The sequence below is a fragment of the Podarcis filfolensis genome (assembly GCF_964270895.1).
Source record: "Podarcis filfolensis genome assembly, chromosome: 16".
NCBI classification, from domain to species: Eukaryota; Metazoa; Chordata; class Lepidosauria; order Squamata; family Lacertidae; genus Podarcis; species Podarcis filfolensis.
The window spans coordinates 4579859-4639794 of record NC_139620.1 but is presented as its reverse complement, the minus strand read 5'-3'; the positions used below and the strand labels follow the sequence as shown (position 1 = coordinate 4639794).

At 47.4% G+C, this 59936-nt stretch overlaps 1 protein-coding gene and 2 long non-coding RNA genes across 3 annotated transcripts; 2 read left to right on the top strand and 1 right to left on the bottom strand.

The window, feature by feature from the left end:
• Positions 1-702: 702 nt before the first annotated feature.
• LOC310751997 lies at positions 703-15999 on the bottom strand. The gene is made up of 3 exons (XR_014542772.1): positions 15105-15999; positions 13575-13661; positions 703-1859 (listed from the first exon to the last, which is right to left on the bottom strand). It is a non-coding gene; the product is annotated as an uncharacterized lncRNA (long non-coding RNA).
• Positions 16000-17505: 1506 nt separating this feature from the next.
• Positions 17506-34428, top strand: ECM1 (extracellular matrix protein 1). Its single transcript, XM_083591313.1, has 8 exons — positions 17506-17709; positions 22050-22259; positions 27192-27293; positions 27847-28190; positions 30033-30470; positions 30993-31213; positions 32810-32897; positions 33193-34428. The coding sequence occupies exons 2-8, from the start codon at positions 22190-22192 to the stop codon at positions 33370-33372; spliced, it is 1443 nt and encodes a 480-aa protein (XP_083447439.1). The 5' UTR covers positions 17506-17709; positions 22050-22189; the 3' UTR covers positions 33373-34428.
• A 1678-nt stretch (positions 34429-36106) lies between these two features.
• On the top strand, positions 36107-43223 carry LOC310752015. Its single transcript, XR_014542790.1, has 3 exons — positions 36107-36684; positions 37556-37594; positions 42613-43223. It is a non-coding gene; the product is annotated as an uncharacterized lncRNA (long non-coding RNA).
• Positions 43224-59936: the final 16713 nt, after the last annotated feature.

Below are 59936 nucleotides of genomic sequence, written 5' to 3'. Positions count from 1 at the left end.
TTAACCAGCCAAGTTCTCATAATAAAATCCACTCCGCTTTTCGACTTTGACAGCTATTTTGACAGCTGTCAAGATCTCCGACTCCTTTCACCAGGCTCTCTCTTCAGTCACCCCGGTTCCCAGGGGGGGGGGTTGCGTTTCCCTTCTCCAGTTCCTCCTCCAGCACAGTTCTTGTAGTTCCCCATCGTGAAATTTTGGATTTTTATCAGCAATGCAAGCCTTTTTGGGTCTTGGTTTCCCCGTCCTTGTTTTGGAAAGTTTACAATAGGGAGGGGACTGACTTCCTTTTTGGATCCCCCCCGCTCGTATCCAATTCGAAAAAAAAATTTTTTTTTCCTCCTTTTGAACCCGATTTCCAAATTTACTCACGGGTTGTTGTTGAAAAGTCCGAATTTTCAATGGAAGAAGTCAGCGCTCTCCGCCGAATGGCATGCGGCTTCGCTCAGCAGGGGAAGCAGAGAACTCAAGGCACCACGCTTCTCCCCGGCACCCGATCCGTAGCCTTTAAAAAGGCTCCTTCACGAGTCGGGAGGGCGCTAACGGTGCAAGCCGAGTCTCCATGTCCACGGCCTCCGTGGCCGTGGTTTCTAAGGGTCCCCGCATCGCCGGTGCGGTAGAACCCAGCCCCTGCCGAGCAGACTCCCTCCGGAGCTCGGAGGGAGTCCGCCATTCGGCGATGGCGCCAACCCGGAAGTCCCTTCCGGTCAAGTTTCCTGTTGGGGCACCACTTCGGCCTCTACATTAAACTTTAGATGGTCACTGCATCTGATTCAGCCAGGCTCCTCTTCTTACGTAACACACTTATGAAACACTTGGCGGAGGAGGAGGGGCAAGGGGGGGAGAGGAAGGAGCAAGATTCTTTTCTGGTTCAAGAATACTTGAAGTTGGGGCAACAGGTGACGTGGGTCGCCACCCAACTCTGACTCAGTTTGGCTTTCATCCGCTCGAAGGAAAAGAAAAGGCACGTCCTTAATGCCACAGTTGAGCTCCGGAACAAAAACGAAGCTATGACAGGGTGTCCCTGAGCATGGACAGAGAACCCTTGACTCACAGTTGAGTAAATCATTGCGTTCAGGTGTTCTAGATCAACCTGTGTTGTTGGCTTTCGCACGGCTCTGCACCCCCTTTTTCCTTTTGGTGGGACAGAAACGTGACCTTCTGATAGCAAGCCGGATATTGGGGGAGATCATAAAGAGCCAGGAGTCAGTTTTTACTGGGCTTCAGTGACTCTTCAATATTTTCTTTGGTGGCTTTGTTTGGCTTGTTAAAAAGCGGGGAAAGGGATGCTGAAGGCCTGAACTCAGAAGGAATACAGGTTTTCCGCTGCAGGTTGGAAAAACCTGTTTGAAAGGATTTATCACCCGCGCATGAGTGACTAAGTGCTTTTAAATCTGTAATTGGCATCCATCAAAAATTCAAGGCAACCGCTAACCCTGTTGCAAACATAACCAGGCATTCAGCTCTTCAGAGAGAGAGACAGAGAGAGACTGAGACCTGGGGCTTTTAGATGACTGGCACCCACTACCCTCTGATCTTTAACTTACTTACTTTCTAATTTGCAGGGAGTTGGGAACTTGGGGAAAAGGGAGTGTGGACTGAGTAATAAGTGTAATGCTCTCTGTTCAAACTCAGAAGTACATATGCTGTTTTTGCTTTACCCCAGGGGACTGGTAGATTTCCCCTTGCTGCAGTAAGTCAGCGAGGCTTTCACACAACTGCACAAAAACACAGCCATCATAGGATCGTAGTATTGTAGTGTACTTACACTTCGCACTGCTTGCTGAGTGGGAATGTTCTCTCTCAGTCTTGGTGTTTCCTGGCTGGCACTCTCCACTGGAACAACAACTCGTTCCGTGAAACTGCATGTAAATAAAAATGAACCATATGTTTACAAACGGCCTCAGTCCAGTATACCTGAAGGAATGTCTCCACCCCCATCGTTCTGCCCGGACACTGAGGTCCAGCGCCGAGGGCCTTCTGGCGGTTCCCTTGCTGCGAGAAGCCAAGTTACAGGGAACCAGGCAGAGGGCCTTCTCGGTAGTGGCACCCGCCCTGTGGAACCGCCCTCCCACCAAATGTCAAAGAGAAAAATAACTACCAAACTTTTAGAAGACATCTGAAGGCAGCCCTGTTTAGGGAAGCTTTTAATGTTTAATAGGTGGTTGTATTTTAGTGTTTTGTTGGAAGCCGCCCAGAGTGGCTGGGGAAACCCAGCCAGATGGGCAGGATATAAATAAATTATTATTATTATTATTATTATTATTATTATTATTATTATTATTATTATGATGATGAAGCACTTGATGTTTCCACCTCAGTGTTCCTTGACTGTGAAATAGGCACATTTAATTGGTCAAAATTTGGATTTGTAGCTGGTTGACTGACGGAAACCAAAGAATGCTTACCAATGGTTCCTCAGCACCCTGGGGGGGGGGAGTGGCAAGTGGAGTGCCGCAGTGTTTTGTCTGGGGCCTGTTGTTCAATATATTTATAAACAGATGCAGGAACTGGGGGAATGCTCATCAGATTTGCAGATGACACCAAACTGGGAAGGGTAACTAATGCCACAGAAAACAGGATTGGGATTCAAAATGACCTTAACAGATTTGAGAACCTGGGCCAAAACATAACAAAATGAATTTCAATAGGGACAAATGTTAAGGTTCTGCACTTCGGCAGGAAGAACCAGATGCACAAATATAAGACGGGGGACACCTGGCTTACTAGCAGTACATGTGAAAAGGATTTAGGGGTCATAGTAGACCACAAGCTGAACATGAGTCAACAGTGTGATGCAGCAGCAGCAGCAGCAAAAAAAAAAAAGCGAACGCTATTCTAGGCTGCATCAACAGAAGTCTAGTGTCCAAATCAAGGAAAGTAATATTACCACTCTATTCTGCCTTGGTCAGACCACACCTGGAATACTGTGCCCAATTCTGGGCACTGCACATTAAGAAGTTACAGATAGGTAGCCGTGTTGGTCTGCCATAGTCAAAACAAAAAAAATTTTTTTTCCTTCCAGTAGCACCTTAAAGACCAACTAAGTTAGTTCTTGGTATGAGCTTTTGTGTGCATGCACGAACTAACTTAGTTGGTCTTTAAGGTGCTACTGGAAGGGAAAAAAATTTTTTTTGTTTTCACATTAAGAAGGATATTGACAACCTCGAATTTGTGCAGAGGATGGCAACCAAGACACAGGTGCTTTCCCTTCTTGATGCATCCCAGCTCTTGCCTTGAGATCTTGTTCTGCAGAAACAAGGCCGTGGAGCCAGCCCGTGGATTGTGGGAGCAATCTTGGAAAGTGGGTACAGCTTCACCAGTGTGGTGTGGTGGTTAAGAGCGGTGGACTCGTAATCTGGTGAACCGGGTTCGCGTCCCCGCTCTTCCACATGCAGCTGCTGGGTGACCTTGGGCTAGTCACACTTCTCTGAAGTCTCTCAGCCCCACTCACCTCACAGAGTGTTTGTTGTGGGGGAGGAAGGGAAAGGAGAATGTTAGCCGCTTTGAGACTCCTTCGAGTAGTGATAAAGCGGGATATCAAATCCAAACTCCTCCTCCTCCTCCTCTTCTTCTTCATTCATCTATTTTATTTTCTTAAACGGCCTCCGGTTGCCCAAGACAACAAAACGGCCCCTCTTTCGCAACGTCTGCTCCCTCCCTCCCCCTTTTCCAAGGAGCCGGAATCCTCATGTGAGTAAAGGATGACTTTCAAGCCCCTGATGCAATTTCGCTTTTCTTTGGCAGGAGTGGCAGCAGCAGGGCTCATTGTGGTGTAGGCTTCCCTTGTGCAATGGAGCCTCTGGCAACTCTTGCAACTTCCTCCTCCCCACCCTCTCTTATTCAGGTTAAAAAAAAAAACTCCCAGAGATCCATAAGCAGGACTGTGAATGCTCTGTGGGGCTGGGTTTCTGCTTCAGGGTGCAGGGAATACTGCCTCATGAAAAGCTGAATTTTTGCAAACCTGTGAAAGAATTGCATCAGGAGATCCCTGTAGCAGGATCAGACCAGTGGCCCATCCAGTCCAGCATCCTGGTCTCACAGTAGTCGACCAGATGCCCCAGTGTGAAGCCTGCAAGCAGGTCCCAAGTGCAATAGCAACTGGTATTCAGAAACATAGAGTTGGAAGGGACCTTCCAGGGTCATCTATTCCAACTCCTTGCAATGTAAGAATCTCAACTTAAAGCATCCATGACAGATGGCCATCCAACCTCTGCTTAAAAACCTCCAAGGAAGGAGAGCCCACGACATTCCAAAGGCGCCCGTTCCACTATCTAACAGCTCTTGCTGCCAGAAAGTTCTTCCTAGTGTTTAGTCTAAATTTCCTTTCTTGCAACTTGAAGCCATTGGTCTGAGTCCTACGCTGCTCCAAAGCAGGAGGAAACAAGCTTGTTCCTTCTTCCATGTGACAGCCTTTCAGATATTTGAAGATGGCTCTCATATCTCCTTTCAGTCCCCTGTTTTCCAGGCTAAACATATCCAGCTCCTTCAACCGTTCCTCATAAGGCTTGATTTCCAGACTCTTGATCATCTTGGTAGCCCTCCTCTGCACATGTTCCAACATCCTTCTTAAATTGTGGCGCCCAGAACTGACCAAGGCAGAATATTGTTGTTCAGTCGTGTCCGCCTCTTGGTGACCCCCTGGACCAGAGCACGCCAGGCACTCCTGTCTTCCACTGCCGCCCGCAGTTTGGTCAAACTCATGCTGGTAGCTTTGAGAACACTGTCCAACCATCTCGTCCTCTGTCGTCCGCTTCTCTCCTTGTGCCCTCCATCTTTCCCAACATCAGGGTCTTTTCCAGGGAGTCTTCTCTTCTCATGAGGTGGCCAAAGTCTTGGAGCCTCAGCTTCACGATCTGTCCTTCCAGTGAGCACTCAGGGCTGATTTCCTTCAGAATGGATGAATGAATGGCAGAATATAGTGTGGCAGAATGAATGGCAGAATATAGTGGTACTATTACTTCCTTTGGTCTGGACACTATTTCTGTTGATGCAGCCTAGAATAGCGTTAGCTTTTTTCTTTCTCTCTGCTGCATCAAGCATGGCTGCCTCCAGTTGTGGCCGCAGAATATAGGCATTATGAGGTACTTGGTGGTCATCACTGCCTCGTGTGGAAATAAATTCCATAGTTTATGCACTGCATAAAGATATACCATCTTTTGTCTGTCCTGAATCCTCCCTATGTTCAGCTTCATGTGATTTTTACTCTTAAGTTTCAATATATGTAAGTATAAAAAACTGTTGAATGCAGTTTTCCAAACAGAAGCACCAATAAACAAATAAAACTTTGGAACATACACTTGCACACGCCCCACGCCCCCAAAACCCAACAACTATAATGGCTTTACTGCTGAAGTAACAACATATTGGTCAAATATAGAAGGAGATAATATGCTACCATATTCATAAGACAGAGGGATAAACAACATCAACTGATGATCATCCCTTGGACACTTTAATCATGTAAATTAGTTTAATTTATTGTGCTTGACTATGCGTGATGTGTCGAGGAGCTATTTAAATTATAGAGCTATTTCAGTAGATGGCACTATGTAAAGCACGAGAAGGCAATTTCCATCCCTGAGGGGGTTACAGTAAGAGAGCAACCATGAGTTCAAAACACGATGCTGGGAAAAGCAAAACAAACCATTTATAAAAAGAATTCCAGAAGACAGGAAAGAGAGAAACAGGAAAGAGCAGGCTTGGCAAATCTCCCTAGTATGTGCCACAGTAGTGGGGCCACAGTGAAGAAGTCGCTGTGCCTGATTCCCTTGGTTGGGTCTTACGTAATGAATGGGGCCAGAATAGGGACTCAAATGCACTTCGCAAGTCTTGGTGCCCTCCATTTGCTTTGGACTATAAACTCCCCTAACCCCTGGTCCTTACTATTTATACAGTATTATTGCCTTGTGTCCAAGCAAAAATGGGTGGGCGATCCAAAGGCCCTTTCCCCAAGAAGCTTACAAACTCCAGCTTCGAGAGCAGGTAGAAACAGGTTGAACAAGCACAAACCCCTTCGCACAAACGTTAAGACTTCACGACAGGCTGGGCTAGACTGGGGCGTTGTGTGCACCTGTGTTTTGGGACAGGTCTGGGCGTCTGTGACGTTCTAGCTTAACTGTCCTTTTCCGCATGACTTGCTCAATTGGTTGGCACTTGAGGTCCTATTTTGCTGGGAGATGAGAGGCTGTCCTTTCAGAGGAGATGTGAAGCACAAGTTGCTTCCTTCCTTATACCCAAAACAAATGATGCCACAATTACTTGCTTTGGATGCATGTGTGTAATGCATGTCTCATTCATTCAATGGCATGCCCCGTCTCTGGGTGTTAAAAAAAATATTTTAAAACATGAGGGACAGTGGACGCTTTTGTTCCCCTTCCATTATTCATTGCCACATACGTGTTTTCAGAGAACTCTTCGTAAACATTATGACACATTTTGTTAGAGAAGAATGAGACGTTCTTTCAAAAGACGAGAGGTTCCCCTAGTTACCAGCCTCCTGTATTCTGCATCTTCCTGTAAACATTCCTATACCTTCCGGGATAATCAAGCTGCCCCTTTGTTTTCGAATTGGGGAGATCAGATAAAATTCCCCTGACTAATGCTCACAAGGGGGGTTCTGGGGAGAGATGGGTGCTGCTCAGTTACCTTAACCAAACTGGTTCCTGATAGCTGAACCGAGAGGAGCACACCTCAAGAACATTCCTTGCAACGTACTTCCGCACACCTGGTGTGTTAAGGTTAGCCCACACCTGGCTCTGAGGTTGTCCTGGGGACACACTCCTTTTTCAGATACACAAGCTGGTACATTGCCACACAAAAATTTGCCTTCTTGGATCCATCCCAACAGGAAGCCTGCAATTGGGTCTTGAAGTCCCCTCCATGCAGTCTTTTCCCACCCCTTAAATTCTCTGGTATTGAGAGACACAGTGAACAAAGTCACATCCCTGCCCTGAGCATCTTCGAGTAGGGCTGGGATTAATTGCCTGTCTGAAACCCTGGAGAATCACTGCCAGTTAGTGTAGACAGTATGGAGCAAGATGGACCAGTGGTCTGACTGGGCTTAAGACAGCTTCCTACATTCATAATGCCCTTTAAACAATTCCCACTTCTCTACTTGCCAGAAGGGCTGGTGATGGAACAGAAATGCAATATGCATCTGGTATCATCAAGACTTTCAAAAATTCCAAACTCCTCCTTGGCTGAGCAGTACGGGAGAAGTTCGAAAGATTTTTATCCAGGCTTTGCAAGATTGGCTTAGTTTTATTGCCAATTAAAATAGTGGGAAGCACCGGGTTCTGAGGAATTCCACATTCACTAAACAGAGCAACTGCTTATTTCAGCACTGTACAAAAACCAATAAACACCCAAACCCAGATGCCGCTGGATTGTGGCCCATGTTAATTGGCAGGAGGCAAAGAGGACATTGTTGTGGATTTTCTGTTTAAAGCCACAAAAACGCTTAAGCAGCCATGACAGGGCCAGCCCATTCTTATTAGACAGCCAAGCTGCAGTTTCTCATTTCCCAGAATCTGCACTCAGAGGTGGGCTGTCAGACAAATGCATAGACAGCAGTGCTAAAATGGGGGTGCAGACCCTTTTTTTCAGATTAAGGACCACATTTCCTTCCGGGCAACTTTCCATTGGTGGGCAGGGCCAGAGACAATACTGGGTGGAGCAATGAATGCAAATGTTCTTTGGCGATCACTCGTAGCCAAGTAAGATTGTCTTCCATAAACACGGTTTTAACAATGAGTCTGTAAGTGACTGCGGAGGCCAATTCTGGATTCACACGTCCTTCCACAGTTGGGGACATTGGCTTCCGGGCAGGGGTTGATCATGGTGTGGATTTGCCAAGCGTGCCTTCCTCTTAGAACATTTCTCCCTTGCGTCCTGAGTTCGAGTGTCTTCAAAACCCATGACACCTTTGGTAAAGGCTGTTCTCCAACTGGAGCGCTCACAGGCCAGTCTTTCCCAGTTGTCAGTGTTTATACTACTTTTTTTAGATTTGTCTTGAGACAGCCTTTAAACCACTTTTGTTGACCACCAGCATTACGCTTTCCATTTTTAAGTACACATGCTCACTCCCCACCTTGAGACACCAGTGAAGACCAGTGAAGGGCGTGGCTTGGAGAGAGCCCAAGTGCCAAATAGAGAACCTTGGGTGCTTGTGTTTCTCTTTCAGGCCAGAGGTTCCACACCCCTGTGTTACCCAATTTTTGGTACCAATGACATGACCCTTCTCCAGAGTACCCCCATTGGGATTACATCCCTTGGCACAGCACCCTCAAGCCTTCGTCCAGTGCCCATAGCGCCAGTGATATTGTGAGGAACAAAGAAAGTAACATAAGTGGGGAGAAGAGAGAGAGAGAGAGAGAGAGAGAGAGTGTTATGTACTGAGTTGAATAGGATCCAAACTGCAGCAGTCTGATTGGTCCTAGAACAATAGGATTCAGAATGCAGCAGTCAGATTGGTCCTAGAACAATGCAGCAATATGATTGGTTGGCAGGAACCACCCAATCATGCTCCAGATAGAAGTGAATCCACAACCTGATTGGCTTACAGTAGAATTCCGGAATTAGCCAATCATGTGCAGCCCATTGTGTAAATAATGTATATAAAGCAGATACCTTGAGGGGACTTTCATTCATTCCTCCTCACCACTATGAGCTGAATAAAGAGCACGAAATCACTTTGCGACTCTGAGTATATTTCACTGGCGACGAAGGTGGGATCCCGCTGAGCTGATTGCCACACACAGCACCGCAGCACCGCCACCTGCCGCACCGCTGCCTCACACCGTGTATCCAGGCTTCAGCTCCGGGACACAAGGAACTCAGAATGGCAACCGACAGCAGCTTCTCGCCGTTCAACCCAGCATCTGGAGACTGGGAAGCGTATGCCTCCCGTTTCACCTTCCTCCTAGAAGCCAAAGGGGTCACCGATGAAGAAGACGCCAAGAAGAGGGCGATATTCTTCAGCGTCTGTGGAGAGGAGACGTTTGAAATCGCCCGGGCTCTCCTTGCACCCGAAGACGTCGCTACTGTTCCATACAAAACAATAATGGAACAGCTGAAGGGGCACTTTTCGCCACAGCCCTCTGTGGTGGCTCGTCGAAATGCCTTCTATGCAAAGCGGCAAGCCCCTGGGGAAACCATAACTGGGTTTGTGACCTCTCTCCGCCAAGCTGCCCGGTTCTGCAACTTCTCAGAGCTGGAGAACATGCTTCGTGACCGCCTCGTCGGTGGCCTGAAGGATGAGAAGCTGCAACGACGCCTCTACGCTAAGAAGGACCTAACGTTCCAGGTCGCTCTGGAGGAGGCCCTGGCAACGGAAGCTGCCGAGAGGTCGACGCAAGAGGCACGGCCGAGCCAGCCGTCCCAACCGAGGGTCCACCACGAAGACCTCACCGACGACTCAGGATCCAACAGGGAGGAGGTGCACCGAGTACAGCAGCGCACTCAAGCAGCCCACATACCACAGCTGCCTCGACGAGAAGCAGGGAACTGCGCAAGCTGTGGAGACAGTCACGAGAGGAGGACCTGCCGTTTCCGCAACGCAGAGTGCAGGCAGTGCAGAAAATTGGGACACATCGCCCGGGTGTGTCGAGCTCGGCCCACCCGACGCCAGGCATCAGATGACCAATCCAAGAGCCCCAGGTCCCGGGGCCCAACACACCAAGGCAACTCGACGGAGCTCACGGACTTCCAGGTATACCAGTTGCCCCACCCCAACGTAGAGAAAATTTATGTAGAGGTACAGATAGAGGGGGCCCCATGCCGCATGGAGCTTGACACGGGTTCAACTCTATCCATAATCTCGGCAAGGACCTTAAGGAAACTGTGTCCTACTGGGGGTCCCAAACTCAGGCCGGCCCCATTCACCCTCCGGGACTTCCAGAAACGTAAGGTCCCCACAATGGGGGTGGGGACCTTCAGGGTGCAATACCAAGGGCGGACGCGGCAACTGGACTTGCTTGTGGTCAAGGGCCCCTACATTAGCTTACTGGGATTGGCATGGTTTGGACCACTGGGGCTAGCCGTCACCGGGGTGAACCACACGAGCTTACAAGTGGACGTGGACGCCATATGCAAGGAATTTCCGGGGGTTTTTGATGGGAAATTGGGACAGTATACGGGCCCCCCCATTGCTCTACAGCTTGACCCCGCAGTACGACCAGTCAGGCTCAAGGCCCGCCGGGTCCCGTTCGCCCTGAAACCCCGTATAGACGAGGAATTGGACCGACTCGTGGAGCAAGGCGTGCTGGAGCCGGTGCCTAATGCCCCCTGGGAAACCCCAATCGTCACACCCGTCAAGCCGAATGGTTCGGTCCGCATCTGCGCAGACTACAAATGTACCATAAACAAGGCCCTCACGGCCCATGCATACCCAGTGCCAGTGGTCAGCCATGTCCTTGCCACCCTGGCTGGGTCGAAAATTTTTGGCAAGCTGGACTTGGCCCAAGCATATCAACAACTGCCAGTAGATGAGGCCACAGCAGAGGCACAGACGATTGTGACGCACAGAGGAGCGTTCAGGGTAAAGCGGCTGCAATTCGGTGTCAGCGTGGCACCAGGCATATTCCAGAATCTAATGGACTCTCTCCTTAAAGGGATTCCTGGCGTCACCCCCTTCTTCGATGATGTGTTGATTGCCGGGCCCACACCAGAGGAGTTTGAGGACCGCCTCCGCACCGTTCTGCACCGTTTCCAGACGGCGGGTCTCAAGGTGAAGTGGGAAAAATGTCTACTAGGAGTGCCTCAGGTGGACTTTCTGGGATTTATGGTGGACGCAGAAGGGGTCCACCCGACTGGGGACAAGGTACGGGCCATTTGTGATGCCCCAGCGCCCAAGAACAAGACTGAACTTCAGGCCTTCTTGGGACTATTGAACTTTTACCATTCCTTCCTTCCCCACAAGGCGGCGGTAGCGGAGCCCCTACACAGACTCCTGGACAAGCGGGCCCCTTGGGTGTGGGGCCAGCGCCAGGAGGCCGCATTCCAGGCAGTCAAGGACTTGCTTGTCTCAAACTCGGTCTTGGCACACTTCGACGAGAGGCTGCCGGTGGTGCTAGCATGCGACGCCTCACCCTATGGCATTGGCGCTGTCCTGGGACACCAACTCCCGGATGGAAGAGAGGTACCGGTGGCATACTTTTCCCAGACACTCAACGCAACCGAGCGGAACTACTCGCAAATCGACAAGGAGGGTCTGGCAATCGTGAAGGGAGTAAAAAAATTCCATGATTTCTTGTACGGGCGGCCCTTCACCGTGGTGACTGACCACAAGCCCTTGCTTGGCTTGTTTGCCTCCGAAAAGCAGACCCCCCAAGTGCTGTCTCCTCGTGTCCTCAGGTGGTCAATTTTCCTTGCCAGCTACCAGTATGCACTGATTCACCGCCCTGGGAAGGCGATGGGCCATGCGGACGCCCTCAGCAGGCTACCACTACCGGAAACAGGCCCCGACCCAGCACCTGCACAAGAGGTTATGAGCCTGGAGCTGCTTCCCGACCGCCCCATTCAGGCACAAGAAGTTGCACACCATTCCAAGAAAGATAGGGTCATCTCCCGCGTCCTGGACTGGGTGTGGAGGGGATGGCCCAGCAGCAGCCCCGGGCCAGAATTCGCCGGCTACACAACCCGCAAACATGAACTGTCGGCCCACAAGGGGTGCCTGTTATGGGGAAGCAGGGTCGTTGTTCCCCAGCCCCTCCGCAAAAGGGTCCTCACAGCCCTACACGAGACACACCCAGGGGTAGTAAGAATGAAGGCCCTTGCCAGGAGTTATGTGTGGTGGCCGGGGATCGACGGAGAGATAGAGGCCTGGGTCAAACACTGCCAGGCCTGCCAAGAATCCCGCCCAGATCCCCCAAGGGCCCCAGTCCAGTCCTGGGAGTCCGCCCGAGCACCATGGTCACGCCTGCATGTGGACTTCGCTGGCCCCTTTCAGGGGAAAACATTCTTCATAGTGGTGGACTCCTACACCAAATGGCTGGAAGTTGCACTGGTACCGTCCACTTCTACGTCCGCAGCCATCCGGGTACTACGCAGGCTGTTTGCAACCCACGGGCTCCCTGACACTCTCGTCTCAGACAACGGGACTGCATTTACGTCAGGAGAATTCCAAACCTTCACAGCGCAGAACGCCATCCGCCACATCCGTTCGGCGCCATTCCACCCTGCCACCAATGGCCAAGCAGAACGCATGGTGCGGACCACCAAGGACACCCTTCGCCGCATGACGCAAGGGGATTGGGAGTACCGCCTTGCCACATTCCTCCTAGCACAACACAGCACCCCCAGCTCAACGACTGGCCGGAGCCCCGCTGAACTACTAATGGGTCGGCGCCTTGCAATCAGATTGGACCGCCTTCACCCCGATAGAGCTCAGGATGAGATAGTGGTGGGGGAAGGCAGGAACCCCCGGACCTTCGAGGCCCAGGACCCAGTGTACGCAAAGAATTTTGGGGCAGGCCCAGCATGGGTACCCGCCACAGTCACCAGGGTCACTGGTCCCGTGTCGTACGAGGTGCTAACGGATGGGGGGCAATGCTGGCGCCGCCACTGCGACCAGATACGGCGACGATTCCCGGGAGAAAACCAGGAGGAGGAAAGGTCAGAGGAGTCCCAAGGGAACAGAGGGGCAGTGAGGCCCATAGAGCAGGAGGGGCCAGCAGGAGAGGCAGAATCAGTAAATACAGAGAGGACCCGCGAAGCCAAAAGGACACCGGAACCAGAACCACGACTGAGCGAGCCGGTTGCACCAGACCAGACAGGCCCATCACAGCCAGCATCCTTGGAACATGAGCCAGAACCTGAACCCCGGACCAGGGAACACCCCAGGCCGCAACGCACACGTAGGCCACCGGCGTACCTCGAGGACTATGAATGCGACCTCCCGGGCAGGACTGGAACTTAGAGGGGAGGGGTGTTATGTACTGAGTTGAATAGGATCCAAACTGCAGCAGTCTGATTGGTCCTAGAACAATAGGATTCAGAATGCAGCAGTCAGATTGGTCCTAGAACAATGCAGCAATATGATTGGTTGGCAGGAACCACCCAATCATGCTCCAGATAGAAGTGAATCCACAACCTGATTGGCTTACAGTAGAATTCCGGAATTAGCCAATCATGTGCAGCCCATTGTGTAAATAATGTATATAAAGCAGATACCTTGAGGGGACTTTCATTCATTCCTCCTCACCACTATGAGCTGAATAAAGAGCACGAAATCACTTTGCGACTCTGAGTATATTTCAGAGAGAGAGAGAGATGTTTGCACAGTGAGGACTAGAATCTTGAAATGTAGACGTGAAATGTGAGAGGGAAGGAACCAGAGAAGTTTTAGGCTGTTGCAGCAGAAGCTAATGCAAGAGTTTCCCTGCATCTTGAAGCAAATGTTTCATGCCAGTAGCTTTTAAAGAGAAAAGGCTTGTTCAGGAGAGAGCCAGGAAGGCTAAGAAGAGAGACCACAGTTGTGGAGATCAGAGGAAAGATTTAGAAGCAGGAAAGGGTCCCTTTAGGTGGCAAAAAGGTGCTATATTGATAAACAGCTACATGGAAAAGCCATCTTCTACCTTGTAATGTGAGATTTATGTCCCTTCCAGGCATCGACCCAAAGCTTTTGGGAGTGCCCTGGAGAGATTTGTAGTCATCCCAGGTTCCTGAAAGGGAACAAATGAAAACAATCTTGTATGACTTTCACTTTGAATTCTGGAGAAATGTTCCCTCTTTAATTTCTGCCTGTTGTGCAACTATTAAAGGCTCAGTAGTGCTGACTGAAAAATCACTAACTGACATTTTTGTGTTCCTCAAATTCTTCACAGCCTACATCTTCAGATCCAGAGATGAGAGGTACTGTATATATTTTGAATAGTACCTCAGAAGTTAGATTTTTAGAGTATTCACATCTCTCAGTGAATAACATTCTCAGAGCAATTCTGGAATATCTGTAGGCTTTATTTTTAATTGCAAATGCTCACTTGTGTTCAGAAGAGATAAATATGCTGTTTGGTTAATCAACCTTCCTGCACTCTAAATTTGTTTCTTTGCTGAATCATTGCTCAATTTTTCTTTCCCTGCCATTGGCTTTTACAGCAATTTCAAAACAGTTTTCTTCCTTCCTGGATATGAGATGAAATCTAACCAAACAAGCCTCCACACAACAAAACACAACCAACTTGCATCCCCTTGCAGCCTTTATGGCACTTACATACCCAGACCCACACAACCACACCCACACATTGCCAACTTGAAAATGATGCCTGTTCTTAGCTAGGCCTTTCTGCAAACCCAGATCAGACCGTGCACCTTTAAAAATAAAATAATGAAAATTGAGGTGGGAAATGACGCCAATCCCCAAACCGTTATGTCACTCTGGTTTTGGGTGTGGCTGAGTTGCTTAACCTCTCATCCAGCAATGGCTTTTCTTGGGTGGAAGTGAGCCCTGGATGAGAAATTTGCTGACTCTGCCAGTCTGGGCCAACTTTTTGCAAAGACCTGGAAGCCTATGGGAATCTTCTTACACGTATTGACACAGAATAAATGGGGCTGTGTCCAACCTTAAGTCATTTTCAGAGTAGGCCATTAATTTTGATGGATCTACTACTATTGAGTAAAACCTTGGACGCAACTCAGATTCACCAAGGATATACTGTATACCACCTCTTCCCCACGTAAAGGGATGGATAAATCTTGTCAATTTCTTATTCAGTCATAAATTCAGTTTGCAACATTTCCACATCAGTTTATATATATTTTTTAAAAAAGGTAATCACAAAAATTTGTCAATATTTAGTGTGTATTTCTCATAATATGCATTTTTTTAAAAAATAGCTTTTGCCTAATGTAGACACTTTTGTAAGCACATTTCCCTACCCTAATGCCTTTTAGTCTGCAATTTTAATGAATGCCCCCTGATATTCACATTTTTTAACCCATTGCAGAACTGCAGCACAAAATTTGTGTAAGTGCAAATCTTGCAGCGTAGATGTGGGTATTGGGGTTGACGTATTGCTCCAGGAAGTGCAAATTTGTTATAAAATCCAAACTAAACCAAACTATCCCCCTCAAACGCAACACCCAAAGCCACTTTGTTTCTTCATTACCTCATCCTTTGGTGAGGAAGTGTCCTAATGTCTCTAAAAAGAGCGTGGGTGGGGAAACTGAGGCACGTAATGAAAGAGTTCTCTGGAATTTTTCTCTCTCACTGGCACCTCATGTAATCCAGGAAAATGTCTCATAATCGGTCTGTTTTTGTCGCTGCGGTGCATGGCATCCCAGCTGCAACTGTCGCAAAAACCGGGAAGGGGCAGTGATTGCATTTCCTCCAAAGAAGTTGTAACGGCAGCTATATCCCCACCACCCTTTCCTTAATTTAAATTCTGTGCTTCTAGTCCTCAAAGAACAATTTCCACTATTTGCTACCCGCCGTTACAACAAAACAGTTGTAGTTGCCGTTTATTCATGAGACAATCTAGTTCCTCAGCTCGGTTTTGCTGGAAGGGATATATTAACTTATCTTATTGGATTTATTTTTGTTTTAATCAAATATTCCAGCTAGGTAATAGCTAGGTTTTCTGTGTATATGTTGTAAATAAATAAGATAACCAAAATAAAAAGAAAACAGTTATTTTTTCCCCTGAGGAAACTGCATACAGGTAGCAAATTAGTTTTGCCAGCTTCAAGAGGGCCGTGCATTTTTTTTAAAAAATACCAAGGCGTTTTATCGTTTGTAAAGCTGTAGAAACATCAAACAAATGTAACTGATAAGCGCTTGGCGCTGACCTGTGTTAAAGGAAAACAACATTGATGACAAATGAAGAAAGGAAAGGGAAGATGAAGATAAAGACCGTAATAAAAAAAGAGAAGAAAAGGGGGAAATCTTTAACTGGATTATCTGTGTAATCTAAAAGGGAAACCAGTGGAACTGATGTTTTGAGTCAGAAATATCAAGATTAGCCCTCTCTTGGCTCCCTCTTACATCAGTGAATTCAAAAAGTTATCAGGTATTTTGGCGACAACCGTTTTGTTCTGAGGGGAAAGTTATTCTCCTGTCACAACAATCAAAGAGCTCCTTTTCTCTCACACAACCAGTGTGCGACTTCTCAGCATGGCTTGTCTCAGACTGGAAAAGTCTATTAGATTTCAGTCTTTTTCAGACAGAAAACTGGGCAGCTTACAACAGAAGCTAAAACCAAAATTTCTTTTGGTTTGGGTGTACAGGGACAGGTGGAAAGAACACCTCACTAATTTTGTGTGTGTGGCTATTTGGTGTTTTTTTATTTCATAAAACTTGTTCCCAAAACCCCAACCAAAATCTGAAGTGATTTTTTTGTTTGTTTCAAAAGGGCAACATACACGGAGGAGGTAATCTGATTCAGAAAACCAATGAACGTTGAAAAGGTGAAAGGGGCATTGCTTGCCATGAGGTAAAGTTTAAGATGGCAGCCTCAGATAGCATAATGAAAGTCCAATGAAACGTTTGGCCATTTATATTTGAGTTATATTTTATTGCCTGTTCAAGGCAGGGATTTTTCTATTTGGGTTTTGTGCCTCAGGTGACAAATTGTTTCAGGCCGGCCCCAAATATCCACATGTGGTAATTTTAATTTTTCTCTCTCTGATCTTACAAGATCAGGCAGCGGATTCAAAAAGCATAACCTTGCAAAATAATCTTTAATACTTTAGCCCTTCAAGACGGTTTCTAACCACAGTGGGAGAGAGTATTTCCTCAGACTAGTCTGTTTCCTTAGTAGTGATTTTGACAGCCTTTTAAGACATTTTCTCCTCCTAATAACCCCCACCACATCTGAGGTGGCATTTTGTGAATAGAAAGTGTGTGAAAACCCATGTAAAGAAATGATTCCCGCCAGGTTTGTGCCTCTGGAAATGTGTAGAGTGCATTGTCCTCAGCATGGAGTAACCATGGGCAATTCCCCACACGAGAAAAGTTTTTAAAAGCTTGTAATTTCCAGGCAGCTTGCTTTCATAGTGTGCGCTTTTGGGAACTCTGCTAACAGTGTAGGTTACAAAAAACTGGGCATCCCCTCTACCTTTCTCCACCCGGCGCTCAAAGCCTCCAACCTGAGCAATTAATCCCCTGAAAGTGTCAGCTTTAATCTCCCTTCTTCTAAAAAAGCAACCTTATTGCCTCATTGCTGCCGTCCCACAATGCAAGCAGGGCCTAGCCTTGCAACTTTAACCACGTACGCCATGAAGATGGGGAGGGTGAGAAAACACACATTTAATACAATCTTCCTCCCCCCCTCCTTTCCCCACACAAATAAGCAGTTTTAGCAGGTGCTTTCCTAGGATCGGAAGCTGGCTTATTTCTCAACTGAGGGAAACAATGAGCTCATTCAACCTCTATCCTAGTCTTGGCGGCTTCATTTAACAGCATTTAATGATGGCAGTTGTTTTTGATTTTTTTCTTCCCCTGGATGCTTTGTTGTTTTTATTTATTTATTTGCTTTGCTTTATTTGCCTGTTTCTTCATGCTTGCTGGCGTGCCCAAATGGGATAGCATAATAAGAACAGCAGGCTCTGTGTGTGTCCCATCTAGTTCAGTATATCGAAAGCACATTTCCCACCACAAGGAATCCTGGGAACTACCGTAGTTTAAGGCTGCTGGGAATTGTAGCTCTGTGAGGGGGTAAACTACAATTCCCCTTTTCTTTTCTTTTTTGCGGCGATTTCCTTCACTCTTGGGATGTTCACAAGCAAAGCATGATGGGAATATCCATCCCTGTTTGAAAATGCAAGGTTGTGGGGAGGAGGTGGGTGAGGAAAGCTCTCAGTCTGTCAGTTATCCTCTTTTTTATTTTAATTTCCCCTCGCCCTGAAAATTTGGATGTATAATCTCACTCTATTTCTTTCTTTTCTAATCTTCCAGTCAGGGAACACAGGGAGCTGCTATAGGCTGGATCAGTCTATTGGTGCCCAAGGGACAAAGGTGGCCCTCCAGGCCTCTATGCCTGGCCCTTTAGACCCTACTGAGCTCCCTTCCCACCTCATAAGCCATGCCCCATCTCCCCAGTCTGCACCCTGACCAGCCCTGCTTCACATACATGGAAATTAGCTTATTGTTCACCAACCTTTGCCTCAGGCCTCACCCACCACTAAGGTGTGGCCCCTGAAAGGTTGCCCAGATGGGAATGTGGCCCTTGGTCTGAAAACTGTTCCTCTCCCCTGATCAAGCCTAGCGTAATTTCCTTTGACTGACAACAGCTACGGAGTCTCTGACAGAGAGCATCCTTCCCTGTGCTTTTAGTTGGACCTGCACAGATTGAAATGATGATGATGATTATTATTATTATTTTGGCATACAAGGCTCATAGTCTACCACTGCAACCTGAGCCCTCTTGAATTGTGGACCTTATTAGATTTTAAGGGAAGGAGGAACCCCTATTAGGTACTGAATGATTTCCATTAGTGGCTTAAAGAAATGATTAGACCTGAAGAAAAACTCAAATTGCAAGAAGGTTACATGTAAGAATTCTGAAGTATCACCAAATTTCGAATTGGTGCATTGTTTTTCTGCCCTAGCAAAGGTGTCCTGTCTCTCAATATGGAGGGTTGTGTTTCTGGGTACTAGACATTGCCAGGCCAGTTCCTGTTTACTTCAAAACCCCAATTCACCCAAGTTTCTAGCCTTTGAGGTCTAACCATTTTTTTAAAGCCACTGCTCACACTGCCAAGGTGGGTTGCCTCGGGTAAAACATCCGAATGGCGCCCTCTATAGACTGAAAAAATATATAATGCATGATTTTTAAAATACAGTGATACCTCAGTTTTCAAACGTAATCTGTTCCGGAAGACCGTTCGACTTCCGAAACATTTGAAAACCGAAGCATGCATTTCCGGAAACATTTGCTTACGGAAAACTCAATATGGAAGCCGCGTGGTACATTCGACTTCCGAAAAGCGTTCGAAAACTGAAGCAATTACTTCTGGGTTTTCGGCGTTCGAAAACTGAAACGTTCAACTTCCAAGAGTTTGGAAACCGAGGTGCTGTACCATGGTATACATAATGGAACCTGCTGAATGTCTTTCAAGGGCAACCCAAATGTGATCCCTGAGGTGACCATCTCCGTTCTGTTCCAGGGTAGGGCTGGCCCTATTACCCACATCCACAGATCTCGGCACGTAGGCGGCAGGGAGATATGCTGCCGTTCACGAGGTCTTTCACATGCTCGCCCACTAAGCAGTTGGTGCTTGTGGTGCTGCTGTGGGCGTAAAGAGATCCGTCCAGGAAGATTGAGCAAACCGTTTGGAAGGGGAGTAAAGTGTCAACAAAGTTTGAGAAACCCTTTTGAGTGCTAAATGTCCATCCAGCACCACGAGAAGCCCCAGGCAATCAGTTCCTATAAGTAGATATATCTAGCTTGGTAATGTTTACCCTGACTGGCATCAGCTCTCCTGGGTTTTACATAGGAAATATTCCCAGCCCTAACTGTAAATGCCACTGTGGACAGAATCTGGAGCCTTCTTGCATGCAAAGCAGATGTTCTATCACTTGACTTACAACCCTTCCCCAGTGGAGAGGTATACAATTTGCTCTTTCATCATAATTCTGCAGCAGAGCCCTAGTTTTTGTAACAATTTTTAACATGTACACAATCAAAATAGATCATAATTCAGGGAGAAGCTGTTCACGATCCCAAGAATCCAAATGTGCCTATAATATCCAGATCATTTGTTTTGACTTCCACTAAGCCAGAGTTGGGACGCTGGTGGCGCTGTGGGTTAAACCACAGAGCCTAGGACTTGCCGATCAGAAGGTCAGCGGTTCGAATCCCCGCGACGGGGTGAGCTCCTGTTGCTCAGTCTCTGCTCCTGCCAACCTAGCAGTTTGAAAGCACGTCAAGTGCAAGTAGATAAATAGGTACCGCTCCGGCGGGAAGGTAAACGGCGTTTCTGTGCGCTGCTCTGGTTCGCCAGAAGCGGCTTAGTCATGCTGGCCACATGACCCGGAAGCTGTACGCCGGCTCCCTCGGCCAATAAAGCGAGATGAGCACCACAACCCCAGAGTCGGCCACGACTGGACCTAATGGTCAGGGGTCCCTTTATCTTTATCTTAAGCCAGAGTACTGACCATAATAAACCTAGCACCGCCTCCTATTCTGGTTAGTGGGATTTTGCCACTCATTGCCACAATTTTACAAGCGTAACTTCTTCACAGCCTTGAGGGTGATAAACTTTTTCACTTGGTGATGGTGGTAAATGAGAGAGCTGATTCTGGGCCTCTTAGAAATGCAGAATTTGCAGCTAAACTTATAAATGCAGAATATACACCTTCCTCTGTCCAAGGGATTTGTTATGCTAAAGAATCATCATCATTTTTATTTTACACTGGTCTTTTGGCCATTTCCTCTATTAAAAGTAGAATAAAACTGATGTGAGATTTACCTTTCTTGTACCATTCAGACAACAGCTGAGCTGTGAGTTCCAAGCCGCTATGGACACAAGTAAAAAACCCAAAACAAATGAAACAAAACCATATGCCCCCAAACATGATGATTTTATGTGTAGCACAAACACACACAAACACACACACAGAGAGAGAGCTTTCTGCCACCATTTGTTCCAATTGCAAATACAGAGAAGAATCAGGAGTTGTGTTTTCTCACACTTGGTTCTATAACAGATCCCCTTCTAGCAAGCCTGCGCAGGCCTTATCTCCCTATACCATTTGATGTTGCCAGGGGCTTGTTTTCTAGTTGCAGCAGCAGCAGCTACTGTTTCTGTTGGGACTGAATTTCAGGCATGCTAAAAACGGCCTGCGATGGAACAACAGCCATAACCCCAGGTCACCAGTGTTTTGCTGAGTCTGGCTTCTTTTTCTGCAAAACAGTGTTGACATTTCACTGTCAACAGACCAGACACTTTCTTATTCTTTGCAAAGTTTGATCCAAAGGAGATCTCAACTTGAAAAAATACATCAGCCAAGCACATTCAGCAGTGGGCAGCGGGATCTCAGAGAGAGAAGGTGACTTCTTTGGAAAACTGTAACTCACAACTGGATCTGTCAGCATTGGCATCTTAAGTAAAAAATATTTTTGAAGGTCAGAAAGGGGGGAACAATGTTGTGATGTATCACAGCCCTTCCCCTAAAACTAAGATTCCAGTCCTTGCGGTTCTGAGTTAAACGGGACAACAGGAAGCTACAGTACAGTGGTACCTCGGGTTACAGACGCTTCAGGTTACAGACACCGCTAATGCAGAAATAGTACCTCGGGTTAAGAACATTGCTTCAGGATGAGAACAGAAATTGCACAGCAGTGGCAGCTGGAGGCCCCATTAGTTAAAGTGGTACTTCAGGTTAAGAACAGTTTCAGGTTAAGAACGGACCTCCAGAACAAATTAAGTTCTTAACTTGAGGTACCACTGTACCGGGAAATTCAAGGGTTTGAGCCTGGGTCGTTCTGCATGCAAAACAGATGCTTCACCTCTGCACTATGGGCTGTCCCCAACTGCACGTTCTTTTATTGAGAAGCACTGCCTATTTTGTAGGGAGTGGAGATGGGAGTTGGGAAGAGACATTATTTACTTATTTTGAGTCTTTCTCCTGCACCACCAGGTGGGTCTCTGCAACAAAGAGATCAGCTGCAACACGATGAAATGATAAAACAGCAACCGGTTTGCTTGTGGGGTTTTTTTGGTGTGGTGTTTTTTTAAAACCCTAAAGTCAAACACATTCTTTAAACAGATTTGCATTAGGGTGTATTCATCACCTCCCCCAACTCCTTTGTACTGTATTATGAAATGGTCTGGTGATAATTTCATAATAGGCGGTGAATGTTCTCCCTTCCTCTTTTATTTATCTGTTAGCAGTTACTTTGAAACCTGATCCTTAATAGGGAATCATGGTTGGGCTTGAGGTTGGGGAGGGGGCAGAGAGAGGAGGAGGAGGAGGAGGAGGAAAATGCCTCTGTTTTTTTCCTCCCGCACCCCCGCTCCAGTTGTGGTTTTGGTGGTAGTGGGTTGCTAGCTCATGAGCACCCAGGGCGTGTCTCCCTACGTCAGCCAATGACTCAGTTTTCGCCTGCCAGTCTCCAGCCTTATAAAAGAGCACAGCAGCAGCCAGCAAACCGGCAACAACAGCAGCTCAGGCAAGAAGAAGGAGCAGAGAGGAACCACCTGGAGTCACAACCCCTGAGAGAAGCAAGACTCCACCTGACTCGGGACGGCTATGAAGATGCTGGTCCTTTTCCTGGCCTCTTGGCTAGTCCTGGCGCAATCCGCCACTCTTGCGCCCGAAGGTAAGTCTACTCGAGAACCCATCACTAACTATGACAAGTTGGGACCTTGCTTGCTTACTTGTTTCCTGACCTCCCTTTCCCTGTTGCAAACTAGGGCAGATGTGTGCAGGGGAAGGTGACAGCTGCCGAGCGAGATCTGCAAGCTGGCATGGCGGCAGTGCGCTTTAGCTTGGCACTTCCCTCACGTCCTCCGTGCTGCCTGTTAGCCTGGAACAACCGGTGCATTAGACTGCATACACATCATACCTTTAAAGCACATTTATTCCTCTATTAGCACCCTCACGCATAAACACAATCATGGGAAATGTAGTTTGCCCCCTTATAGGCCCACGATTCCAAGCACCCTTGAGAAACTACAGTTCCCAGGACTTGTGGGTGGGGAGAGCCATGTGCTTTAAATGTATGGCATGTACACAGCCTTATGTGTGTTAGTGCCACGCTCCTATAAAGCGGGGGGTGGACATTTTAAATTTCTGGATCCTTCCCTGCTTGATCAAGTCTTCTCTGAAACTGCCTATTCTCCCCCACCTTCCAGCTGTTTCAGAGAGAGTACCTTATTGTCACTGCAGGGAAAAACCGCTGGCTGCATAGGCACCACACATTTCTGGCATATCCCCATCCCGAGGAAACTGTAGTTTGTTTAGGGTTCTGGGGTTTGTAGCTTTGTGAGTTGGCAAATTACACTTCGCGGGATTATTAGTGGTTTGTGTGCTTTAAATGTAGGGTGTATGAATACACAGGCAAGAGAACTTTCAGCATACTGTACACATACACAAACACACACACACACACCAGCCCCTTTTGTGTTTTATAGGAGCTAACCCCTGTTATCTCCTTCAGACTCCCTGAATGTTGTTGGGATGTAAATCAAAGATTAAGCCATTCTGAGGCCTGCAATCTACCTCAGTTTTCTCAAAGGTTTGGGTCTCCCTATCTTTTGAAATTTCAAGACAGCTCTCATTTTATTCTCTGAGCACAGATCCAGAAGCTATTCACAGCCTCTACTTTATCTTTTTATGTTTATTTGTGTAGCTGGGTGCTCCCAAATCAATCGACATTGTTCCTCTCTTTCCTTAATCGTGTTTCAGAACTGCTGTTGTCTTAATGGCTCAGGCTGAATAAGGCTTCAAAACAACACATCTATCATCAGTCTTGTGATTTGGAACTGAAAACCAATTATTTACACACTTGTTGATCCTCTAAGTATTTGATATTTTTTTTCAAGGCCTCCAGGCAAAACCCCCCAAACACTCTAGGCATTGTGAAATCTAGCACAACTGGGCGATAAATCATGATTTTCAGTAGCTTTAACTGGAAAAAAATGTGACACTGGCTTTGGATCTGAAAAATCTCCTGTTTAACCTTGTGAAATCTGTCGTCTTATTTGGTGTTGGTTTTTTCCAGCCAAATTGTGTTGCAATGTTTTAAAATTTAAACAGTTCCTTCCCTCTGCAAAAAAGAAAAAAAAAAGAGGGGGAAAAGAAGAAGTAGTATCAGATAAAAGAACAACTCTGGATTGAAGGGACACATGCCATAACATAATAGATTGTAAAGAATAGTCCTGTACTGCTGTGTACAAGATGCTGTGTGTATCTTGAGTTACAGAGAAAATATAGCCCTCCCAAAATGCATGTGTGTGTCTCAACCAAAAATTTAAAACCCAGAACCCAAAACGGTGCCTCACAATAACCCTTTCTGATAGGCCACTACAGATGTTCCCATTTTACATATGAGGAAAACTGAGGCTGAGGCATTGGATAATTTGTCCCATGGCAGAGCCAAGCCCTGAGATCCAGGCCTCTGAGGTCTCCAAGCTTAGTTCTCTGTCTAGTGGAGCACAGTGGCTCTGATTTTCCAGCATGCACTGTGTGTTCCCCTGAACCTCAAAGTAAACAAAGGGAGTGCAGAAGCTGGTCGTTCGTTTTGGAAGGTCTGTTGTTTCTTGGTGATTGCTTGGAGGACAAGCTGGCTTGCAGGGAAGGAAGGAAGTGAAGTTTCTGCTATTTATCACCTGGGATGTTCGAAAGCATCAGTGTGGTCAGGCCCCTTGCACAGCAACAATTGGCTACAGAGACCTTTTCAACAGTAGCATCCTTGGGAGCAGTGCAGGTCTATCATGGTCTACTGGGTGATTTGCAGTAGTTCAGCAAGAGCTCCTGATCCGCAACAAGAATGACCCAAACACCAACACCCCCTATTAGTTGCTGAAAAAGAACGCTCGGTGGTAGGGTGACCAGAAGCAGAATTTTGAAAGGAAGGACTTCTTATCTTGATTCTAGTACTGACCATCTGGTCTCAGTACATGCCCAGAGACACCCTTGTTCCTTAATTCTTAGCATATGTCCACTAGGCTCAGTCCCTATTGTGCACCTGTCTCTTGTTGTTGAACTTCGGGGGTTTTTAGTTAAAACAAAAAAACAAACAAAAAAACCCACAGACCATAAAGTAGATCCTACAAACCTGAAGTCCGTCTATACCAAACCTAGAACCCCCTCCCTTGATGTGAAGGTATGATGGTGCAACCACCCTGACATCTTTTTGCTGTGAGGAGCAACCAGCAGGGATTTTGGCTGTGCAAACTGTACAAAAGCGCTGCGCTGGCTGTGAGAATGAACTGTTACTTGTTTTGAAAAGGGGTGTACGTGTTAAGAACGCACATGTCAGCTGCAGCCCAAGACCTTGTGGTGGGTGGCTTCCCCTAGATCTCATTCCCTCGGCACGCATGATACAATATTTACCTTCCCTAAGCAGGGAGTGGATTCTGAGGCCATTATTTGCAGAGAACTTAAAGCGGCTCTTGATGCCAGAGGACTTTTCTCTGCCACAATGGCAACGTCACCCTGCAAGACCAGAAGAATAAGCTGGCTTTTCTCGTTCTGTTCGTAAACCAACTAGACTCGTCATACATGCATTTAAAGTACATCACTCCCTACAAAGAATCTTGGGAACTGTAGCTTGTTAAGGGTGCTGGGAATTATAGTTCTGTGTTGAGGTAAACTACAGTTTCCAGGATTCTTGGGTTGGGGGAGTATGCTTAAAATGTATGGTGTGTATGCAACAATCTTCTTCCTCCTTGGTTACTATTGAGACCCTACACAATATAATACCATGTTTATGGAAGACGATCTTACTTGACTACGAATGATCGCCAAAGAAGAAGAAGAAGAATACATGGGAGGACACACATTTGCCAGAGACTTGCAATGAAATGTTGAATGTGGTGATGTCATATAGCACATATCGCTGGTCACTTAGATGAGGAGTAGAGAAGCATCTGTGTGGCCTGCCAGATGTGGAGCTGAAGGACTCAACAGGGGCCATTTCTCTCTTTCCACCCCCTCCCAATTGCTGCACCTGTAGAATCTCTGCCTGTCCAGCACCTGTTTTTGAAGCTGCAGGAGCCATGCTGCAAAAGAATGGGTAGAAACCTTCACAGGAAGTCAAGGACAAAATATGTACAAGACAGATAAGGTAGTCAGGCTGAGTCTGCCCAGGAAACTGGCCCCACGGAGCGAGCCAGACTTTCATCATTGCCACAAGTGTTAATTAGTGGGTGCCAGAGTGTATTGACTTCCTTTTCTTTTGGAATTGATTGTGCTTACTCATCCATGAGAACTGTGCTTGTAATTGACAAGAGGAAGTTGATTAACCAGGCTGATTAACTGTAGCAAGAAAGACTTGGTTCCGGCAGCACATGGCTGGCCTTCCCGCCCATAAAAGCAGTTTTGCTGGAGCTGGCGACGTGTGCTAAATAATTTTTGTATTCTGATTTCCAAATCTACTTTTTTTAAAAAAAAATCTATCCCACACAATGAGGCCCCTGGGCAAAACAATTTAAAATACTGGGGTTGTGTGTTCAGTGTTAATCCTACTTGGAGTAGACCCATTGAAATTTAATGGGCATGACTGAGCTAAGCCCACCATTTTCAATAGGTCTACTTTGACTAGAACTTGGTTTGATACCACCCATAGGTCAGTATCCTCCACTGCTCACACGGAAACTCGGGGCCAACACCTCCTTGCCGCTGTCTACCTGCCACCAGAGGCAGCCACGTCTAATAGTAGGACCAGCCTCAATCAAAGTCTCTCTTCTATTTGAGCTCTGCCCCAACCAAATCTGGGCAGAGTGGCCACATGACTAAAGTCAAATATTAAGGAAGTCACATTCTTGTGCTATGGTTGCTTGTTTTAATTAGGCCTTGATGCCCTGGGGGCCAAGTTCTGAATTCTCCAAGTACAGGGTACAATTATTGTTTTGGTATTCGTGCAGCTTCCTGATCAACACACCACTTCCACTCTGGAGTTGCGGTTCAGCGTACCTGCTACTGAGCCATGGCACTGCCCCTTTAAAATAAAGTAAGGCTCCAGTCCTCATGGTTCTGAGAAAAGATAGGAAGGAAAAAAGTTAGGAAGCTGTCTATGCCAAGGCAGAACATTGGTCCCTCTAGCTCAGTATTGTTTACAAATGCCCAACAGAGGCTTTCCAGTATTTCAGGCAGGGGGAATTCCCAGCCCTACCTAGAGATGTCAGGAATTGAACTTGGGAACTTCTGCATGCCAAGCAGGTGCTCTGTCCCATAGCTATTGCTTTTTGCCAAACTTTCTTTTGTCCTTGCAAACCAAGACTATATGCTCTTGAGAAGTCCCAAATTAAATAAGGGGGGAAATTTGTGATGCTGGATCTAGTTTGACTTTGCTGATATAGATCCTGCCATGATTGTTAAATGGAAGCATGTTTTCAACTGAAACTGTTTTTAATATTTTTTTAGAATGTTCTGTTTTACAACGTTTTTTTGCTTTGTTTTTAAATTGTGTGTCTGTTTACCACCCTGGAATCCTTAGAGATGAAAGGCAGGGGTATCAATTCAGTAAAAAAATGTTGTTGCTGCTTAAAAACATCTTCTAATCCCTCCTCCCCAATTCTCTCTTTAGTTATTGAACTTGGGAAGCCAATTCTCCAAGAGGAAATCCCTCCGGCCGAGATCCCACGGGAAGTTCTGCTTCAGAGGACACTAGATAATGATGAACTGGGAGGTGAGGGTTCAAGGTTCTCCGTTCTAATTACAATCCATGCTGGGGATTGGGGCCAGTTTCTCCAGGAAAAGGTTATTCAAAAAACCTTGGGCTGTGCTAGAAGAGAGAATTGTACAGGAACAGATTGATGTATTTGTTTTGAATAGGTAATACCAACCTGGGGTAGCTCAGTCACTACAGCATGAGACTCTAATTTCAGGGTTTGAGCCTCGTGATTCCTTCCAACTCTACAATTCTACGAATCTACTATGTCCATCTTATTGTTTTGTAAGTCTGAAGGGAAATGTTTCGTCAAACAGCGACCCAAATAATGACTGCTGATGTCTCGGAAATTCTCAAACACCTGTATTTATCTGTACATGGCACCTGATAACGAAATCTCCCATAGAGTAAGAAAGAACGTTCATAGACTTATACTTCCCCTGCTTCCAAGCTAGTAAAAGAAAAAATTAGAAATATTTAAAGGTTTAGTTTCAAAACGGGCACTTCCCAGCTAATGCATGTGAGGTGTGAGTGCGCCTTGTTTGATTTCCATCCCTCTCCTCTTCCCCAGAGTTTGATCTCCCGCTGCTAGTCAGTGGGGAGCCCCAGACACGGTTATCCTCTCCCCTCAGCCCAAGGGGTAGGAGGCCCAGCTGCAGCAGTGCCCTCGGGTGCACCCGGCTCCCCCCTCGCTACAGACTGGACGAATTCCCACCTGCCCAACCTAACATCAGTAATATTGGCAACATCTGCAATGAAGGGAGGAGGAAGCTCTACTACGGGCCCTGGAATGTGCCCCAGACGGGTTTCGGTCACCTCAGTCGCCAGGGAGATGCCCTCAACAACATGGAGTCCGGGGTGGGCCAGTGCTGCAAGCTGCCCGACAGCGAGAAGCTCCCTTGCTGCCAGAGTGTGGTGAGTTGCTACCGTTGTTGTTCCTGGTCTGACAAATATGGCACTGCTGTGATAACGGGTGCACTTTTCATTAAAGTGCAGGAGCTGCAACTCCTAAGACTCATTATGTTCCTAGCCCCTCTTTGGAAAACTGGTTTTGAGCTTGAATTCTTTCCACCATTTATTTATATTTTTGGGAAAGTCTAAAAAGCCTTTCTTCTACTCTTTGTCGGTGTTGAAACCACCCTACTGAGAATTTTGGTGGAAACTTTTTAAAAGGGACTGTTGGTTCGGTCCCGGTCTCTGAAGGCCGACAGTTTGCAGCCCAGATCTGTAAATCTTACGTGTCTATCAGGGTTGGGAAACATCTGTGGCCCTCCAGTTGTTGCCTGAATCCAGCTCCCACCATCATCCAGCCATGCTGAGTAAGGGCTGATTGGAGTTGCAGTCCGACATCTGATCTACCATTGTCGCTGTTGGTCTGACAAATATGGCAACTGCTGTAATACGGGGGTCTTGTGGGGGAAGGGGCCGCTGCTCTTAGGCATATTTTTGTTGTTGTTTAGTCGTCTACTCGTGTCCGACTCTTTATCTCTCCTTGGAAAGACTGGTTTTGAGCTTGAATTCTTTCCACCGTATTTTTTAAAAGGCAGGAGGAGTCTTGCATGCATTGATTTTGTGGGTGCTGAACATTCTCTACGGAGCATTTTGGTGGAAACCTTTTAAAAAAGGGATAGTTGGCTCAATCCCAGTCTCTAAGGTCTGATCATTCTCACCCCAAATTTGTTAATCTTATGCTCTTATCAGGGTTGGGAACATCTGTGGCCAAGCCATTGTATTTCCTCATGCAGTAAGAGGAATGCAGAGAGGTATTCTATTCTGTAAAAGGTGACTTCTACACAACTGAGATCTGATGAGATTCTGGGCACTTTGTCTGGGCTGTGTGTATGTAGTATAGCATACCCCTCGGTGGTGGTTGTGACATGCTCAGATACTGCACTGGTTGTGAAGGCCAACAATGCCTTTGTATGATGCATCCTCAGCTTTTCAAATGTTGGAGCATAAAACCAAGCCTCTGTGGGACTCTGGTGGGACTCCTTTCAAAGGGCTTTTGGGGCTCCACACAACTTTGCACAGATTTGGTCTCTCAAGGTTGGCTTTTGAAGCTGCTTCTCCTCTCCCTCCAGATGTGTTGGTAGGGCATGCTGTGGTTGAGGCAAAGTCACTCTTTACACCATGGGTCGGCAAACTAAGGCCTGCGGGCCAGATCAGGCCCAATTGCCTTCTGGATCCAGCCCGTGGACGGTCTGGGAATCGCCACGTGGATCGCCAATGTGCGTGTTCTTTCCCTCTCCTTCCCTCTCCCTCACATGGCGGCAGTGGCAGCACCTCCTCCCTCCCTCCTCCTAGCTTCTCCCTGCCCTGCCTAGAGGAGGAAGGGGGCTGGGCTTTGTTAGTGCCAGCAGCTGCAGCAGTGCTTGAGCAGCTGCCATTTTAAGCAGCCCCTCTCCTGAGCCCTTTTGCGCTCCTCTCATTGTCCCACTGCCACCAACCCCTGCCGCTCTCAAGACACAGGTAAGCAGCCACCGGGGCTCGTGGGGCTCTTGCATCACCCCCCCCAATATAGTCCGGCTCCCCACAAGGTCTGAGGTACAGTGGACCAGCCCCCTGCTGAAAGTTTTCTGACTCCTGCTTTACACAGCCAATATCTGTCCTCTTCTCAGTCTGCTGCTGCCTTGCACATCCCAGGACAGACAGACAGACATGTGGTATCAAAAGCAGACTCTTGAGTTTGGGCCCAGATGATAAAAACTCTGGTTCGCCATCTGACTGACCCGTTCATCTCTCCCCACCCTGCTCCAGTGGTCAGATGTTCTGGAGCAGTTCTGCGACACGGAATTCTCGATAAAGACCAGGCCTTACCACTGCTGCATGCTGGAAGGTGCCAGCCGGGATCGCTGCTTTGACGAGGATTCCCTTTTCCCGAATTATGACTTCAAGAGCTCTGATGGTCAAGGTCCATCACAGCCAGTCACCTGCAGCAATCCTTCCCAGTGCAAACCCTCGGAGCAGGTCAACCCACTGAAGCTTCTAGAGGTCACCTTTCCTCCTGGAGAGCCCACCAGCGCCAACATCAAAAATATTTGCAAGCTGCGTAAATTCCGGCCCACCTACCTGGCCAGCATCTTCCCAAAGTCACATTTTGGCTGGTTGGTGCGCCGAGCTCAGGCTGTGAACCGCTTGGAAAATGAGTTTAAGAAATGTTGCCGAAAAGAGGATGCCAGCTGTGCCCGCAAAGGGGTGAGTGAGTCAGGAGGGACTCCTGGAATCTCCTGCTTGGGTCTTTTCCCAGCATCCCTTTCTCTCCCAGCATTCCATGCTTTATGGTCTGTTTCGAACACAAGCTGCCTCTCCCGTGCAGCCAAAGTATCTGAGCAGTTCACAATGAAGGATTTGTCCTTGATTTGGGGGTAACACGCAGTGTCGCATTTTGGAATTTTGCAGTCCTGCAGGCTAACCGTTGGGAAGTTTGTCGCTTCTTCCAACCAAGGAACGGGTACACAGATGCGTAAATTGTGCATATAATGGTCTATATTAGCAAATGCAAAAATGCTTTGTATTGGGGAAATTGCAAACACATACGTAGCATACAAAAATGTACATATTAGGAAGAAACTGAAATGAAAGTGCTGGCAAATTTTCATGAGAACTGAACTTAAGATTGGTAGACCGCAAGGAGCTGCAAGAAATGGATGGGTTTTCATTCACCTCTAGAGGGTGTCGCTCCCTCATGACCTCCCCCTGTTTTGCTTTCCTTTCCAGTGGGAAAAGGTTCTGACCCAGTACTGCAAACAGGAGTTCTCTGTGAAGACCAGGCCTCACTTCTGCTGTAAAGTCCCTGCAGGGGAGGCCCGTTATGGTTGCTTTGCCAATTTGGCTCCATACCCCGCCTACGACCAGGAAATTCAACAGGTCAACCTCGGTCAGGTCACCCCAGACCTCCTGGATTCGCTCTGTGGCCAATTCACACTTCTCACCAAGCAGTAAGTATGGTTATTTATTCTGTTTCAGTTACTTACCTGCCCTTCCCCTTCAGGTCCCCGGTAGAGCTACAGCAATTTAAAGTTCAGTATCACAAACCGTTTCCAACAAGTGGCAGCCACAGGAAAAGGGTGGCTCTTGTAAAGATATATACAGTGGTACCTCAGGTTACATACGCTTCAGGTTACAGACTCCACTAACCCATAAATAGTGCTTCAGGTTAAGAACTTTGCTTCAGGACGAGAACAGAAATCGGGCTCCGGCGGCGCGGCGGCAGCAGGAAGCCCCATTAGCTAAAGTGGTGCTTCAGGTTAAGAACAGTTTCAGGTTAAGTACGGACCTCCGGAACGAATTAAGTACTTAACCTGAGGTACCACTGTATCAGGTATCAAAGACCAGGTTTGAAAGGTGCATCTTCTTCCAATACATGGCAGAAACTGCATAATGTTGGTGTTGGACGCAGCTCTGTGGGGAGGGAATTCCTTGACTTAGGGGCTGTCACACAGAACTCCCCAACTTCTGAGGGCAGTGAAGTATCAAGAGGGCTTCAGGTTTCTGCTGGGCTGTCGGGAAGTAGATTGCAGGGGAGGTTGGAGAAGTTTGGTTTTCCGATTTGTGCCATGCACTTCTCCGGCTAGAAAAAGTGTGTTTAAGAATTCCTATACTGGAGGGGGTGGGGTGGGAGTTTTAAAAGGGCATCTGTCAGTAGCAAGTGGTATAAAGATGCAGTGACTGTTATTCCAACTGGGCGGAATACAGATTGCGGAGATTGCAGCCACCTCTGGTATCAACATTTTGCTTGCAGGCAGCAAACAAGCCTTCTGTGTATCTTTTAAAAAGTTAAACTGTGCTGTTCAGAAATAATTAATTTAAGGAAGGCTGGATAATTAATTCAGACCTAGGGTTGTTGCTCCCCCTTGTGGCTGAAACCCAAAGTGATTTCTCTCTTCTCCTCCCCCTTACCCAAACCATTCTCAGTCTACAGTTCAAGATCCTCCTCCAGTCTACGTAGTCTTATTAGCTGAAGACAGGAAGGAATGGGAGAGAAATTCACTCCTGTTTGCTTTTTCAAATAAGCCCAGTTTGCACTTCCAGGAATGATATGTGAATTGAACCACGGCCAAGATTCGTGCTTCTTCAAATTTTGCAATGTGTAGAAAATTGCAAATATTTTGTTGACGTATGCTAATAAAATCCCATATTTTAGTGAATGTAACATACAGGTATGCATTATACTAGAGGAAATTGCTTTGCAAAGATGTGCATGTTAGGGCAAATTCACACTGAAATTCTGATGAACATTCGTGAGGACATTAAAGGAAAAAATATTTGCAAGCTGATGTGGAAACATGGTGAGCTGAACTTATGGTTTGAAAAATTAGAAACTGAGGGAAACTGAAATTTGATAGAGTTGCCAGTCTCTAAATACAGATAATAGAAAATTTCGAGGAATTTGCCATCCGAAATGGTTGACGTGTCGATCAAGACTTATGTCTGGCATAAATGTTTAACTGTCCTTGCCCAACTGCAGGGCATTTTCCATTAGTATATTTTTATAACCACAACCTCCCCTCCAACTTTTTCACATTGTTCTCCAGGAAAAACATCCCTGCTTTGATCCAGAACATCACAGAACCCTGCTGCAAGTTGCAGGGCAGTGAGAGGACACAGTGTGCTGAGGATATGGTGAGTAATCGGTTGGAGGAAGCAGCTATTCATCTGTAAAGAACAAGGCAAGGGTTGGGGGGGGGGTTGTTGGCAAGGATCTTGATTTAGGAGCAGCCTAGTATGAGCTGAGTACGAGGGGTTCTGCTTTTAACTTGTGTTTCACCCCTCCCTCCTCTGCCTATAAACGAGGGAAGGGGACCTGAGACCCTCCAGGTGCTGATGGGTGGCAATGATGTCCCACTGTTTCAGAAAAGAGGGTAACACTGACGTCCTTGATTCTTTAACTTGATGTGGTTATTTCCTCTCCCCGCAGAAATCCCAGTTCATTGTGGCACTCTGCAGCTCCCAGAAGAAAACGTGGAAAGACCCCAAGAAATGTTGTTCCCAGTTGGAGGGCGAGGCCCGGAGCAACTGCTTCAACGCCAACTACCTGAACAACGTGTCTCTCGCCAGTTCCGTGCAGATCACCCGCCCAACGGTGCCATCCGTGTGAATCAGAAACAGACTCGCCCCCTACTGCTGAAATGCGCCTCTTCCCTTCCTCTGTCCTCTCTTCTCTCTGGCTGGTTCCAGTTCCATGCTTCCGGGAAGTGGGTTAGCTGCTTCCCAGACCTATAGACTATCAACTATCTAAGACGTTGCTCCCTCCCCAAGACAAAGCAGAGTGGGCGGGGGGGGGGGGAGCGAAAAGCAATCTGCACACACTGACCTCTCACTAAGGGGGCCTCTGGAAGCCCTCACTGGTTCGCACTTTAAATTCTAGGCAGTCGCGACCCAAGGAAAACATCTCAGTCCTTTTTTTTTTTAAAGAAAAAGTTCTGTCTGATTTTTGTCTTCCGTCACCAAAGTGCTAAAAGGCGTTTTGATTCAAAAGGGGAGTTTGGGGGAAAGCAGAGAAAGGATTTCTCTTGCTAGGGAGTGCCTCCTCCCCCTCCCCCACCACCATATTGGCCAACTGGCAAAGTTTAATCCATTCCCTTCAAACCAGATACCTCCAGATCTTCGTGAGATATCTGGAGGGTCTTTGTCGCCATCGTTATTTGGAGCTTTGCCTTCTGTTCCATAGAGTCTGCTTTTGGATTTGTGCAAAACTTAAGTTGATCAGGATGGTCTCCAATTAGGTAGATGGGTGCCAGTGCTTTTGTTTTTTTAGTGAAGAAAGCGGAACAGGAGCACAGGGCCTGAAGGACTGGAGAAGGGGAACTTCTATTTCTGAGTAGCTTTTATGCTGATCTTAGGCAGGTACAGCCCTACCAACAAGGCTCTAGCAATCAGGAATGATGGTGGGGACGGTGGATAAAATAACAAGGGAAGAGTTGGTGTGGTGTAATGGTTATTGAAACATGCCCAGAAAACACACTAGCCCAGAAGGAAACACTGTACAGGGGAGTTTGTGGGTTACTCTGCCAAGTCACACCATTGCATCTCGATCTTTGTTTCCCAGCTGTAACTGAGCTCACAGAACATGTTTTCATATCGTAGTGAAGTGCTTGTATGGATGGATATCTGCCCAAGGCAAAGGGCTCTAATAAATCACTTTTTAGATGAATCCTTTCCTTTATCTGACTTCTTTATTTTACTTATATATTTGGGGAAATTGGGGGGGGAAAGTCGGAATGGTCTACCAGCTCTGTTCCTGGTCATAGAATCATAGAATCATAGAGTTGGAAGAGACCACAAGGGCCATCGAGTCCAACCCCCTGCCAAGCAGGAAACACCATCAGAGCACTCCTGACATATGGTTGTCAAGCCTCTGCTTAAAGACCTCCAAAGAAGGAGACTCCACCACACTCCTTGGCAGCAAATTCCACTGTCAAACAGCTCTTACTGTCAGGAAGTTCTTCCTAATGTTTAGGTGGAATCTTCTTTCTTGTAGTTTGTAACCATTGCTCTGTGTCTGCTTCTCTGGAGCAGCAGAAAACAACCTTTCTCCCTCCTCTATGTGACATCCTTTTATATATTTGAACATGGCTATCATATCACCCCTTAACCTCCTCTTCTCCAGGCTAAACATGCCCAGCTCCCTTAGTCAGGGATAGCCATTTGTTAAGTGACCTTGAGGTCAGATTACTGCAATGCGCTCTTGGTACTAGTTCTGAAATCCTCTCAAAACAGATATGTGGCAATGAAAAATAGAAGGGGAACAAAAGTGTTGGCTGTTCCTCCTCCTCCTTCTAAATCACGCAAAGAGACAGGACATGCCATTGAATGAAAAAGACCTACGTTACACAGACACACAAAGAAAGCCATCCACAGCAAGTAATTTTGCCATTGTTTTGGGTATAAGGAAGAAAGCAGCCTCTGATCAAAATGGCAAGAAATGGGTTTTGAGTGCCAACGCATTTAGCAAAAGTCATGCGGAAGCGGGTGCTTAATCTGGAACATCAGGGACACCCAGAACTCTGCCAAAACACAAATGGCACAACAGCCCAGTCTGTCTGTAACAAAGTCTTACATAACATGCAAAAGAGACCCTCCATGGAGCCCAAAAAGGACATTGGTGGGGGTGGAGAGGGGCTGCATTTTGGTTTCAGTTGCTCAGCCTCCCCGCCAAACAACTCCAGTTGAAGAGACAAGTTCTGTGGAGAGACAGCTGGGTAGCAAGGGGAAAAACAAGTGTTTAGAGGTTTTTTAGAGAGTACTCAACACTTAGGACACGGGTGGTGCTGTGAGTTAAACCACAGAGCCTAGGACTTGCCGATCTAAAGGTAGGTGGTTCGAATCCCCGGGACGGGGTGAGCTCCCATTGCTCAGTCCCTGCTCCTGCCAAGCTAGCAGTTCGAAAGCACGTCAAAGTGCAAATAGATAAATAGGTACCGCTCCGGCGGGAAGGTAAACGGCGTTTCCGTGCACTGCTCTGGTTCATTAGAAGCGGCTTAGTCATGCTGGCCACATGACCCGGAAGCTGTACACCGGCTCCTTCGGCCAATAAAGCGAGATGAGCGCTGCAACCCCAGAGTCGGCCACGACTGGACCTAATGGTCAAGGGTCCCTTTACCTTTTTACTCAACACTTACATGATTTGGGGGCCCAGAATGTAACTCCCACATAAGTGAGAGGAGGGACACTTGTACAACACTTCACATGTGGTGGAAGTGTGTGTGCAAATAAACTAAAACCCAATTAGCTAGGTGTGAAGGACGCTCAATTTTTGTGGGGGGTTGGGTGGCTGTTTAATGCACCAATGTTAATGCATTAGAAATGCTAAAATTGAATTATATGTTATTGCCTGTTCAAGGTTCAATAGTGTACCCACTATTTGGATTTTCTGCCTCAAGTGACAAAGCATTTTGGGTAGGCAGAGTAATCTATTTCCAAATAGAGATCCTGACTCCCACCCCCCATTCAAAATATTTTATCTTCATAGTTACCCCATAGGACTTTTTCTTTTGGCCAAAGGGGGAGATTACTTATTTATAAACTTTTCTCTTGCACTTCCTAGTCTTTATGTGAGTCTCTGTGGCTTGTAATCTCAAGGGAGATCAGCTGCCACGTAGAAGGATAAAAGAACAAAATGTTTTAAAGTATATATTAAAAAATCCCTAAAGCCAACAAAGACCATTAAACTGAATTGCATTTTGGGTACACTCAGCAACAGTTTACCATTCACCCCCACCCCCCAGCAGCTTATAAAACCAGCAGCACCTATAGCAGAGAGAAGAAGGAGCAGAGAGGAACTGTCTGGAGCCAGAAGCACAAACCAGGAGAGAGAAGCCAATTCCGTCCGACTTCAATATGGCTATGAAGATACAGGTCCTTCTCCTGGTCTCTTGGTTCGTCCTGGGGCAATCAGTTCCAGGCTCAGGTAGACCTACAAGAGAATCCATCACTAACTGCAAGCTGAGATTTCGCTTGCTTTGCTTCCCACTCCCTTTCTTTGTTCCAGACTAGGGCAAACGTGTACAGGATGTTCTGCGGGGTAAGGAGAGAGCTTGCGGAGCGAGATCTGCAAACTGGCACAGTGTGGGTGGGCTTCAGAATGGCCCCTTGCAAGGCAGGGAAGAGGACACCGCGTCCCTTAACTCAGGTTTTAGGAAGTTGTCAAGGAAGTTCTTTTGGTACGGTTGTACGGTGCCAGGGGTCAAACTGGGAAGCTCCTTCGTGCAAAGCAGGTGTTCTGCCGCTGAGCCGTGGCACTCCCCTTTTAAAATAAAGTAAGTCTCTAGTCCTCATGGTTCTGAGGAAAGGGCAGCTTCAAATAGGAACACCGGAAGCTGCCTTTGCTGAGCCAGAGCAGTGGTCCCCCTGACCGGGGGGGGGGGTCTGTCTGAGTGTTCAGGCAGGAAGTCTCTCTAAGCCCCACCTGGCGATGCCAGGATCTGAACTCGGGACCTTCTGCATGCAAAGCAGGCTACAGCCCCTATGCACAACATCGAGTCCTTGCAACGCCACAGTCATTAGACGGAGCCATGTTTTCGGCTTTAAAGGCTTTTCTAATATTTTAACTGGAGCTGCTTTTAGATGCTTTCAAATGTAATAAGTTTTGTTGGGGTTTTTTTTAGAATGATCTAACTGTTTTACACTATTTTAGCTTTGTGTTTCTGTTTGCTGACCTGGGTTCCTTGGAGAAGGAAGGGAGGGATTTTAATAATAATAATAATAATAAATTTTTAAAAACAAGACAAAACACCAGATTTTAATGTATCATTATCTTTTTTTTCTGATTCTCCCTACAGTTGATATGAAACAGCGACCGATACAGATTCCTGGACGAGGTTAGAGGGTCTCTTTTCTAACTACTATCCGTGTTGGGGGATGGGGCTAGTTTCTTAGGAAAACAGTCATTTAGAAATCTTAGGTCATGCAACAAAAGAAAATCATATACTAACAAATCAATGTATTTGATATGAATTGGCATTACTACGTATTTTATTGTTTTATATGTCGCTTTGAGACTTTGGTAGGAAGCGGTGAACAAATGGAATACAGTGGTACCTCGGGTTACATACGCTTCAGGTTACAGACTCCGCTAACCCAGAAATAGAACCTTGGTGCTTCAGGTTAAGAACAGTTTCAGGTTAAGAACGGACCTCTGGAACGAATTAAGTACTTAACCCGAGGTACCACTGTAATGGATAATAATAATAGAGAGATAAGGAGGGCGAGAGAAAGATTGCTTCTTTCTTTCTTTCTTTCTTTCTTTCTTTCTTTCTTTCTTTCTTTCTTTCTTTCTTTCTTGTATTTTGATACAATTTATTAATTTTATGATAAAAAACAAAAAACAAAAAACCCCAAAGAACACCAAAGAACACCACATACATCTTAATTGACTTCCCTCCAACTCCCCCTCCTGGTACCATTTTTAAATATTTTTTTACTTATTTATACACGTCTGCAGAATCTTATACTCTTAACTATCCAATTTTAAAACCTTATAAATAATAATAATAATAATAATAATAATAATAATAATAATAATAATAATTTTTATTTGTATCCCGCCCTCCCCAGCCGAAGCCGGGCTCAGTGCGGCTAACAACAATCATATAATCCAACATTCTAAAAACATTTCATTATAAAAATTAATTAAAATCAAATTGATGGCAACCGTTCAGCAAAATTCTGTGCAGATTGCCAGAGGAGGGAGTCAGGCTGCGCCCTGACCACAGGCCTGGTGGAACAGCTCTGTCTTGCAGGCCCTGCGGAAAGATGTCAAGTCCCGCAGAGCCCTAGTCTCTTGTGACAGAGCGTTCCACCAGATTGGAGCCGCGGCCGAGAAAGCCCTGACTCTAGTTGAGGCCAGCCTAACCTCTCTGTGGCCTGGGACCTTCAGGATTTTTTTATTTGCAGACCGTAGGTTCCTCTGTGGGACATACCAGGAGAGGCGGCCCCGTAGGTACGAGGGTCCTAGGCCGTATAGGGCTTTAAAGGTTAAAACCAGCACCTTAAACCTGATCCTGTACTCCACCGGGAGCCAGTGCAGCTGGTATAGCACCGGATGAATGTGATCTCGCAGCGAAGACCCCATAAGGAGTCTCGCCGCGGCATTCTGCACCCGCTGGAGTTTCTGGGTCAGTCTCAAGGGCAGCCCCACGTAGAGCGAGTTACAATAATCCAGTCTGGAGGTGACCGCCGCATGGATCACAGTGGCTAGGTCAGGGCGAGAGAGATAAGGAGCCAACTGCTTAGCTTGGCGGAGATGAAAAAATGCCGCCTTTGTTATAGCTGTAATCTGTGCCTCCATAGAGAGGGAGGTATCGAAGATTACACCCAAGCTCTTAACGGACGGTGCTGGCACTAATTGCACCCCACAAGAGATGGGAGTTGCCCCCTCAATCCCATATCGTCCCGTCCCAGCCAGAGGACCTCTGTCTTCGAAGGATTTAACTTCAACCGGCTCCCACGTAACCATCCAGCCACAGCTTCCAAGCATCTGATCAGTGTGTCTGGGGCCGAGTCAGGATGGCCATCCATCAACAGATAGAGTTGGGTGTCATCGGCATACTGATGGCAACCCAGCCCAAAACTCCGGACAAGCTGGGCGAGGGGGCGCATAAAGATGTTAAAAAGCATCGGGGAGAGTATTGCACCCTGAGGCACTCCACACATCAAGGAGTGGCGCGATGACAATTCCCCCCCAAGCGCCACCCTCTGTCCCCGACCAGAGAGAAACGAGCGCAGCCATTGGAGGACTGTGCCCTGGATCCCCACGTCGGCAAGGCGGTGGTCCAGGAGTTCGTGATCGACCATGTTGAAGGCTGCTGATAGGTCTAGAAGAATCAGCAGCCCCGACCCGCCTCGATCCAGCTGCCTGCGGAGATCATCTGTTAGGGCGACCAGAGCCGTCTCGGTCCCATGACCAGCGCAGAAGCCGGACTGGAATGGATCCAGAGCCGATGTTTCATCCAGAAACCTGCCAAGCTGTTCAGCAACTGCTCTGAAAGGAGAATGTTAGCCGCTTTGAGACTCCTTAAAGGGAGTGAAAGGCGGGATATCAAATCCAAACTCCTCCTCCTCCTCCTCCTCCTCAATCACCTTACCCAGGAATGGGAGATTCGAAACCTGGTGGTAATTGGATAGATCTAAGGGATCTAATGATGTTTTCTTTAAGAGCGGGCGCACCACTGCCTCCTTCAGTTCCCCTGGGAATATCCCGGTGCCAAGGGACAAATTGATGATATCCCCCAGGGGGGCCCGCACCTCGTCTGGACACGCTCTAATCAGCCAAGACGGGCACGGGTCGAGAGGACAGGTGGTGGGCTTTCCAGCTCGGAGGAGTCTGTCCACATCGGCTGGGGATATCCGGTCAAAGTGGTCCAACACTGGACCTGAGGACAGTCAAGGGGCCTCCAGTTCCTTTATTGTATCCAAATTGGCAGGGAGGTCATGGGGGATATTATTACAAGTGAGCTTTTAAAAGTTTGACTAATGTAGAAATCAATGCACAAAGCTTACTGATTATGCCTGAACATTTCTCCCTTTAAAGAAAAGGGGGGGGGGGGTTGTCTGGTGTGTCCAGTATAGTTCATCAGTTTGTTTTGCCAGTCTCCTTCGTCATCTTTGGCGGTGTCGTCTTCCTTCTATTGGGATGAGCGTAGTTTGATTTCCATCCTTCTCTCGCTCTCATCTTCCCCATGAGCTACTTTTAAAATGAGGTTGCATTTTAAATTGCATTTTAACCTGTAATTTAAATTGGGGTTTTTTTTGTTTTCCCCCTATTATGTTTTTACTGTAATTTTTACTGTTGTTAGCCACCCTGAGCCCGGCTCTGGCCGGGGAGGGCGGGGTATAAATAAAATTTATTATTATTATTATTATTATTATTATTATTATTATTATTATTACTATTACAAGCAAAGGCTGAAGGAGGGCCAGAAAAATTCCCACCTGCCCGCCCCAGCGCCAAGAATATCGGGAACATCTGCAAGGATGGGAGTAAGAAGCTGTCCCAGGGCCTGAAAGACTCCGATTACTCAAACGTCTATGACAAGGCTAATGTCCTCGTGGATCTGGGAGAAGCACTGGGCAAGTGCTGCCGGCAGTCTGAAAAAGAGAAGCTCCCTTGCTCCCAGAAAGCAGTGAGTGCTTCTCATTGTCCTCCTTGGCCTGGCAAATATGGCAACTGCTTTAATATGGGGGCCTTGTGGGGTCAGTGGGGCGCTGCTCTTAGGCTCATTCCAGGGTAAGGGGGTGGCTGCTCTTAGATATCCTTTGAAAGACTTGTAATCTTTCCAACTTTTTCCTTCCTTCCTTCCTTCCTTCCTTCCTTCCTTCCTTCCTTCCTTCCTTCCTTCCTTCCTTCCCTTTCCTTCCTTCCCTCCCCCTCCCTCCCTCCCTTTTCATCCTTCCTTCCCTCCCTCCCTCCCTCCCTCCCTCCCTCCCTTTCCTTCCTTCCTTCCTTCTTCCCTTTTCGTCCTTCCTCCCCTCTTCCCCCCTCCCTCCTTCCCTCCCTCCCGCCCTCCCTCCCTTTCCTTCCTTCCTCCCTCCCTCCCTTTCCTTCCTTCCTTTCTTTGGAAGTGGGGTGGGTCTAAAAACCTTCCTTGTGTGCTTGGATTTTGTTGGTGTTGAATATGCCCTATCAAGCATTCTGAGGGAATCCTTTTCTTTTTAAAAAAGGACACAATCCCTGTCTCTGAGGCCCAACTGTTCTCACCCCAAATTCATTAATCTTATCAGGGTTCGGAACATCTGTGGCCCTCCAGATGTTGCCTTGACCATACTGGCTGGGGCAGCTGAGAGCTGGAGTCCATCAACATATGGGGAGGTACAGATGTTCCCCACCCCTGCGTTAGGTGGGTCAGGATCTCCCAGTGTGATGAACAAGGAACCAGACATTGTGAAGACTGGCCAAATTAAGACAAGTTTGCATTTTTGATACTAGCTCTTGCTCCTGACAAGAGTGCCTTCATTTCCCAACTAATAATAATAATAATAATAATAATAATAATAATAATTTATTATTTATACCCTGCCCATCTAGCTGGGTTTCCCCAGCCACTCTGGGCGGCTTCTAACAAAGATTAAAAATACAATAATACATCAGTCATTAAAAACTTCCCTAAACAGGGCTGCCCTCAGATGTCTTCTAAAAGTCTGATAGTTGTTTATTTCCTTGACATCTGATGAGAGGGTGTTCCACAGGGCGGGCGCCACCACCAAGAAGGCCCTCTGCCGGGTTCCCTGTAACTTGGCTTCTCGCAGTGAGGGAACCGCCAGAAGGCCCTCGGTGCTGGACCTCAGTGTCCGGGCAAAGTGATGGGAAGTGATTGGGAAGGCAATTAGGATTCAGTTGTACAGTGGTACCTCGGTTCTCGAACGTAATCTGTTCTGGAAGACCCTTCAGGTTCCGAAACGTTCGAAAACCGAGGCGCAAAGAAAGGGCAGGTTGCAAATTCAACGGAGAAAACTGAAAAACACACGGCGGAAGCCGTTCGACTTCCAAGGCACGTTTGAAAACGGAAGCCTTTGCTTCCGGGTTTTCCGAAACGTTTGTCAACGGAGACGTTCGAGAACTGAGATACCACTGTACAGAGGCAAAAGAACAGCCCCGTCTCGAATGCCAAATGTGATCGTTGGTTACTTCGGGACGAGAGAGTGCTCTGCAGACGACCCAAAGCTGCCCTCTTCTCAATCTGTTGCTGTTTTGTGTGCAAATCCACACACACACACACACACATTTTGCAAAACAGACATTCGGACACATATTAAAAAGAGGCTCTGAGTTTGGGCCCAGATTAAGAAACCCTACTTAGCCATCTTATTGACCATCTCATCTGTCTCCCTCCTGGTCCAGTGGTCAGCCCTCCTGAACAAGATGTGCGAAAAGCAAGGTGCAGTAAAGATGGAACAGAATAAGTGCTGCCTAATGGATGGTGCTGCCGTGGAAAACTGTTTTGACCAGAAGTCCCGCTTCCCAAATTACGATTTCAAGAATTGATGGGCGATTCTGTAGTGACCAATGTAACATTTGCAGCTTCTTTGCATATATACTGCGTGTGATTTGACTAGTATTATGTAACTCCAATTAACATGAAGCTGTTTCTTAACTGCCTTGATCCTTCCCTATAAAAACAATCAATCATTATGGCCAAGGTTGTTTAAATGTTTTCTTTTTATTGTGTTTTTTCAAAAAGATGTAGCCAATGTAACGGCTTTGCAACCTCAAGAACTTATCTGTAACGTGGGCAAGCTTTTCCTCTGAAAGCATGAATCAATTTTTCTTCTGTTTGTTGCACTATACTAACGTTTCACGGCCAAGTGCCAAATCGGTGGTAATGTTTATTTGAAAAGTGCAGAAAAGAGGTTTTCTGGCAAATGAAATGTGACCAACGTAACATGACCGATGTAACAATGTGACAATTCTTTCCTAGACAATCACAAAATAAAGGACTTCATAGCATGTGACATCTTGTATAGTTGGCCAAGTTTAATTCAATCTCTCCAAACCAGATACCTCCAGATCTTGGTGAGATTTCTAGAGAATTATTATTATTATTATTATTATTATTATTATTATTAAGCACTGCCTTTTGTGCCACAGAACCTGCTTTTGGATTTGTGTAAAATCTAAATTGATCAGAATAGGTGGCACTGGTGTTTTTTACAACTAATCCAGAATGCGGCAGCTAGACTGGTGACTGGGAGCAGCCACCGAGACCACATAACACCGGTCTTGAAAGACCTACATTGGCTCCCAGTACATTTCCAAGCACAATTCAAAGTGTTGGTGTTGACCTTTAAAGCCCTAAATGGCCTCGGTCCAGTATACCTGAAGGAGTGTCTCCAGCCCCATTGTTCTACCTGGACACTGAGGTCCAGCGCCGAGGGCCTTCTGGCAGTTCCCTCGCTGCGAGAAGCCAAGTTGCAGGGAACTAGGCAGAGGGCCTTCTCGGTGGTGATGCCCAACCTGTGGAACGCCCTCCCACCAGATGTCAAAGAGAAGAACAACTACCAGACTTTTAGACGACATCTGAAGGCAGCCCTGTTTAGGGAAGCTTTTAATGACTGATGTTTTATTGATGGTAGGGACGCAGATGGCGCTGTGGGTTAAACCACTGAGCCTTGGGCTTGCCGATCAGAAGGTCGGCAGTTGAATCCCTGCGATGGGGTGAGCTCCCGTTGTTTGGTCCCAGCTCCTGCCCACCTAGCAGTTCGAAAGCACGAAGTGCAAGTAGGTAAGTAGGTACTGCTCTGCTCTGGTTCGCCAGAAGCGGCTTAGTCATGCTGGCCACATGACCCGGAAGCTGTACGCCTGCTCCCTCGGCCAATAAAGTGAGATGAGTGCCGCAACCCCAGAGTTGTCCGCGACTGGACCTAATGGTCAGGGGTCCCTTTACCTTTACTAGCACTGATGGTGACGGCTGTAAAATATTCTTATTCTTATTCTTAATTGAATTTATATACAGTCATACCTCGGGTTGAAGACGCTTCGAGTTGAGCGCGTTTGAGTTGCGCTCCTCGGCAACCCGAAGTAACGGAGCGTGTTACTTCTGGGTTTCACCACTTGCCCATGCGCAGATGCTCAAAATGGCGTCACGCGCATGCGCAGAAGCGGCGAAAAGCGACATGCGCGTGCGCAGATGCGCCGTCGCTAGTTACGTTTACTTCTAGATACGAACGGGGCTCCGGAACAGATCCCGTTCGTATCTAGAGGTACCACCGTACTGCCTCATGTCTCAGGTCGGGTCCCAGAACAAAATCAAAATATAAAACCACAAAACATATAATCAAAATAAAAACATATATATGTTCATTCATATGTTTTATTTGTACAAATGCCTACAACAAATGCCCGAAGTGGCAAGCAACAGAGAAAGCAGGAATGCTTTGTAGCACCAGACACTGTAAAAGTGTTTCATAACGTAAGAAAAGAACAGGAGAAGAAGCATAACAGCATGCAAAACAACAGCGATATCCTTTCAGCACGAAGAATATAAGGAGATTGCATGAGCAACATCCAATAATAGCAAAAACAGCAGAGGGATTTAACCACCAGGGTGCGCCTCTGCATTGGCACTGGCCACTTGCAGTCGGTCTGCAATGCCAGATCTTTTAGACACGGTTTAATTTGCACCTCAGCAGGACTGGAGTTTTCCTGGCTCAGCCGCACCTCTGACACGTCACTCAAGATAGGCGCTCAGCCATTTGTTTGGGGAACAGCTTTTTTTTTGGGGGGGGTTGTCTCTTCGCCCCCTGGAAAGCCGGAGGAGTCGGAGAATGACAGGACACATCTGCCTCATGTTCTGGTCATATAATGAACATGATTCGACATCCTAAAGGACACAAAGTCTCCAGGATAAAGCATTTAATTTGGAACCGGTTTAAAAAGAAGAAGAATTATTATTTTCTGGCAGGGGTGGAGGCAATTGAAGGTTTCTTATGAGCTTTAGGGAGTCAGTGGGGGGGGAGGCAAAAATATATTCAGTAGAGTGGGCCTTTGTTGTGCAAGCTGTGCAATGGGTGCAAAAACTTGTGCCTCAAGAAAAAAGTTTGTAAGGGGTCAAACAGGCCTTTTCTTATTTTATTTATTGACCATGTTTCTGGACCAATCAGTCATCTAATTTAGGCACGTCCAACAGGTATCTGGACGTCTGTGGTAGATCACTGGTAGTTCACTGGCTCCCGGCAAAGAAGCTCAACAACTTTGGCTCCCCTAAAAAAAGCTCAACGTTTTTACCCTGCACCCCCAAAACGGCTTTCCTTCTAAAAAAAATCTCAACAACCTTGACCTGAACCCCCCCAAAAGGGGGTAGATCACTGCCAGTTTTTAACTCTGTAAGTAGATCACATTCTCTTGGGAGTTGGCCACCCCTGAAAAAGAGCGTACAGCATTTTTAAAAAATGATATATGGATCCATAAAACCAAATGAACTCGTGTTGACGCAAGCTTACCTTTGCAGTTCTCTCTGAAATACTATTCTTTCCCTTTTGTTCCGATCCCCCTTTAGGGCCATCAAAATTAGTGACCATCGCCGCACCTTGTAGCGCTGAGTTCCGTAGGCTAAAGGCACATTGAGACAATGGTCCCCAACATTCCAAACTGGCTCAGGGGGTTGAGCCTTTCATACATGGCTGTCGTCTCAACACTTAGAGTTTATTCTGGTTTCAGAACAGACATTTACCTAGATTTGGCCTGTTTTTAATTTCTCAAGGACTTCCTGTGGCAACCTTACCTTGTCCAGGTTCCCTTCAAATTTAGCCTGGACTCCAACCCCCAAACAGCCAGGATGACCAGTGGTCAGTGGGAGACGGGGCCAGCTCAAGATATTTTGGCACCTGAGGCAGGCAGACCCCCAAAAGGCGCTCCCCTCCCCTCCAGGGAAGATGGGGTGAGGGAAGATCTACGTCAAGAACAAGGGTGGGAGGGAGAGAAAGATCAGCTCTAGGATCTGCTGCTGCAGCGGATCTTGCTGCCCAATGCCGGCACTTCATCTTGTCTCAGTGAGTTCCACTGGCAGAGTGAGAATTTGGGGCCTCGTCTCTCCCAGGTCCTAGTCCAGGGGTCAGCAAGGTTTACCTCGCCTGGGCCGGTTCACTCCAGCAGAGATTCCCCCCGTGTGTGTGTAAGTGCCCACACCCGCAATTTCCGTCATCTGCGCAGATGTGATTTCCCGCGCCACAAAAGCAAGTCCCTGCACTGCGCCGGTTTAGCACAGTGTGGGGGGACTCGCTGAGTGGGTGTCTCGGTTTGGGGGCATCTTGTGGGCCGATTAAACAACCCCTGTGGGCCTCTTGTGGCCCACGGTCCTTAGGTTGCTGACCTCTGTGCTAAAAGGTAAAGGTAAAGGGACCCCTGACCATTAGGTCCAGTCGTGGCCGACTCTGGGGTTGTGGTGCTCATCTCGCTTTATTGGCCGAGGGAGCTGGCGTACAGCTTCCGGGTCATGTGGCCAGCATGACTAAGCTGTTTCTGGCAAACCAGAGCAGCACACGGAAATGCCGTTTACCTTCCCGCCGGAGCAGTACCTATTTATCTACTTGCACTCTGATGTGCTTTCGCACTGCTAGGTTGGCAGGAGCAGTGACCAAGCAACGGGAGCTTACCCCATCATGGGGATTCGAACCGCTGACCTTCTGATTGGCAAGCCCTAGGCTGTGTGGTTTAGACCACAGCGCTATCCGCATCCCTATTGAGAGTAGTCTCTCACCCTGGAATTTTCCCATAACAAAAGGTATGTAGTTCTTCTGGCCCTCTGCTCAGTTCTGTACCCAGCTCGGCCCGGATAATATTTTGCTGCCATCACACGGTGCCAGAAATTGCGACTGGAAAAAGCGAGGGGTGTCAGGAACCAGCCTTCTCTGTGACCAAAAACTGGTATTTTGCACAACTTCGAGGCAGCTAAAAGGTAAAGGTACCCCTGCCTGTATGGGCCAGTCGTGTCCGACTCTAGGGTTGCGTGCTCATCTCGCTCTAGAGGCCGTGAGCCGGCGCCGTCCGAGGACACTTCCGGGTCACGTGGCCAGCATGACGAAGCTGCAGCTGGTGAGCAAGCACCAGCGCAGCACACAGAAACGTTGTTTATCTTCCCGCTATAAAGCGGTCCCTAGTTATCTACTTGCACTTAGGGGTGCTTTCGAACTGCTAGGTTGGCAGGAGCTGGGACTGAACGACGGGAGCTCACCCAGCCGCGGGGATTCGAACCACCGACCTTACGATTGGCAAGTCCTAGGCACTGAGGTTTTACCCACAGCGCCACCCATGTCCCTTAAAGGATGTGTCAGCAGCTAGAGGAAACAAAAAATAAAAAAGGACAGCCTAGCAGCAGTTGAACCTTCAAAGTGGGGATTTTAGCCGGGCCTCTCTCCGCAGAGCTGAAAAGCTGAGCCGGCGGCTCTCAGCTCCAGCCAGAAGCCCATACTGCAGCCATCCGAGAAGCCCTCAACCTCCTTGTTTCCAAACTATGCATGAAAATTCCACCCGGCAGTCTTTTGGCAGGTGATGTGGGGCCGGAAGCTGCACCTGGCCCAGGTAGCCAGTGACCGCATAGCGGCCTCGCGATGCTCTGAGCCTGCCTGTTTGTTCGCCTTGCTTCATTAACTTGAGCCTGAAACAATCCGAAAGGAGTGGGGGGAAAGAGAGAGAGAAGGGGGGGAGGAATGTGGGAATGAAAAGAGGTTTCTGGCAGCCCTGTGGGCCAAGAGGAGGGAACGCAGGTGTGAAGGGAAAGGCTCATGGAGCTGAGGCCGAAGGGACGGAGACGGGCCAGGGAGGTGCTCCTCACAGATCACTACCGGGCCAAAGCAAACGTCGCTTCGGCAGCGGGAGAGTGGCAACAGGCGCTTGCCAAAGCAAACTGGGCTCCATCTAGCTCTTCTCCGCTTTCCCCAGGAAAGAAAAACACAGGATGTCGATGCCTCAAGAGAGGACGGCAAACGTGACGATTACAGACCGCGATTTTATTTTGACGCCCTCGCATGTGCTGAAGCAGAGCATTTGATTATTGCGCGCCGAGGTTTTGGTCATTGCAAGCACACAGACTGCTTGGCATCACAGGGGACGCACCGTAACTATGGCCACGTTCATACAGCACGGGTGGCACTGTGGCCTAAACCACTGAGCCGCTTGGGCTTGCTGATCAGAAGGTTAGCGGTTCGAATCCCCGTGACGGGGCGAGTTCCCATTGCTCTCTCCCAGCTCCTGCCAGCCTAGCAGTTCAAAAGCACGTCAAAGTGCAAGTAGATAAATAGGTACCTCTGCGGAAGGAAGGTAAATGATGTTTCTGTGTGCCAGAAGTGGTTTAGTCCTGCTGGCCACATGACCCAGAAAAGCTTTCTGTGGACAAACGCCAGCTCTCTCCACCTGAAAGCGAGATGAGTGCCGCAACCCCATAGTCGCCTTTGACTGGACTTAACCTTTTACCATACATGGAAACTTCTACAATACCACTTTAAATGGTCACAACTTCTCCCAAAGCACCCTAGCAGCTGTGGTTTGTTAAGGGTACTGAGACATATTAGGCGGAGACCCTTATTTGCCTACCAGAGCAGTTTATTTTTTATTTTTTATTGATACAGTGGTACCTCGGGTTACGTACTTAATTCGTTCTGGAGGTCCGTTCTTAACCTGAAACTGTTCTTAACCTGAAGCACCACTTTAGCTAATGGGGCCTCCTGTTCCCGCCGCGCCGCCGGAGCACGATTTCTGTTCTCATCCTGAAGCAAAGTTCTTAACCTGAAGCACTATTTCTGGGTTAGCAGAGTCTGTAGCCTGAAGCGTATGTAACCTGAGGTACCACTGTACAACAAAAAAGGAAAACAGATACAGAATTACACACAGAATTTTCTTAAGGAACAATAAAACATAAGTTGGTCTTAACACTACAGACCCGACCTCCTGTCTATGCCTTACTTCAGTTTCATATTACTTATTGCCAATATACACTTTTATCATAATTTAACTTTTCCTTAATATATCTTAACTCTTATGTCTAACTTGCAACTATTACTGAAATTCCTCAAATGCTGCAACAGAGCTTAAACTACAGTAATTATATTTCAAATATTCTTTGAAAACCACCCATTTTGAAACAAATTCCTGTTTTGGTTTATTTATTTTTTTCTGATAGACCACCTGATTCTAATTGGTCAGTTTAATGACCAATGCCTCTCCCCAGCGAAGTGTAGTTCTGAGAGGGGGAATGAAATCATCAGTAATTCCAGCAATTTAAAACATTATTTTGAAAATCAACAACCAGCTAAAAACCAGAGCAAAGCACATGCCCCATGTTCTACACACACGTCCGGGTAGGCTTGCCTGAACAAAAACGTTTTTAGCAAGTGCCCCAAAGAGGACAGTGGAGAAGGTGATGTCAATCAGCAGGGAGTTCCAAGTGTGGCTGAAGCCCCTCTAAAAGATCCAGTGCATACAAATGCAGAACAGATATTGCAGGACAGCTGTAATAGCGCCAGTTCTGCGGATCGGAGGGGTCAGGGGGGGCATAGAGGGGGCAAGGCAGGCACACTGGTGTTCTGATAAGGGACTTTTTACCATATGTGGTGGGAATGTAGAGAAATCAAAAAATTTTGGGAAATGATATATACAGTGAGTTGAAGAATATGTTTAAATTAAAATTTGTTAAAAAAAACCAGAAGCATTTTTGTTAGGGATTGTAGGAAAAGACCTGCCAAGGAAAATAAAGAATTTATTTATGTATGCAATGGTGGCGGCAAGAGTCTTAATAGCACAAGGATGGAAGAATGAGGAAATCCCAACAAAAGAACAGTGGCAAGAGAAATTGATGGATTATGCGGAATTGGCGAAATTGACATACAAACTGCAAGACAAGGACAACTGTGACTTTAAAGAAGAAGGGGAACTTTTTACAAACGACTGAAAAGAACAACAAAATGAATTGGACTCCTTGTTAGGTTTTGAATAAACATACACAAATTTACTATTGTTAATACAATAGACAGATAATTTAAGGATCTTTACAATTTTACAATACACAGAGAATAACATGTGTTGAAAAATCAGAGAGAGGAGCTGAGGGAAGTCTTGGGGGGGAGGGAGGGGGAAATGGGGGGGGAATGAAGATGATATGTTTTTGATAATTGTTACGTTGAAATTTTTAATCAAAACTATTTAAAAAAGGGGGGGGGGAGAACATCTTCTGGCGTTCCTTCGAAAGTCGCACACAGCCCCCGCAAAGCAGGTTGCCAGGATAAATGGACTCAGCTTACATCCGCTCTTGTTTTTTTTTTATATAAGATATTTATTAAAGTTTTTAAAAGTACAAAAAGAAACATCAAGAAAAACATCCTTTTAAACAAAAAAAGATGAAATACAAAAAAGAAAAAAGAAAGATCAAAAAGAAAAAACAAAGAATTAAAATCCATTAAACAAAAAGAAAAATCAAGAAAAAATACAGCAACTCTTCCCATTTGTTTTCTTTCATTAGCTTATTTCCCTGACCTCCTCACACCTCCCTTTTTTGTATTCTAAGTCAATTATCCATTTCAGCAAATCCTTTCCCTCTTTTCAAATTTTTGTCCTGTAAATTTATCTTGATATTAATATAAGTTTACTTTCCCTCCTTTCACCAATTAACAGTCTGTTTTTTCTAAATCTTTGTAACATTTCTGCTAAAATCACATGAATTCATTCCAACATCATTCTAACATTCATAAATCTTACAATGCTTCTGTAAATAAACTTTGAATTTCTTCCAATCTTCCTCCACCGACTCTTCTCCCTGGTCTCGGATTCTGCCAGTCATTTCCGCCAGTTCCATATAGTCCATCACCTTCATCTGCCATTCTTCCAGCGTGGGTAAATCTTGTGTCTTCCAATGCTTTGCAATAAGTATTCTTGCTGCTGTTGTAGCATACATAAAGAAAGTTCTCTCCTTCTTTAGCACCAATTGGCCGACGATGCCCAGGAGAAAGGCCTCTGGTTTCTTCAGAAAGGTATATTTAAATACCTTTTTCATTTCATTATATATCATCTCCCAGAAAGCCTTAATCCTTGGGCACGTCCACCAAAGGTGAAAGAATGTACCTTCAGTCTCTTTACATTTCCAACATTTATTATCGGGCAAGTGATAAATTTTCACAAGCTTGACTGGTGTCATGTACCACCTGTATATCATTTTCATTATATTCTCTCTTAGGGCATTACATGCCGTGAACTTCATACCTGTGGTCCATAACTGTTCCCAGTCAGCCATCATGATATTGTGTCCAACATCTTGTGCCCATTTAATCATAACAGATTTCACCGTTTCATCCTGAGTGTTCCATTTCAACAGCACAGCTTACATCTGCTCTTGTTGTCCTCTGCCCGCCTGCCCCCTTCCAATTCAACTCTTCTCTCTTTCGAAACCAGCCATTGTTTTACTGGCTTTGGAGTGGCGGGGGCAATGCGGGGTGTTGGGTGTTGGGTGAGGGTGGATCAGGGCCCCCCAGCCGGGGGCCATTGTTTAGTCCAGGCCTAGGAGGACTTTCCCCTGTGATCTTAGCCTGGGTTTTTCTAACACCGCACACTGTGTGTTTCTTTCCCCTGTGAACTTTGCGGCCTGAAAGGGGGACGTGTTGTTAAAAGGGGGCCTTGTATCAGCTGTGCGCTGTTTGCTTGGGATGGGTGCCCACCCTTCTGGCCAAGCTGCCCGGTGCCCGGCCCCACCCTCCTCAATATGTGACCAGGAGGCCCCCGGGGCCTGTTTGCTTTAAACACGGCCAGTGCCAAGTCCCTCGCTGCCGTCGTGCAAAGTTTCGTCCGCCCACTCCTGCACACACACACCCCCACAAAACAAGTCCGTTCTCTCGCCATTCCAAACCAAAGGAACTGGGATTATTTTGGTCGCTGGAAAAAACAGGTCAGCTTTGAAACAAGCCAAGGATTAGCTCAGCGGCACGTCTTCTTAGAACCAAAAGAAAAGAAATCCAAATCTGTGTCCGAGGGTAAAGGCCCATTTCTGAGATGGATCAATATCTGACATGGTTGGTTTTTCGCTGCCCCCGGGAGCTGAAGCCATGGGAGAGCGTCTCCCCACAAGCTAGCACTTTCCTTCCCAACTCTGGGACCCTCCAAAATTAGCGTTGGACTAGCACAGAGGTCGGTGGCGCTGTGGGTGCAACTAGATAAATAAGTGCAACTAGATAAATAAGTACCACTCCAGCAGGAAGGTAAACGCTGTTTCCCTGCGCTGCTCTGGTTTGCCAGAAGCGGCTTAGTCCTGCTGGCCACATGACCTGGAAGCTGTACGCCAGCTCCCTCGGCCAATAAAGCAAGATGAGCACTGCAACCCCAGAGTCGTCCGCAACTGGACCTAATGGTCAGGGGTCCCTTTACCTTTATACAAGCATTACACAAGTTCAACATTAGGTCCCTTTATCAGACACCTTTCCCAACACCTCTTAAGTACCCATCACCGAAAGAACAATAAAACTCTTTCCATATCCTTTCCTTCAGAACCTGTCTGAAGATGGGCTTTCAGAACACCTGACTTGCTAAACAGCCTCTGTGGATGTCTAGTGTTGCCCGCCTGTTCACTCCCTGGGTGGGGGGCCGTGTCTGTGCTCTCACGCTTGGGGAATTATGGCAGGATGCCCTGTCCCTGGTGCCTACGTGACTTCCTGCTTCTTGGTTCGTGGAGGGAGGTGGAGCCCAAATACACCTTTCTTAAGGGTTAAAATGGATGGTCAGTTAAAGTATGGATTTTCTATGAATTTATAAAGCCAGGCATCTTCCCTGAGCTGTCAAGTTGAAAGGATACATTCAGGCTTAATATTTGTAACAGGTGAAACAACTTTAAAGATGTGCCCCCCCCCCACCTTGTCATTTCTGTAACACTTACAAGCGAACAACTTTTTTTTGCAGAATCACAAAATTGTTGAGTTGGAAGGGAGCTTGAGGAATCATAGCTTAAAGGATCCTTGAGAGGTGGCTGTCTAACCTCTGCTTAAAACCCCCCAAAGAAGGAGAGTCCATCACCTTACGAGGGAGTCCGTTCTACTGTGGAGCATCTCCCATCGTCAGAAAGCTCTTCCTAATATTTACTCAGAATCTCAATTCTTGTCATTTGAATCCACTGGTTTTGGGTCCTCACCTTTCGAGCTGCAGATGTCAGGAGTGTGTGCAGGAGCCAGGCCTTGTGACCAGTAGGGCTTTGCAGGACTGGGGCCTTCCTAAGTTTGTTCTGGAGAGGCAAGGCGCAGCTGCACAGGTGAGGCTGATTGGTAACTCACTGCACCTGGTGGCAAGAGCCGGGAAGGGATATAAGGTCAGCATTTCCCTTTGGCTCTTTGCCACAGCAACATGTTCCCTGCCTTGCTGCATTTGGCTCCTTGACGCCTTGCTTCTTGATCCTTGGCCCCGGACTTCGTGACTCCTTGCTTCTTGACCCTCGGACCCCTGACTTCGTGACTCCTTGCTTCTTGACCCTCGGACCCCTGACTTCGTGACTCCTTGCTTCTTGACCCTCGGACCCCTCACTTCGTGACTCCTTGCTTCTTGACCCTCGGACCCCTGACTTTGTGACTCCTTGCTTCTTGACCCTCGGACCCCTGACTTTGTGACTCCTTGCTTCTTGATCCTCGGACCTCTGACTTCGTGACTCCTTGCTTCTTGACCCTCGGACCACTGACTTTGTGACTCCTTGCTTCTTGACCCTCGGACCCCTCACTTCGTGACTCCTTGCTTCTTGACCGTCGGACCCCTGACTTCGTGACTCCTTGCTTCTTGACCCTCGGACCCCTGACTTCGTGACTCCTTGCTTCTTGACCCTCGGACCACTGACTTTGTGACTCCTTGCTTCTTGACCCTCGGACCCCTCACTTCGTGACTCCTTGCTTCTTGACCCTCGGACCACTGACTTTGTGACTCCTTGCTTCTTGACCCTCGGACCCCTCACTTCGTGACTCCTTGCTTCTTGACCGTCGGACCCCTGACTTCGTGACTCCTTGCTTCTTGACCCTCGGACCCCTGACTTCGTGACTCCTTGCTTCTTGACCCTCGGACCCCTCACTTCGTGACTCCTTGCTTCTTGACCCTCGGACCCCTCACTTCGTGACTCCTTGCTTCTTGACCCTCGGACCCCTCACTTCGTGACTCCTTGCTTCTTGATCCTTGGCCCCTGACTTAGTGACTCCTTGCTTCTTGACCCTCGGACTCCTGATTTCGTGATTCCTTGCTTCTTGATCCTTGGCCCCTGACTTCGTGACTCCTTGCTTCTTGACCCTCGGACCCCTGACTTTGTGACTCCTTGCTTCTTGACCCTCAGACCCCTGACTTCGTGACTCCTTGCTTCTTGACCCTCGGACCCCTGACTTCGTGACTCCTTGCTTCTTGACCCTCGGACCCCTGACTTCGTGACTCCTTGCTTCTTGACCCTCGGACCCCTGACTTCGTGACTCCTTGCTTCTTGACCCTCGGACCCCTGACTTCGTGACTCCTTGCTTCTTGATCCTCGGACCCCTGACTTCGTGACTCCTTGCTTCTTGACCCTCGGACCCCTGACTTCGTGACTCCTTGCTTCTTGACCCTCGGACCCCTGACTTCGTGACTCCTTGCTTCTTGACCCTCGGACCCCTGACTTCGTGACTCCTTGCTTCTTGACCCTCAGACCCCTCACTTCGTGACTCCTTGCTTCTTGACCCTCGGACCCCTCACTTCGTGACTCCTTGCTTCTTGACCCTCGGACCCCTCACTTCGTGACTCCTTGCTTCTTGATCCTCGGACCCCTCACTTCGTGACTCCTTGCTTCTTGACCCTTGGCCCCTTGGCTTCCTGGCTTCTGGACCTGCTCCCACCCCGGTCCCGACGTCCCCAGCCAGGACTTTGATCGCCCTTGAACCAAACCATGACAGCAGAAAACAGGCTTGTGACAGCCCTTCCGATATCTGAAGATGTCTGTCTATCTCCTCCCAGCCTCCTCTTATCCAGGCTTTTGCCCAAGAGTTGGGAGTTAAACTATTTGGCGGCCTCTGGCCATTTGAATTTGGTTCATGTTTTCAGGGTGTGGGGCTCAGAGACGCCATTCCCAAACACCCCAGATTTTGGAGAGACAGAGATCTCTGTGGTCGTGCTTCTCCAGGGAACGGTGTCTTCGAAAGCAAAGCGAGCAGGCAAGAGACGCTTTCTAGAAACCTTCCCCCCTCTTTCTCTCTCCAGATGTGGAGGCTCTTGCCGGCAGCTGCCTGGACCTGTCTCAGCCCAGGCGCTGCTGGTCTGAAACGGCTGAGTCGTAAATCTCCACGTTTGGGATAGACTCTAAGAGAGGTTGTCAAGGCCTGAACGAGAGCCCATGGCCGGTGGCTTGATGGAAAAGGGCTAAGGAACTGAAGGCCTTTGGAAGTGGCGGGTTGGCCTGTTATCAGAGAACTGTAGGAAGGGCCGCTGAAGGTCATCTGGACTGACCGCTTGCAATGCATCCATGACAGAAATTACACCTATTTATCTTTGGGTATCACTGCAGATGGTGACAGCAGCCACAAAATTAAAAGACGCCTGCTTCTTGGGAGAAAGGCGATGGCAAACCTAGACAGCATTTTAAAAAGCAGAGACATCACCTTGCCAACAAAGGTCCGCATAGTTAAAGCTCTGGTTTTCCCAATAGTGATGTATGGAAGTGAGAGCTGGACCATAAAGAAGGCTGATCGCCGAAGAATTTATGCTTTTGAATTCTGGTGCTGGAGGAGACTCTTGAGAGTCCCATGGACTGCAAGAAGATCAAACCTATTCATTCTGATGGAAATCAGCCCTGAGTGCTCACTGGAAGGACAGATCCTGAAGCTGAGGCTCCAAGACTTTGGCCACGTCATGAGTAGAGAAGACTCCCTGGAAAAGACCCTGATGTTGGGAAAGATGGAGGGCACAAGGAGAAGGGGACGACAGAGGATGAGATGGGTGGGACAGTGTTCTCGAAGCTACCAGCATGAGTTTGACCAAACTGCGGGAGGCAGTAGAAGACAGGAGGGCCTGGCGTGCTCTGGTCCAGGGGGTCACGAAGAGTTGGACACAACTAAACGACTAAACAACAACAACAAATTGAAATATACTCGGAGTCGAGAGTGGATTTCATGCTCTTTATACAGCTCATAGTGGTGAGGAGGAATGGAAGTTCCCCCAGAATGTCTGCTTTATATACATTATTTACACAATGGGCCCCACGTGATTGGCTAAGTCTGGGATTCTCCCGTAGGCCAATCAGGTTGCGGATTCACTTCTACCTGGAGCTGGATTGGGTGGCTCCTGTGGACCAATCGGACTGCTGCCTTTCGGATCCTATTCAACTCAGTACATAACAGGTATGTATGTCCTACTCTGTTCCATCCAGACCATCCCAGCGGGGCTGTAGCATGCTGTACTTGTGGGCGCTGATCATTCACTCTTACAGAAACAGGATGCTGGGCTACATTATTATTATTATTATTATTATTATTATTATTATTAGCATTATTAGCATTCATATCCCACCTTTTTCTCCATGGAGCTCAAAGTGGTACTCCTCCATTTAATCCCCAAAACAGTGCTGCAACTGAGAGGCAGAGACTAGCCCAGGGACAGTTGAACCTGGGTCTCTTTCATCCTAGTCCAGGTGTCAGTAAACCTTTTCAGCAGGGGGCCGGTCCACTGTCCCTCAGACCTTGTGGGGGGGGTTGGACTATATTTTTGAAAAGAAAAAAGAACGAATTCCTATGCCCCACAAATAACCCAGAGGTGCATTTTAAATAAAAGGGCACATTCTGCTCATGTAAAAACACGCTGATTCCCGGACAGTCCGCAGGTCGGATTGAGAAGGCGATTGGGCTGGATCCAGCCCCCGGGCCTTACCGGTGGTTTGCCTACCCATGTCCTAGTCTGACTCACCAACCGCTGCACCACACTGTCTCTCAAAACCAGCTTGTTTGTTGAAATCTACACATCTCCTCTGAATTTCGCATGCATGTAATGTGTACAAAGGTGCCTGTATTGCGGTAAAGTGTACATCAGTCGATGAAAACAATGTACAAAGATGCATAAGGACATACGAAGAGGCCTGTAGCTGGATCAGCCCCAAAGGGGGCGGGGCTACCTAGTCCAGCATCCCTGTTTTCACAGCAGCCAGCCAGAGCTCTCCAGATGCCTTTCAGCTCAACCTACCTTGCAAGGTTGTTGTGGGGATTAAATGAGGAAGGGGAGAACCTTCCGCGGCACCTTGAGTTCCTTGGGGAGAAAAGTGGGATGCAAATCCAAGAAATAGATACTGTATTTTTCTGTGTATAACACGCCCCTGTGTATAAGACGACCCCTATTTTTGGGGACCCCAAATTAAGGAAATGGAGAGAGATTGCCCAGAGTTGTTCAGCATTTTTTAGGGGGGATTGCTGACAATCGCTCAAATGCCTCAACCCCGCTGACAATCGCCCGCCTAGAAGAAGCCACCAATTGTCTGCCCGCAGCCGCCAACTGCCCGCCAAATTGCTGCAACAGCCAATCGCCAGCAGGCTGACAATCTCCTGCTGGCGACTACAACCAATTGCCCGCCCCCCCCCTGCACTATCCGTATATAAGACGACCCCCAATTTTTAATTATAAACATACCTTGTCTTATACATGGAAAAATACGGTACATAAAATGTCAGTTCCTGTATTCATTTACGAGGAGTGCAATTAGGTAGGTTGCAGCACAAAGCAACTCGTGTTTACCCCCCCTCGATTTCTGGGCATACAATTACCTGCTTTCTTTGGTTTCAAATTGAGGGTAGAGTTGCTTTCCCTCTCCCCCCCCCCCAAACAGAACTGAGGAAGGCAGTTCGAAAGATGCAATAGCTGTTCGTAAAGACTGTACAACGACTCTTGCTTCTGGTTTGTGAAGTTTTTTTTTGTGTGTGTGTCCTCTCCCCTCCCCAAGCCTGTTTGATCAAAGGTGAGAGGAGGGCAAGATAAATGTTCACGTGCATTGCAGGGTGTTAGACTTGATGGCCCTTGGCGATAATAATAATAATAATAATAATAATAATAATAATAATAATAATAAATTTATTATTTATACCCCGCCCATCTGGCTAGGTTTCCCCAGCCACTCTGGGCAGCTTCCAACACAATATTAAAAAACAGTAATGCCTCAAACATTAAAAGCTTCCCTAAACAGGGCTGCCTTCAGATGTCGTCTAAAAGTCTGGTAGTTGTTTTCTTTCACATCTGGTGGGAGGGCATTCCACCGGGCGGGTGCCACTACCGAGAAGGCCCTCTGCCTGGTTCCCTGTAACTTGGCTTCTCGCAGTGATGGAACCGCCAAAAGGCCCTCGGTGCTGGACCTCAGTGTCCGGGTAGAATGACGGGGGTGGAGATGCTCCTTCAGGTATACTGGGCCTTTGAGGCCGTTTAGGGCTTTAAAGGTCAGCACCAACACTTTGAATTGTGCTTGGAAACATCCTGGGAGCCAATGTAGGTCTTTCAAGACCGGTGTAATGTGGTCTCAGTGGCCGCTCCCAGTCCCCAGTCTAGCTGCCGCATTCTGGATTAGTTGTAGTTTCCAGGTCACCTTCAAAGGTAGCCCCATGTAGAGTGCATTGCAGTAGTCCAAGCGGGAGATAACCGGAGCATGCACCACTCTGGCAAGGCAGTCCACAGGCAGGTAGGGTCTCATCCTGCATACCAGATGGAGCTGGGAGACAGCCGCCCTGAACGCAGAATTGACCTGCACCTCCATGGACAGCTGTGAGTCCAAAATGACTCCCAGGCTGCGCACCTGGTCCTTCAGGGGCACAGTGACCCCATCTCTCCCAACTCTACAATCCTGCGTTATGTATGCATAGCACACACCACAGGGAGCGAAACCACGCTCAGATTCTCAATTCATTTTTAGAACGACCACAGTGATAGCCTGTCTGCGACCCCAGATGCGATAACTGCTCAGGGAAAAAACGCAGCCGTCTTGCGGACAAGAGTTGGCTTTTCATCAGCGGCTCCATTATTCTGCTTTCATTTCCAATCGAGCTTGTTGGAGGTGGCTCAAGCCCAGGCCTGTTCTGTCAGTGTCTTTTTCCAGGAGAGCTTCTTGCGAGATTTAGAGGCGCCATTCCGACCAAGTTCTTCTGGCAAAATCTCTTTCCCTCCTCCTTCTCCACTCCCACCTCAATTGAATCTCTTCCATGGATCTCTGGATCAGATCCTGACTGATCCTGGTGGCGGGGCGCCAGCACCAACATGCAGTGACCCTATTTTGGCCCCTTTGGGGGCGAAATCTTATTTTTGTCTTAAGAAACAACTTCTGGAGTGCAGTAATCCACTGAAATGTGCAGGTCTCTGGATTTTGTGTCGTACTAAAATTACTGATGTTAGGGGAAAGCATGCATAAAAATGGGCCCGCTTGTGAAAATAATGTGTAGATCACTTGCAAAAAAATGTGCAAATTAGTCAAAGATGCAAATGTATATTTTGGGAGGAACATTTGCAAATTTCAACCTGAATTTAAGACTGGGGAAACGGGGAAAGGAAAGAAACTCAAACTGATTGATTGGTTGCTATCGTACTTGTGGTCTGATAACCATTAAGTGCGGACCCAGCTGTGCCCTGCAACGAAGGCAGGTTTCAAGCTGTCTTCAAGGGCAGCCCCATAAACAGTGCATTGATGTAGTCTAACCTGGAGGCTACCTCAGCAAGGATTGCTGCGGCCGCAATTTCCCTTGATA

Bases quoted from the DNA above. Each gene is read 5' to 3' on its own strand.
- ECM1 (XM_083591313.1), top strand. From the start codon at position 22,190: ATGAAGATGCTGGTCCTTTTCCTGGCCTCTTGGCTAGTCCTGGCGCAA. The intron at 27,294-27,846 runs GTGAGGGTTCAA...CCTCTTCCCCAG, and splicing joins AGATAATGATGAACTGGGAG to AGTTTGATCTCCCGCTGCTA. The intron at 31,214-32,809 runs GTAAGTATGGTT...ATTGTTCTCCAG, and splicing joins TTCACACTTCTCACCAAGCA to GAAAAACATCCCTGCTTTGA.